Source organism: Rousettus aegyptiacus, unplaced genomic scaffold (genome assembly GCF_014176215.1).
Source record: "Rousettus aegyptiacus isolate mRouAeg1 unplaced genomic scaffold, mRouAeg1.p scaffold_m13_p_10, whole genome shotgun sequence".
Lineage (NCBI taxonomy): Eukaryota > Metazoa > Chordata > Mammalia > Chiroptera > Pteropodidae > Rousettus > Rousettus aegyptiacus.
The window spans coordinates 42,957,372-43,029,460 of record NW_023416285.1 but is presented as its reverse complement, the minus strand read 5'-3'; the positions used below and the strand labels follow the sequence as shown (position 1 = coordinate 43,029,460).

The 72,089-nt window shown below is 37.1% G+C and overlaps 1 protein-coding gene across 1 annotated transcript; it reads left to right on the top strand.

The window, feature by feature from the left end:
- The first annotated feature begins 20,729 nt into the window (after positions 1-20,729).
- CDS1 (CDP-diacylglycerol synthase 1) lies at positions 20,730-71,784 on the top strand. The gene is made up of 13 exons (XM_016156168.2): positions 20,730-21,329; positions 36,404-36,531; positions 41,074-41,170; positions 46,621-46,718; positions 49,025-49,164; positions 56,592-56,650; positions 58,329-58,411; positions 59,681-59,768; positions 61,737-61,805; positions 63,672-63,824; positions 65,363-65,482; positions 67,374-67,477; positions 71,151-71,784. The coding sequence occupies exons 1-13, from the start codon at positions 21,213-21,215 to the stop codon at positions 71,278-71,280; spliced, it is 1,386 nt and encodes a 461-aa protein (XP_016011654.1). The 5' UTR covers positions 20,730-21,212; the 3' UTR covers positions 71,281-71,784.
- The last annotated feature ends 305 nt before the right edge of the window (positions 71,785-72,089 follow it).

Below are 72,089 nucleotides of genomic sequence, written 5' to 3'. Positions count from 1 at the left end.
CCCTCCTCCCTTTCTTCATTTTTGTGTCCCGTTTCCCTGCTGTCTTAACTTCAAGTTTACTTCACTTATTGAAAAATCCATCATTTTTCATGGCCCCACTCCTTCGCTTAAATATATATTAAGCATCTGCTATGAGCTAGGTGTTGTTTTAGGTGCTAAGAATATAACGGTGAACAAAAGGAAAACAGTGCCTGTGTTCCTGAAGCTTACAGGAAGGTGTGGGAGGCAATTGTTTAAAAAATGATCCTATGATTAAATATCAAATTTTAGACTATGATAAGCCCCTTGAAGGGACAAGGAACAATGAGACTTGATCTCACCTAATTTAAGGTGACAGGAGGCTGTGCTCTCCTGAGAAGAAGAAAATTCTAAGGGGAAGTAGGAGTCAACTATTCAAAGAGGAGGAACTGAGAGCAGTCTGGCCAAAAGAAGCAGTGTGTGTGAAGTGCTGTGGGACAAAGGCTCTTGCACTTGATGATCAGAAAGGAGGATGATGTGGCTGGAGAACTAGGAAAAAAGAGAGCTGGAGAGGCAGGGGAGGTAAGATATTGCAAACTTTTGGATCTTGAGAAGGGTCTTGGTCTTTGTCTTTGGTTAATAATCGAGAAACCATTGAAGGAGTTTAAGTTGGGAAATAATAATATATGTCTTTTTAAAACATGCCTCAGGATGCAGTGTCATGAATGATTTGGAAGGGAGCAAGAGTGAAGTAGAGGGGCCCTTTAGGCCAAAATCAACCAGATAGAAAGGTAGCTTGGGCTAGGATGGTGGCACTATAAGGGAGGTGTGGGCCATGTGATGTATTTTCAGGAGGTACAGTAACACTGAAAGGGACAAAGGAAGAAGGAAGTGTCAAGGCAGAGAGCCGAAGAATGATGAATCGGGGAACAGAATCTAGCAGAGTCCAGTATCTAAATATAATGATAAATTGTGTCAATTTTATAACCTTGGAAAGCAGGTTATCATTATCTCTTTCGTTTTTTTTTTTTTTTCCATCAGGTCCTCATGTTGTCCTCTAACTGCTCACTTTCTGCAGATGACCTGATGATCTCCATCTTTGAGAAAGTGTAAAGCATGGTTTCTAAGCTCCCTAAATTGGCTTCATGTCCTCCTCTGACACACCTTTCTCTCCTTTTTAAATTCCTATCTCACCATTCCCCTCTCCTTTGGCATCCATCAACTTGTCTTCTATATCTATATGTCAGCTTCTATTTTGTTTTGTTTATTCTTTTGTTTTGTATTTTTAGATTCCATATATATGTGGAATCATATGGTATTTGTCTTTCTCTGTCCGACTTATATCACTTGGTATAATACCCTCCAGGTCCATTCGAATTTTCCAAAATGGCAAGATCTTATTCTTTTTTAGTGCTGAATGATATTCCATTGTAGATATATACCACACCTTTATCCATCCATCAACTGATGAACATCTAAGTTGCTTCTATATCTTGGCTATTACTAGTAATGCTACAATGAATATAGGGGTGTATGTATCTTTTCAAATAGTGTTTTTGTTTTCTTTAGTAAAAATGCCCAGAAGTGGTATTGCTGGGTCAAACGGAAACTCTATTTTTAATTCTTTGAGGCATTGCCATACTGCTTTCCATAGTGGTTGTACTAATTTATAATCTCACCAACAGTGTACAAGGGTTCCTTTTTCTCCACATTCTTGTCAGCACTTGTTATTTGTTGATTTATTGATGATAGCCATTCTGACAGGTGTGAGATGATATTTCATTGTGGTTTTAATTATCTGTTTCTTAAGAGTGGAAAGTGAGGCTTAAAGAGATTTGTGCTGTTCAGTATGGTAGCCACTAGCCATACATGGTTATTTATTTTTAAGTTAAATAAGACTAAAAATTAAGTTCTTCTTTCACACTAGCCCCACCAAAAGTACTCAATAGCCACAAGTGGTTAATAGCTACTGGATTAGATAGAGTCAAATTATAGAAAATTTCCATTATTGCAGAAGTGCTGTTGGATAGCCCGGTCTACGTGACTCCACCTGATCCCACAGCTGATAAGGCATTGAGCAGTGGTTTAAGAGCACATTTGTTTGACTGCAAAGCCTGTTCTTTTGACCAGCAGGAGAATGAGTGCCAAGAGTGCGGTAAGATTCTGAGCTCAAGGTGTCCTAAACAAGGATTCACGGAGGATGGCCTGATTTGGCCAGAATCGTTCTGAGATGCAGATGAATGAGCTTAAACCCTCTTTAAGAGGCCAAGCAGGTAGCTCTGGTTGAAATAAGAGCTGGTGATATAGGAAACAAGTAATTACTAATTTGACTTGGTCTACCTACAGTGTACATATAATTCATAGTCTGCTCTTGAGAGTGAAAGGAAGCACTATTAATAATCACGCCAGACAACAGGCAAAAAGCAGGACTATACTAAGCACACCTGTTCACCCTGCTAATTAGGCATCATGTGAGAGGTAAATACACAAAAGTCATTTTAATTTTACCTTTATTTTTTGCAATTCTTATAAAATTATTCCTTTAGAATAATTAAGACCATAAGGAAATTAAAAACATCAGTCCATTATTCAGGGAATGATAAATAACTTTAAAAATTAAAGATTTCTTATTATTAAGAATCTTTTTATGTCATTAACCCAAATGAAAATGCCTTCATAAAAAGACCGAGAAAATGTGACAGATAAATAATGCAAAAGTGAGAAAGTACACTTATGATCTTTATTCAGCAATATCACTTTCTTGCTTGCTGAGTGTTCTTAAATGACTCACTAGACTTGTCAGTACCTCAGTTTCCTCATCTGTAAAAGTAATTTTCTATTGCTGTGTTAACAAATTACCACCCCTCCTCCCAAATCAGGTGTGGTTTAGCATAGTAGATCTAACTCTAGGTCTCTCACGAGGTTGCAGTCAAGGTGTTGGCTGGAGCTACAGTCATCTCAAGCATGGCTGGGCTTGAGAGTCTGCTTTTAAGCAGGAGGCTTCAGTTCTTCACTCCATGGGCCTCTCCATAGGATTGCTCCAGACATGGCAGCTGGCTTCCCACAGAGCAAATAATTCAAGAAAAAATGGAGAAAGCAACGAAGATGAAAGCCAGAAGGTCTTTTATATCGCAATCTTGAAAGTGATATAATACCACTTCCACTATTTACTGTTGGACACACAGACCAATTAGCACGTTGTGGGAGGGAACTACAGAAGGATGCAAATACCAAGAGGCAAGGATTGGGTGCCATCTTGGCAGCTGGCTACCACAAGTGCTAATTTATTTTGTCCAGCCTTTTTTTTTTTTTTTTTTTTTTAGGCCTCCAAAGCATAACAAAAGCAGAGTGGAGAATTACCAAATGATTGATGAGTGGATTCCAGATAGATGTTTGCATTTAAAGGAAAGGATCCTGATGAATTATACATTGCATTGTGCATCTGAAATCCTAGAGAAAGAAGTCATTGCATGCAAACGAACTGCCACTGCCACTCAGTTATAAATCATACTCTGAGGAACCATTTAGGGATGTAAGAATGAAAGAAAATAAGTAAAGCCATATATACTACTTGAACACATTTCATTTAGTTGAAATGTTAACTAAAAACAATTCTTCAAAAGAGCCTTACTGAAGGTTGGGCATGTCTCCTTTAGAGGTACCTCTTTTTGAGTGAACACCACACAAAGAATCACAGAAATAAACAGGATCCATCACACCCAGGGAGTTTATAAGACTTCTTCAAGATACATAACTGGTTCACACTGGAGGCAAGAGGACAAAGCCTCCTAATTCCCTGCCCAGAGTTATGCATCTCTTACCAGTAGGGTAAACTTGAACCACTTCCTTAACTTCTGTTGCCTTAGTGCCTGCATCTAAAAATGGAGATAATACTAAAGCTTGCCTTCTTAAGGTTGCTGTGAGGATGAAACTAGTCAAGGCATATAAGTTTATATTCAAAAGATGTTTCTTTTTATTATTACTATATCATTCACCCTTGCAAATGTAAAAAAAAAAAAAAAAAAAAAAAAGCATCCCTCTTTAACAAGGAAGTTTATGGCCTAGCCAAGCCAGAAAAATAAGTCCAAAGCAAGCCTCCAACTCAAAGGTGTCTAAGAGAATATCAGGAAGCATCGTGGGAGACAAAGAGAAGCTGATTCAAGTGGGCAAACAGGAAATAGGTTTGTAATCATTCCTGAGATGGGGTATTAGTCTCTGGAATGGTTTTTGCATATTCCCCATTCATGCTTTTGTGGGAAAGCCAGATTTTTTTTGTTTTAATTTTTAAAAATATTGTATTAGCATTCTTTTTATTTTTACATAAGTAAACATTATGTGGTAACTATATGACATTCTGGAAAAGGCAAAACTATGGAGATGGTACAAAGATCAGTGTTTGTTGGGGATTAATGGACTAGAGAGAGACATGAACTGGTAGAGCAAAGAGGACTTTTAGGGCAGTTAAATTATTCTGTATGATATCATAATAGTGGATACATGTTATTATACATTTATCCAGACCCACGGAATGTACGCCAAGAGTGAACCCTAGTGTAAACTATAAACTTTGGATGATAATAATCTGTCAATGTGGGTTCGTCAATTGTAACAAATGTACCACTGTGTTGTGGGAGGCTATGTGTGAGAGTACGGGGGAAAACAAGGGATACATGGGAACTCGCAGTATTTCCCACTCAATTTTACTATTCTCCAAAACTGCTCTAAATAATAAAGTTCATTTTTAAACACATTTTCCTTTTAAAATTTTATTACAGAAAGATTTTATTATGATTTTTTCAAAAATACAAAAGTAGAAAGAATAGAATGAATCCACCAAGCCAGCATCAGTAATTATCAACACATAGCCAATCTTGTTTAATCTATATACCCATTCACTTCCCTCCACCCACTCCACTGGGTTATTTTGAAATAAAGCTCAGCCATTAAGCCATCTCATCAAACCAGATTAATTTCAAGGAGCTGAGAAAGATTGAACTAAGCAGAGCAGGGACTTGTAACAAAAAGTCTCAAAAGTCTTCACCATTTTTCTTGTGAATTAGTTTGACATCAATTATTTTATTGTGTTTTGCCTTTACATTTCTTCCTTTTATGTTTAAACATTTCTGAATAGTTTTTCCCTAAATTCATAGTCTCCATTTTTCCCAACCTCTAAATTTATTTTTTTTCTATACCATCTAAACAAAATCTGTTTGTAAAAATTGGGAAATATCATGACCATTGTACTGACAAAGTCAATAGTTTACAAAAACTCTGAAAAAGTAAAACACTACAAAATAGTGTCTAAGTTTTCTTATGATCCTTTAATAAGTTTTAAGAAGTAAGTAAAGCTCGTGCTTTTATTATCATGTTTTCTTTGGCACCAACACATCTCTTTTTGGGCAGGGTTCTCATTTACCACTCAAGTAAGCTATTATGAGGCACAGCTTGGCCAACAGTTCTGGAATGCTGGAGTCAATGACCTTAGCTCCCTCAGGGACTAGCTAAGTAACTTCATATGATATACTTAGGAATACTGAGAACAATATCACTTGATAAATAAGGGCAGGGCCAGAGAGCTTCTTCTTGGTAAATATTATTGTAGGTCATATTACAATAGGGATCTCCATTTAAACATGATATTTTTAATACCATGTTTATTACTGCTACCTACTAAGACTCCATTAAAACTACAGTAAGGGAATTAAAAAGATATACAGCCAAAAGAATAAAGAAAATGGGAGATTAAAAAAGAAAAAGAAAGAAAATTGAGATGAAAAGAGAGTAGATGAAATGTCAACAAAATTTTGGAATCTAGAAAGTAGATAGATGAATAATAACTATTGAAGCAGACCAAAGAAAGCTAAAATTAAGTAGTTACCAGGGAGAAAAGCCAATAAAAAGTAAGGTATTTCTCACTACAAGGCACCTCCACCTTTTACCCCTGCCACTGGTGTGGAAGCACCAGGCCAGTCTGCAGGTGGGATGTTAGAAGTGGGGCTAAAACCTGGGGGATTGAGTGAGATTCCATATGACGGACAAGTATAATTATAAAGAGTTCAAGATCCCCATGCCTTTTGGAGCCAGTCTCATACCATTCCCCACTCTGGTAGAAGGCGAGCTGATTCTCTTTGGGCCATGGAGTCCACAGGCTTGGAGACACCAGACGCAGCTGAAGAAGAAAGTATGGAACTCTACATTCTCAAAAGTGAGACTTCCAAATCTCCCCTCTACCGCCGGCCTCCACAGGGTTTCTAGAACATGAGAGGTAGACTTAAGTCTATAAGCAGAAGCTTGAGAATTTCTCTCTGGGGAAATGGGCCAAATTGAGAAAAAAAAAAAAGGAGGGGGGCGGTGAGTATTGGTATTCAGGAGCCTCCCCTTGATCATATAGTGGTGAAGCCCACTGGTCAGCAAGGCGCAGGGATTCTGAGCAGCTTTTTAGGGGAAGAGGTGCTGGCCACAGAGCTTCGGAGATTGGATCTCTCATTGTCCTGGCAATTTCTTAAGCTACTTGATGGTCTTCCACAAATTCTCTCTGTTTAAACCAGCCAGAGGAAATGCTGTCATTTATAACTAAGAATCTAGACAAATGAAAATGGAATAAAAAATGGAATGCTACTCAGACACATTCATTGATGTGTCTTCATATATGAAAAGCTGCAAGGTCTATTGTTAAACAAAGGGAGAGCAGGAGGAGAAGGAGGGAGAGGAGGAGGAGGAGAGAAGAAAGAAGAGGAAGAGGAAGAAGAAAAAAGATGCAGAGCAGTGTGTGATATTAAAAAAATAAATTAAATAAACTATATAAGAAGGACTCCCAGATTAACTGAAATAAATTAATTTGATAGACCTCTGAAATATCACCATACATTGGGTGTCAGATTGTCATAGTGGAAAAAAACAAAACCTTAGCATAAAACAGACCTGTTTTCAAACTCTAGTTGTGGTGATGACTAGTTATGAGGCTTTTGGCATTTCTTTACCTTCTCTGAAGCTCCACTTCGGCACATTTAAATAACGACAATATCCGTTGTTATTTTAAGAATGAAAAGAGAACCTGGGAAAAGCTCTGAGTGCAGTGCCTGCCCACGGTGGGCTCTCAGTAAGCGGTACCCTATTTAGCTGCTGATATTCTCCCCTCTCTTACCACATGATGGAACACCCTAAAACTTGCTTTGGATCACATTATGGGATGTTTGAGGGAAATGGAAAAAGGCTGGAATAGGCAATGAGATTTGTTATCCATCCTGCATCAGAGCTGAATGTAGATAACGGGCAATTACACTCTCAGCTGTGGAAACTTAGTATGATGAAAAAGTAACTTTGCTGGCATCTCTTTCCTCCATTCTCCTCATTCCCAAGAAGGCCTGGCAAATACACTATAAAAATGAACATCCCACCCAGTAAAGCAGGTAGGCATGGATGGCTAGAGGAACAAGGATGGAATAACTAAACTGACCAGGCTTGAGGCTGTGTGAGTCTAAGTGCCCACTTAGGATGGCAATGTGCTGGGTAAGCTGGAGAACCAGCAATGAGTGGGTGGGTCTCACAGACACCAGCAGACTTCCCACAGCCCAGCCACAAATGTGATATTGCCACAGTGAGCCAGCTGCTTGAGGGTCTGCTTCACCGAAAAGTAGAATTGGAAGAAAAAAAATCCTGTGTAATACCCGTTTTAAAAATGTGCTTGGGAAATGCTTATGCTATGCCAATAAGTGAAAATTAAAAAAAAGATTAAAATGCAGGATATGAGATGTGCATGTATGTATGTGTATGTGTGTATGAGAGAGAGAGAGAGAGAGAGAGAGAGAGAGAGAGAGAGAGAGTCTCCATAAAAGACTAGAAGCGACCATGCCAAAAAATCAGCAATAATTTAAAATTCAAAGCAAGATCTCAGAGAAATCTGAATCTTGGAAAAGAATATAACCAATCCGAAGGGTAAGAGTTAATAAAGAAACAAACCAAAATACCACAAAATTCGCTTCATTTTTGGCCAGGAAAAAAAAAAATCAAAGTAGTCATTCTAACAATACTGAACTAAATAACCCCCTTAGGCTGTTTATGTTCTTTTCATCTTCTCACTCTTGCGGCATCACTGATTTGTGGACTTTGTTTCCCTGGTTTAGATAAGGATCTTTAAGATGTTGCTGGGTGTGTCTGAAGAAGCCAGCAGGGTAGTGAAAGTTATAACTCCAGAGTCCTACAACTCTTATTTTTGTTTCTCCATTACACAGAAAGCTGATACTCTGAGTTCAGTCTTTTTCTTTGAATTGCAATGCTAAAGAAGAAAAAAACAAATAGAACTTGCTGATAAATGTATGGAAATGAACTCGGAGAAGTTAGGTTATCATTATGTGCTTTTAACTTGCTCCTGGAAAGAGAAGCAGTTTGTACTTATGGATTTTCCAGGCCAACAAATTATTTGCAGCATTGTGAAGAGCCTATGCAAACAGAAATTACATGTTAATATTCGACTAACTGTAATTAAAATAACATTTTCCCTGTCCATAGGAACCAATAATATTCATAATTGGAATGCCTGAATAAAATTGCTAATTAGAACAGTAACAAGTCCTAAAAACTAGAGTAAGTAGGAAGTATTACTTTATAAATTTCATACTATTAGATGAGGAAATAGGCTTTTGGAAATTAAATAGCTTACCCAAAGCCACAGAAACCAGAGTGGCCTGCCTGGCAAGCCAATGCTGCTAGCCACTGGATGACATTTACCACAGCCAGCTGTTGGAAGCCAACCACCTCAAATGGCTTCAATTGTCAGATCACCTCTTCTTCCCACCTCTCTGTCTTCCAGTCCCCTCCCTCCAATGCCTCCATGACTATCTGCTACATACCAACAGTGAAGGCCAGGGCAAGTCTAAAACCAATAAAAAGTTTGACTCCACTGAAGTCAGATAGAATGAGATCAGAAAATAGATATTTTCTTTAAGGAATGAGTATTTAGGACAAATTTTAAATCAGCCAGAAAGAATTTGCTCTTTAAAGTAATACTATAAATAATTCATTTATAAGGCAATGATTGTGTGTATAAGGGTGTGTGTGTGTGTGTGTGTGTGCGCGCGCGCGAGCATGCATGTTTATTTGGGCAAATTTGGATTTCTTGATATTTAGTTTGGATTGGTACATAGAACACACTCCCACAAAATACATTCCATAACTGAGCATTCGGAAGATACAGAATGAAAACAAAATTAAAGAACCATATTGGATTTATTATGAAATAGAGAATATTTTATTTTAAAAAGTAAATGGAGTGGGAGAAAGTCTAAATATTACCTATGAATAAAATACAGGAAAGCTACTTTAAGAGGTCTTTCTAAAAAAATGTTCAAGGAAATCGGATTAAGATGGTTATTCTGAAAGGGATAAAGTGAATTATTCTTTACAGACGAATAAACCAGGTAGTTATGCTGCATGGCACATCCAGACAGATTCATTTCACTAGTTCAGTTGCTTTGGATACGTAGGACTGTTTGGTTTCTGAGAAGTGGAGATCTGAATCCTAAAAATCCTAGACTATAATTACTGGGTATTTTTACCATATCTTTAAAAAAATATTACTTTGCCATAATGAGATGAAAAACAAACTCTTGCAAATACATATTCATGTGCTTTGAAAATCAGTGGTCATATCTGCCTTTTATTAATTAATGTTGAGTTTTGCACACAGCGGATACGTTGAAGGGAACAGCATCTGAGAGTAGTGTAAGCTCCATAAAGGCAGAGGCCATGCCTGTTCTGCTCACTGATAAGGAAATATGGGCTGCAGCGCTAAAGGGTCTGAGTTTCAACCTGTCAGTGACACTGTATAGGAATGTGACCTTGGGCGAGTTATTCAACTTCTTCTTATATATCCAGATGGGCGATTTTACAGATTGCCCATTTGTAAAATGGGTGATGATTACTGAGGTATCTACTCATAAGAGTGAGGTGAGAGTTAAATGACTTACAGGTAAAGCACCTGGACTAGTGGGTGGCACACATAAAGATTAGCTACCATTCTTCACAGCTGTACTGCCAATCAGACTCAGGTTTAATATTTGTGAGCTGTATAAATATGTGAAAAAAATCTATTCCTTGTTTGGATTTGTTAATAGGTATAAATTATCTGGCAATTCCATGGGGCTGACATACAATAGGGACTCTGTACTCTCAAAATGTGTAAAGAGATTAGGTCTACCAGAGTAAAAGATGCCTAAATTAGAAAATCACACCTCAGGACGTGGTATTCTATTCATCTCAATTGCAATCACATTTGTTTCTGATTGGATAGCTTTAATAATTTATAGATAAGAAAAAGGACCCAAAGTTAATAGATGACTATAGACAGTTAAAAAGTGGGCACCCCAGTAGAAAATTAGGTTACCTCAAGAGTTAAACTAGACATTTAAAACTAAAAAGAAGAGGCTTTGAGGGCACTTCAAATAAATTTGAAAAGCACAGAATTGACACTAATTTGCAATTGGATAGATTTAGCCAATGAATGCTCAAATTTAGTGTGAGTCTAGATGGCCAAGAACCTAGATCGAAATTGCAGCACAAACCCAATTTCCTTCGGTGTTAGCTACATCTTTATGCTTCATTCCCTGGGGAATGTGGGGGTCCTGTCTCCTGTTGTCCATAATATCAGAGTACTCAGGAAATGCACTTTATAAATACTTTCAGGTAAGTTTAAATGGTACAGACTCTCGGAGGCAACATTTTGTACTATTTCTCATGCTGTGCCTTTGAATTAGTGGGTTGAATTAATCTGAATTGCCAAGTCAGAAAAAAGATGATTTGAATTCACAGTCTGGTATAGTTACCAGCTAAAATACAGGATACCTAGTTAATTTTCAATTTCAGATAAACAGCAAATATTTTTTTAGTACAAGAATGTTCCAAATATTGCGTGGGACATACTTGCACTAAAAAAGTTTATTTGTTGTTTATTTGAAATTCAAATTCAACTAGACAGCTTGTATTTTTATTTGCTAAATCTTGCCACCATACATTCTGCTCATAATAAACAGAAACTTCCATTTTAACTATTGTTCCCCTATCTATTCATGGGTGAGAGGAGAAAAGAATACTAGCTGAAGAGGCACTAGAAAATATTTAATATCTGTCCTGGCTTTGATCAGAGAGAAAAGCAATGGAGGGAGGGAGGAAATAATACCTACAAAATTAACATTTTTACCACATTAAGGCAGTCAGCTATTTCTATAAGCAACTAAAATCTGCTCAACTGAGACGATTGGGCCCTTCAAAAACTTCAAGTTCTCTGCTATGGCTGAAAAGGGGAAAAGGTGTCAGGAGACCATGAAATGGATAAAATATGATGGTTTTCTCAGAGACTGAGCCTGTAAGGTAGACACAATACAGAGAGATACAGTATCAAAGCTCTCTAACAGAGGTTAAGACAGAGGCTTTCAAATTTTAGTTTGTGGAACACATTGCAGAATGAGAAGGGCTTAATGTTTTTTAACTTCTAAAATGGAATAATGACCATTACTCTCTCTTGACCATTTTTCATATAAACTCTAGAACAGACTGAGTTCAAGTCCCAATTTCATTATCATGTGGTTTAGGGTGAGTTAAATAACACTTCTCTACACCTTATTTGGGGATAGTAGATCTGAAGAGTGTGTGAGAATTCAATAAGTATATAAAAAGCATGCGACAGAGCCTGCTACACAATGAGGATTGCATAATTGTATATAAACTCTGGATTTTCAAATGCATCCTACAGAGTAGTACTTCAGGGCCTGTATTCTAGCATTCCCCAATCTTGTTTTGATTACCAGATATGTGACTCCTGACAAATGAAGTAACGTTTGTAAGTCAGTTTCCTTATCAGTGAGGAGAATACAATAACAGTATTTTGGTCATTTGGTTATTGAGAATTTAAACTGAAATAATGCATGCTGTTATTCAAGGTTTATAAATGTTAGCTATTATTGTTGTTGAACATTTTTCTTCTTTTGCTTCCATAATGTTATAACATTCTTATTCTTTTCTTATATCTCCCTCTCTTCTTTTCTGTTTTCTTAATCATAGGATACCCATTATTTGTCTTTTATGCTTGCTTTTTTCATCTTCTTTTAAAATTTATTTTAAATTATAGTTGACATATAATATTATATCAGTTTCAAGTATACAACATCATAATTCAATACTTATATACCTTACAAAGTAATCACCATAAGTCTAGTAACCATCTGTCACTGTACATAGTTATTACAATATTACTAGCTGTATTCTCTATGCTGTTCATCCTTTTTTTGCTTATTGTTGCCCTGGATTCCCTCCTTTCCCCCTGCCCCTGTCAGTCAGCCTTCTGCACACTCATCCTCTGAGGGAGGTTTACCAGCCTCCTCACCATCCCCCGCCTTCATGCTGGCAATTCCTGTCTTTTATCTTCCGTCTTTGTTCGCTCAGTTAGATCACAATCTCATATGCTTTCCATGACCTCGTTTTTTTACTTCGAAATATGCATGTCCAAAATAAAATTCTCAGCTCCCACCCACTGGGGGTTAGGGAGGAAGTAGCAGCTCTTTCCAATTCCCTTGTGTATGGCAAACACGGTCGTTCTCTGGTAGTCCCCAAGGTCAAAACCTTGGCATCATCCATTCTGTCATCCTTCATGTCTAATCACCAAAGCACTAGGCTGCGTACTAAATAGCAGGAAAAGAGAAGTGAAAATCCCTGAAAAATAAAAACAAAACTAACCTCTTTACAAAGACACATCTGACAGGAAAGCAAAATTAGTTATTATTTAATCTCCTCTCTTCCCACCTCATACACACACCCCATCCATCCTCAGGAGAGTGGATATTGGTTGGTAATTACAGTGTCTTTCTCTTGTCATCTTCGGGATAAAGACTCTTGAAATATTAGGAGTAGGAAGCGCAATTGAGAGAGGTAGGATAAAGCTAATTTATAATGTATGAAAAGGAGGAGAGGTGGGGGGGATCAAGAGAGTGGATGATGGAGAAGTGGAGCTGCTACAGGAGACCGCTGCAGCAACAGGTAGCCAAAGATGAATTGTGAGAGAAAAACAGAAGCAATGCTGACAAACTCTTCCTGTAAGAGTCGTGGTTAACTGTATGTGTCAACTTGACTGGGCTAAGGGGTGCCCAGATAGCTGGTAAAATATTATTTCTAGGTATGTCTGTGAGGGTGTTTGGAAAAGAAATTAGCACTTGAATCCAAATCTATCTATAGACCGAGTAAAGAAGCTCTTCCTTACCAATGTAGGTGGGCATTATCTAATCTCGTGAGGGCTAATTAATAGAACAAAAAGGCAGAGGAAGGATGAAGTTATTCTCCTGCTTGAGTGAGGATATCCATCTTCTCCAGCCCTTCGATATCGCTGCTCCTGGTTCTGGAGACTTCAGACTTACACGGGGATTTATACCTTCAGCCCCTGGTTCTTGCGCTTTTGGAATCAGATTGTGACTTAAACCATTGGCTCCCCTGGTTTTGCATTTGGACTGGAATTACAGCGCCAGCATCCCTAGGCCTCCAGCTTGTAGACAGCAGACAGTGAGACATTTTGGCCTCCATAATCCCATGAGCCAATAATTTATAATAAATCTCCTTCTGGAGAAATATATCTTCTTGGTTCTGTTTCTCTGGAGAGCCCTAATATATGTACTATTGAATAATTTGGAGTTTTTGTGGAGGTTTTTTTGCTGCTTAGATTGCTATGTCTTTGTTTTGCAGCACACTTTCTTTAAATGTGTGGCGTCTTTTCCCCTTTAATATTAAAGAACAAGGTGAAAATATCTGATTGTAGTATTGACTGTAGGAGTGGTTGGAAAACTGGAGGACTTTGCTTTAGAGAACTGGTTGAGATGCAGGAATAGAGAATTTCTTTCCTCTGCAACTGGTTCACGGTCTTTAGAGAAAAAGTCTTTGATATTTGCCAAGCATTCTGTGCACAAGGACGAGGAGGAGATGTGATGGGAAGTTATAAGGATGGAGCCCTCATGAATGGGATTAGAATCTTTATAAGAGTCATGAATGTGTTTGTCTTCTCTCTTTGCTCTTTCCCAAGAGAGGATGCAAGAAGTCAGCAGTCTGCATCATGAAAGAGAACTCAACCATGCTGGTGCCTTGATCTTGGACTTTCATCCTCCAGAATGTGAGAAATAAATTTCTGTGGTTCACGAGCCACCAGTCTGTAGTATTATTGTCATGGCAGCCTGAGCTGAGTAAGACAACAGTCAGAGGGTGCATCCTTCTATAGTAACAGATAATCTCCAGCATGTACTGCAAGGACAGCCAGGAATCTCTTTTGTTCATTTCCAAAGCTTCATCATTTTTTCCAGACACTGCCCTGTTAGCAATAATCTGTTTTCCTGGTGTTTTAAAAACACTTATGAATCTCTTTAGTATATGTCAATGTACACAAACATATAGCATAATTTCTTTAATCTACATATATATATCTATATCTATATAGATATATACACATACATACATACACACACTGATTCTATAGTATAATTTCTTTTATTCCACATATATACAGACTGATACTATTCATGCATTCTCTCTATAAGATTGCCAAGTAACAAGGTCTAAATTTGCCTTGCAAGTAAGATAATTCAAAGTGTTGCCTTATAGAGATCTCCATGTCCTTTTATAAAATGTTTTTATTGCACCAGTAATCTCCTTCTCAAATTGAATGGAAATAACTTGGCCAAACCCAGTCATTTTGGCATTTGTTCCCTAAACACAATAGTACAATATTCACAGTCTGAGTAGTATGTTGCTGAAGCCAGGTTTGTTGACAAAAACAAAAACAAAAATGCACACTGCAGTATTAGGCCTTTCTTAAGCATCTTAGGTTAACAACCATCCTGATCCACCCAAAGATACCCTAGCAGATTTGGTGTTTTAGGCTCCTCCCAGCTGCCTGGAAGCCACAGTGAAGACAATGGTCCCTTTTTGTTTCCCTACATCAATCCATCTCAGTTAAATGCAGAAGAAATGCATAAGATACTAAATGATCAAGGCATAAATTTTGTTGTTAATGGAATGGATGAGATTAACCTCTGTAATAATTTGGGATACTTATATTAATTTGGTAAGCAAATCAATTAAATCTCTTAAAATAGGTGTCTTGGTTTTCTTCCATCTTTAAGTTTTCATACTGCGACCTTTAACCAACTTCACTGTCCTTAGCAAGCATGATTTTCTGCATTCCTTAAATTTATACAATATATCCATAAATATTTTTGTTAGTAACAGGCTGAATGGCATGACAACTGAGATAAGTATCAAATTGGTGATAGTATGAATTATAAACAATCATCTATCATAAGCCCACCAGGAGGTATGGCCCCTGATGCTACTGCATTCTTTGTTCCTTTGTCTTGTCAATAATTAGTACTTGAGTTATGCTTTTTAAAAAAGTACTGTAACATGTCTGTTAGAGAATAATCTGCAGATTCTTGGGTTGTCTGTCCTCTCTGACCCTACATCCCTGTAAGTAAATTACCCTACAAAAAATTCTGTTATATTCTATAGAGTTGCCTGCATAGTTTTTTGGTCTTAAGATACTTTCTTGTTATAGTGGCCATTATACCTTTGTTCCTCCATCAGATACATATATAGTTACATATTTAATAAATACCCTTAATTGAAAAGAAAAAAATGTATACATTATTGGGACCATCTAGAAGAATCCAAGACATTGATCTTACTCACAACAATCAATCTTTAAAGTGCTATCTTTCATAACCCAATTAAACTGTCAGTTTAAAAATGCAACATTATCGTATGTACTAAGAAAAATAAAATGGCCAATTAAAATGTGACATAGTGTTTCTTATCACATCAACTGTAAGACACACTATGATTTTAGAGAGGTTAAAATGAATATAAAAAAGATATAAAAAAGGTTTCTTATAGGCGAAGGAATATGGTTTTTGTTATGTCTTCCAACAGACATGAATTATAGCTTTTATTTCTCTGATCAGCAAGGCCTTTTTTTTTTTTTTTTTTTTTTTTTTTTTTACAAAGAGATCTTATGGCTGTTTTCGCATCTTGTAAGGAAACAATCCATTGTTAAAGTATAAGTAAACATGAATTTGTGATGAAAAACCTCAATGGAAAAGGGTCTGTAATGGAAATTGTGGCATGCAGTGGCTCGTGTCTCCATAGTGATGTTGCAAGCTGTGTTAGCCTGTCCCAGTGGGTAGAGCAATGGTGGCCTCAGTTGGTTGCTTTTGGGGATGACTTTGACTTGTGGTCTTGGTTGCTGCTCAGCATCCTTTGTTTCTACCAGTTTTCTATGCTGGGTTCTTCAGCTCTCCCAAGAGTTCCGTGAGCTTCTTATGATTCTTTCAATAAATTCTTGTCTGCCTAAGTCAGCCAGACTTGCATCTAAGAATCTTGATCGATATCTTTGGATTTCAGCAGTTTGTTAAACAGAGATAATTTATATAATTTGAAGCAAATAGTCATTCAGCTTTTCTAAGGACAGTTACCAATCTCTTCCATTTCTCTGAATGACCACCTCCAAAAAAGATATAAATCCAGTCATAATCAACATTAACAAAATAGTTGAACCATGCGGTATCAAAAGCACACGTATACCCATTCTTTTAGAACATAATTTATAAAGTTATAGAAGGAATATGCTGCTTATTTTACAAAGGAATTAAAACACCAAAATATAACTTGCTCAAAGTTACTATGATTCAGAGGAGAAGCTAGAAATGAAATTAATTTGGTAGTCATCATACTATATACAAGATATAGGATAGTAACTGATTCCAGTTAATTACAGGAATCCCAGTTTCGTTCACCTTACTACTGCTAAAGGGTAAAGCAAAAATTGACTCGATAGGCTGATGATTTCTTTGTACTTATTTTCAGAGTTATCCTATCTTATCTCATAATTTCAGAGCAATGTCAGCATATCTGTTTTTCTTCAGAGTCTTGTGGGGTATTGTATCTTCAGCAAGTTTAGAAGTTGAATATTACTCTCCTTAAGAAATGCAGCTTTCAATAATATAAATGGTAATAATAGTAACACTTGCATAGTGCATCACCACGACCAGACACTGTTTTAAGCATTTTAGGTATATTAACTTTAATCTTCATAAGATTTCTAGGAGGAAAATATTATAGCCCTTGTCTTCATTATATACGAGGACACTGAGGCACAGAGGGGTTAAGTTACTTGACTTTTGGCACAGGCCAGTAGGTGGCAGAGCAGGGACTTGAACTCAGGTTGGCTACAGAATTCCTGAGCTTAGTTGTTAAAACAAGTTGCCCCTCCTTAGAAGTTACTTGGAAGACCTGGCAGAATGTGAAGTAACAAAATGTAAGTTTCACCCTAAATTTCCTCTGCTAACCTGGGCAGTTTACGTACTAAACCTCAGACTTTGTTTTTCCTTGTAAAATAGAAAAAATATCTGACCTGCCTTAGAGTTTGCTGAGTAGAATAAATAAAATAATGTATGTCAAAGTGCTTTGTAAAGTGTTACATAAACTTTGAATGGGTCTATCAGTCAGGATGTATCTTTAGCTGTATGAAATGTTCCATTAAGTAAGTTGGGTCACAGCTAGAAGATGACAGAACTATGACTTGAATCCAGGGCTGCCCATATATAAAACCCATACTTCTAACTAAACCACTGCATCTGCTCCTCTGATATTTGGTCACTATAATACTGGAAGGTACACCATTGTTTTCCTGTTCAGTTTCATTAAAGATAAAAATGTAAACATAAGTCATTCTTCAAGAATTAACCACAAAATGTTCTTCTGGTAGATCTAAATCAGAAATTCCTACCTCTGACCTACAAATTAAACTAGCAGAGAGCAACAGAGAAAGACAGGCCAAGAAACAAAAGCTATAACATGAGCAACTGAAAACACTTGGCTGAGGAAGATTTCTTCTTCCTCTGACAAGCTGGGGACATTCCAGTCAGGGGCCTTTGAGCCTCTGATGTGGAAAACAGCTCAAATTCTCACACAAGATGGGAATGTTTATCAGTTTGGGAACATTCTGGGGAAGTCAAGGAAGAGAATGATAAGAGGTCCTTCCATCTCATATGTGTACTACGTTAAGCAAAGTCTCTCCATCTTTGTGCAAAAGGCAAAATAATAATAATAATAATAATATTAAGAGAAAAACCATATAAATAATGTTAGCACTCTCCCTATTTCCCCTCTAGCAAATCCCTCAGTAAGAGTTGTAAATCATTGCCTTGTCACTAAAGAAGAAAATCTATAAATCAACCAAGAAGTATTGGCCAGGTATCCCCTATATGATTAGCCCATGTATATGATTGGGGTTTACATGATGCCCTTTAGCAGATTAAATTCTTATAAAATTAACAGGTAAGGCCTTAGAAAACATTACATGCCAGATTTTATGTCATTGTCCATAAATGTAATAAACTTCAAGAATGTAAGTTCCCTGGGGCAAGAAAAAAGAAAGATGAAAATGAAAAAGAAAGAAAAAAAGGCATTGAAAAAATTCGAGAACATAGAACTCAGTAGGGTCATGTGGTTGACTATATCAAAATACATTTTAAATAAAATGTGCAAGTCATTACTAGAACCTCTTTTAATATACATATTAAAATCAATCTCTCACATGGAATAAAAAAATAAAGCTAAAGGAGTACCTAAGTCCAGTACAGACATTTTAAGAAAAATATCACAAATACTATATATCTTTCCCTGGTTGTGCTATACCTCTACCATTTATCCATTTCTTTATTCACTTCTACAGCAAATGAGTTGACTATATGGGAGTAGGCCTGTGAAGACGAATAAACAATGGTTTCTGCTGTCTGGGCTTAGTGTAATCACTTGATGAGTGGCAATAACTATAATTGAGGAGGACAGAAAAAATTACTATCTCAGCCAAAATACAGGAAGTAAGTAGGCAGAGCTTAAAGAAGGGTGAAGTAAAGTGGTAAACCATTCTATTTTGGCAGTCTCTGCACTGTTCTCACTTTTCCTGGGTCAGGGGATACTAATTCTTCTTTCAGGCACTTATGTCCTTTGTTGTTACCTCCTGCTACTTTTCTCACTAGAGAAGAAAGTCAAAGGAGCTATTGGGTTGACTACGGTAGGGAGATGGAGGAAACTATTCTGACACCTTGCTATGCTAGATCCTTTTTTCTTGAGGCATGGAGGAAAGGAAGGTTGGGCTCTGATGAAGTGAAGCTTTCATTGCTAAGTCATCTATGAGCTGGAAGGGAACAGAGCATTCTCCTTGTTGTCCATTTTATAGCTGGGAACATCAAGGTTTAATGACTTATCTAAGGCTACAGAGCCAATTAGTGGCATGGGTGAGACTAGAACTCAGAATTCTCAACTTCCATGAAGGTTAGAATAGACCAGTGGGGAACTTTTAGTGCCCCTTTAGAGTGGGTGGGGTGAGGGAGCCAGAGATGGAAATTCCACTATTGCCTTCAGCAGCCTCCTCAGCCTTATGTTCTTGACAACGAGGTAATCCTTAATTTCCAATCCTCTAAAGAAATGGAGGACCATTAATTAACCTAGTCCCCCTCCACGGTCTTCTGTTCCTTAAGGAAAATCACTCAATAATGGCCATTACCCAAATGAATTTTTTTCATATCTTTATCTTTTTATTTCTTCCTCGTTAGACTCATCCATTTCTCTATATCCTTTTGAAAATATGGTGACTCAATTTGAACCCAGAGGTTTAAAGATTTGTTTGGTGAAGTAAAATGATACCCTACTGCTCTGCTTTTTAATACGTCCTTTTTGTTTTTGCTTGTTATTAAATTTTCAGAAAAACATTACTTATTTTAGATGTTTCAGTAATGACTTGGAGAAATTTATATGGTTGAGTTAGTTCTATAAGGGTGATTTCCTGAATATTGTCCTGTTTGTGCGATGGCCTCGCTCTCTCTCTTTAAAACAAACAAACAAACAAACAAAAAACAACAAAAAAACCCAAAAAACATTTATCAGCTTCTCTGTAATGACCAGGGACTAATACATGTCAAGAAAACTAATCACCTTCTAACAGGATTTGGAACGGAATTAAATGCGTATCTTGTGCCCTTCCTGTTCCAGCGTTAGCAGCCCAAGGTCCATGAACGCTCAGAGATTATTAGTTGGTTGGCAATTGAACCCCACAGAATCTTAGAGTCCGGGTTCTCTCTTTGGAACTTAGGCAGTAAATTTTGTGAGACTGAATACTTTATATTCTTGGAGACAGAGCTTGGGTTTGTGACTGAAACAGGCCAACCCATCAGGGGACGCCCAGTGAACAAATCTATTTCCTATTTTCAAGGTGGTGGCACTGGGCTAGAATGCCGCGAAGTCAACGAGTCCATCCAGCTAGACAAGTTTCTGCTTCTGAACGCCTCTGAACCTCCGACACGCCGCAGTGTGTCAAGCTGATGGAGCCGCGGCGTCTTTTGAAGGGGTAGTGCTGAGTGCTGTCAATATCAATCTACCAGAAGTCTTTCAGCCCTCCCAGTTGTTCGGTGACGAGTCTATAAGTTCTGTCTCCTCGTTTCCGAGCACCATGCACATTTCTCCTGAACCTCTCTGCTCCTCCCCTTTTCTCCAGCCGGCGCAGTTCTCACCTTTGCTCAAAGCGCCCACCTGCGTGCGCGCAGAGACGGAGGCGGAGCTGTGGGGCGGGCTCGTGACGTCATTCCTCCGGAGGTGGGGGGGGAGGCGGGGCTGTGGGAACCGCAGTGCAGCGCAGAAGGGAGGAGCGGGGCGGGGCCTGCGGCGCGTGACCTGGCTGCGGGAGGCAGGAACCCGGAGAAAGGTGTAGGGGGGGCCAGCCCTGGCCGAGTCCCGAGGCGGGGCAAGGAGTGGCGGGGCCCAAGGGTTGGGCGTCCGGCGAAGCGGTAAATTGGGTCACGCTTCCTTCTTCTCTCCCCGCCTCTTCTTCTCTTCTCACCTGGGCCTCTGCGTGCAGACGCGCACCTGGCAACCGGCTGCCGCGCCGCGCTCCGCCGAGTCCCCGCCTTCTCTGCTCGGGCCCGCACGAACCCTGAGCGGGTCCTCGGAGCCGCGCTCGCTGGAGGCGTCCTCGAGCGCTCGCTCGTTGATGCCGTTTTGGGGGTGACCTGGTGCGGCGGCGACGCCTCCAAGGTGGGGGCGTGTTAGCGGCCGCCGCTCTGCTGGACGTCTAGTGCGCGGCTGCGGGGTGAAGGGCTGCCAGCCAGCGAGACCCCTCGAACAGTTCAGGTTTCGGGGCGCTGGAGGCCGCCACGGCAGCTCGGGATCGGGAGATGTTGGAGCTTAGACATCGGGGAGGCTGCCCCGGCCCCGGGGGAGCGGTGGTGCCGCCTCCACGCGAGGGAGAGGCGGCCGGCGGCGACCACGAAACCGAGAGCACCAGTGACAAAGTAAGTAGAGCCGCAAGAGGCGTACGCCCGGCCTGGGTCCTGGTTTGGGCCGGGACACCTGGGAACAAGGGTGGGGCCCACGGAATGCAGGTGAAGCTGTGTGCCTGCCGTGCCTTCCTCCCGGCCTGGCATTATTTCCTCCTTCCTCGAGTAGGGTCGAGAACCTGGACCCCAGTGATGGTGCGTTTCCCAGGATGACCGCGGCCGCTGCCGGGACGGCCGGATGATTCACCTTGGCTACTATTTAGTTTCCTCCCATTCCAGTCCTTCCCTCTCCGCGGGGCCTGGGACCTGTGCTAGAATCTGGATGGAGCCTGGTATCCTAGGAGCTAGCTGCCACTTCACACCTTTTGGGCCTAAGAAAAAAGTTAGTAAGGACTAAACTTATGACAGGCACCTTCAGTTCCAACATGTCATTGGATCCTGAGGCTGGAGGCTTGTTTTCTGGCGCTCCGCCGTCAGCACTTTCGTTTCCTCTGTCCTTTTTCGGTATGATAGATTTTAGAGATTTGAGGGTATCATACACGTGACACAATTGCAATCCTCCTGCTTCTTTTGAGTCCACCGCAGACAGTGCAGTTCTTCTACCAGTAGATTTCACTTGACCTGACAGGTTAATTCATGAGGACTTATAACTCTCATGTGTGCGGATTACCCTTGCTTCACATTTAAGAATAAGTAGATGTAATGCCAGTATTCTGTTTAAAGGTCGACAAAGATTCAGCGGTAGGCTAATTCGATAATGCAGTGGTGCAAGTAAGAATTTTTTTTAAAAAAAAACAATGCAGTTTTATTACCTTTTGGACTGGATGGTTTAGGTAATTGGGTCAGAGGATAGACCTTTTTATAAAATTTTCTGTTAATAAAATTCCATTTATTTTAGAAGCTCAAAGCACTGAAACTATTACGGGAAGCATTCTTTTTTGGAAGCAGGTATTGAAGTTTGAATTATGAAAGTGAAGTGGATTGCCCAATGTCAAGCCCCAGAGACTAGAACCTGTTTCCTGATTCCCTCTCTTCTGGTTTGTATTGTTGCTAAGACTCACTGGCAGTTCCGATTTGGGGAGGGTTCCACATGGAACTTGATGTTAACGAACTTGATGTAACCCAAGTTACAAAGCCCTGACTAAAGCATGCCACACTGTATCATGAAATAATAAATTTAATTTTAATAATGATTTCAGGAATGAAACTTTAGAATCAATGAGATGACATCTCCTTTACTTTTTTCCTACCTTTGATAGCAGATAGAATAAAATGAGTCTTATAGAGTATGTGTCAAGGAACTACACAAAATATAACGGCTTCCAGCTACTGAATGTTAATGTTACAAAGCTGGTAACAGTGGGCTGAGAATAGTCTTTATGAAAACTGTCTTGGAAACTAAACCAAAAATAGAATTAATTAGATTAGGATTTGTTTTGTTTTAGCACTGGTATAGTTTGGAATCAAGAAAATACCAGCTTCCTCATGTCAACTTCCTTAACCAGAAGAAGCTAACAAGGTTTTAATAAAAGAAAACATGTTCAGGAAGCCATGCATAATATAACTTTTGAATTAATTTAATTTCTTAATACCCTAATGTATTTAACATGAAAACTATTTCTGTGATTTGATTTGACACATTAGTACTATTATCTCTAGCTATCTGTGACTGGGTTACCTCACTGTGTATTTATTTGTTTATTTAAAATGCTGCCATGTTGGTTTTCTTTAACACATATCCAGTTTTATTTTGTTTTCTGAGAGTAGGTATTGCTATAGGTAATCTGTTTTGTTAAGATTTCTTAGACATGAGAATTTTCAAACCGTGCCTGAAATAGTGCTGTACTTTTTAGAGTTTATCACAAGGAACTCTTGACTTAGCAAGCTTTGAGACACTGAACTCTATCCTGTCTGTCCTTTCTTATCAGGGTGTATATTTGAATGCACCCGTATTTCCAGGTCAAGGGCTATTTTAAAATCAGAAACTGGTTAATATTTGGTTCATTTATACTCTTTAAGTGCTTTCTCTTTTCAAGCTGAGAATATAAGAAGTGGAGAAGGTATATCATATTATGCTATTACAGTACATACTCATGCCGCTTTGTAGTCTTTTCTTTAATGGTGTTATTAACGTGACACTCTCATTATTCAGGACCTGGAGACTTATGCTGAGAGAAGGCTCCGAAGAGTTAGAAAGTGAAAAGTGATTCTTACTTGCAGGAGAATGTTCCCAGTTTTTACATGCTGGAGTAATTCCTGAGAGATGACAAGACCACCTCCTCAAAGAACCCCCTAGGAGATGTATGAGTTAGATTTATTAGAAGTCTGAAGAAGGCTTATTGCTCAAATACAGAGTGTAGTGGGACTCTACATAGAAAAAAAAAAAACAGAAAAAGCTTTAAAGAGGAGGTGAAGGTTGAGCTTGGAATTAAAAGATGTCAGGCAACTCTCTAGGTAGACAAGTATTGGGGAAGGACATGCTAGGCAAAAGGCATGTGGAGGTGTTTCTTGAATCAGTATTCTAGGTTCAGAGACTTGAAATTAGTTTGGTAATCCTGGAGCATAAATTGCATATTTGGGAGATGGAATTGGGAGCTTCAGAGTCTTTTGAAGGTGGTTAAGCTTTAGTCCATGGACTTTAGGAAGTCACTGGGAAGTGTTTGCAAAAGCATTAAGTTTATCACTATAGCAGCAGTCTGGAGAAAGTGTTGGAAGAGGGAGATACTTGCCACAAAGAATCCAGATAGGAGCATATGGCACATGCTACTGATAAGAAATGATGAGAGCTTGGAGTGAGTCTAGTAGGGGCAGTGGTGTAGGGGTTGAGAGAGAGGATATATATGTTAGATAATGGCGATGGGATCTAGATTAAGGTGACCAAAGACCAATAAAATAAGATGCTAAGAGACATATTTTCATCCATAACTTAAGAGTCTTTTAGGAAAGAAGAAAACATTTGGGGGCAGTTTTGCAGGTTGGGAGTGAGAGTGGGTGACTTGGTATGGACAGGGTGTGATTCTTCAAAATAGGTGGTTCAGGGTGGTGATGAAATGAAAGTTCAGATCTGGACATATCGACTTTTGATTCGGATAGAGAAGGGAGGGAACTAAAGACAGAGCCTTGGGAAGTGGCCATGTTTAGAGCAGGGGGGTAGATGAAGGAAGCAAGATAATGAAATCCTGGGAGCTAGAGAAGAACTGATTGCTTAGAGCAGTGGTCTCCAACCTTTTTGGCACCAGAAACCAGAATCTAATGCCCGATGATCTGAGATGGAGCTGGGGAGTGGCTGCAAATACAGATGAAACTTCACTCCCCTGCTACTCACTTCCCCCTGGGTAGCCTGGTTCCTAACAGGCTATGGACTGGTATAGGTCTGAGTTCCCGGGGTTAGGGACCCCTGGCTTAGAAGATACTATCAATAGTATTTAGGAATGAGGGTGAGGCATGGAGCATAGTTTAGCAAAAGATCTTAGTAGAAGCCAGGTTTTAGGTTGAGGAATGTGAGAGGTGAGATTTTTTGGTAGTTATTTTCAGGAAGTGCCAACAAAAGGCAGTATGGGATAGTAGCTAGAGAGGACTGGAGGATCAAAAGAAATTTTCCTTTTCAAGGGGAAAGAAGATAGAAATTTGTGTGAAAGAAGTCAAATGTGAGTGAAGATGCTGATGAGGATGGACAGGCCCTACGGGGAAAAAGCAGGCATGATGTAGACAATACAGATGATTGGGGCATCCAAGGAAAGGAAGGAAAGAATGGAGGGTGGATGCAGAAACATTTTGAAAAGCAGCGGAAGGAAGAACAAAGTGTTTAACTGATGCTTTCAATTTTATCAGTAAGCAGGGTCTCAGAACCTAAAACTTCAAGGGATCCTAGAAACAATGCAGTTCAACCCAATGTCTGTTTGTCTGTGTCTGTCTGTCTACCTACCTACCTACCATCTCTCTCCCTCCCTCCTTCTCTTTCCCTCCCTTCCTCCTCCTTACTTCCCCTCCTCTCCCTCTTTAGTATATATTTTAAAATAGTAAACTTTCTCTGGAGTGTGGTCATTATTGCCCAAAATGACCCGGAGCAAGTGGCAAAGCTGGAACCAGAAGTCATCTCTGACAGAATACCTTTGGAGTGTTATTTTAGGGAATGACATGAAATGACCAAGAGGCAAATAATAGAATTATCAAACTCAGTGACGATTCAAATTAACATAGTTCTTAACTTGGTAGCAGTAATTGTCACGATGGTTGTAGAGTGATTTAGAGTTCACAGAGTACTTATACATTTTACTTTCTTTGCTCCTCATGACAACTATATATATTAAGAATATCCCCCATTTAATAGCTGAGAATAAGAAAGGCACTGGGAGTGATTTTGGCCTGGGAATGCCAGGTTAAGGATGCTAAAGAAATAAAGAGAGTCAGTGAGGCCAGAATTGAAGTTGCTGACCACGGGTTAGGGGAGGCAGGGAAGTAGACTCAAGGCCAAGTGGGCGATTGAAGCTCTAGGTGGGTTGAGAGAGAGCAATTGGAAGTGAAACTAAGATCTGATTTTCTGGACCAGAAATGGGAGAAAATGGGGGTTGCATATGGAAGCTGTGGCCGGTGAAGGGCAGCACACCTGGAACCATGTCCCTAGTGTGTTTGTTATGTGAAGCTGTTGCTCTGATACAGATTTGGTTTATGACGTTGAGCGTGAAAGAATCCAGAGGTCAGTTAATTTCTGTCCTTCCTCATTCGAGATGTGTTTCTTTCATGGATACTCATTAATTTTTAAAATAAACTTTTTAATTTTGGAACTCGTGTTCCTGTAAATTCTTTTTGGCACATTATGTGTTATCTTGGTGCCACCCGTAGATATAATAAACATTTTCTGTATTTTTTTCATCTAAATCTAGGCCATTAATAAAATACTGATGCCTAAATCTAGACTTTTAGAATAGCATTTTGGCTGATAACTCCTCAATTGTTGATCAATTGTTAGTTAATATTATCACCCAAGCAATTTTCCATGATTCTTTTGTCATTTGCAGCACATTCATTTTATTTAATGACATTTTTTGAATGCCAGCTTCCCAAATATCACCAACCAGCCAACTGATACGACAGAGTTGAGTTAATGGCTTTGTGCAGTGAGGGAGAGCACGACCTTGACGGAGCTTCAGCTGTGTTGGAGGGGGACGGGCAAGGGTGGACTTTATTGAGAATTGGAAGTTTGATTTAACAGGTGCGTGTGTGGGGGGGTACCTTTTAGTGCAGGAATTTGATTAGGGTTGGGTAAGGATCGCGGTGTGACAGTTTGGGATTGGTGGCAATAGCCAGGAATAATTTTTGAGTTTTAGGAAAACTTGTTGGTTGATGCTTCCTATTGAAGAATTGATGTGTCTTTCACATGTTCTTGTGATAAACGGTGAACTCCTAAGCAAGTCTCCAGGAATAGTAAAGTTATACTAATGAGAGTCAAATTCTAAAGTCATGTTAATGGAAGCAGTAAGCTTTGTATATTATACTTGGGAATTCTAAAGAATATCCTGGTGTTACCACATGAATTTTTACTTACTGTTTGTGATCTTGACTTTAAACAGTTTATTTTCTTTATATGTCGAGAAATTATACATAGGATGTTATCAGCTATATCAAGCTTTGGATGCAGTGGACTTTTTGATGCAAACAATATTTTGTTTGTCATAAATGTACTAGGGAAAAGTGGGACAATTTAAAAGTAGTCCTACTCTGGAAAATTATCTCATAAAGAAAAATTATAACATACATGTATAGCATAATTATTCTTTGTATTTATGCTTATATGTATATGCTTTTTTTGTAATACAAACTTTCACATTTTTTTTTCATGGTTAGCGTAGCTAAATATTGAGGTTTTGTATGCTCGTTTTCCTTTAACTATTTTGTTTGGGGCTGTCTTTAAAAAATACAGGTTTTAATTCAGTATAAGGAAAATAGGTCATTTAAGAATTTACAGACATTTTGTGAGACTTGGCTTGGTTCTGTGTATTCAGTAAATTGTTGTGGAGTACCTATTATATTTGAAGTTCTGATGGCATGTCACCTTTTTTGTAGCTCTTCGTACATTAAGAAAAAGGGGTGAAGGCAGGATTTGTTTGTTGCTCAGCAACTAATAGAAGAATATACTAATATCTTGGATTGTGGGCTTGAACTGCATGGTTCAAACAAAAATTTTAACTTCCACAGCTGAAAGTCTTTAAAAGGAAGCATTTAGTAGGCCATTGCTAGCAACAATGTTCAGTCTTGGGGCATGGAGTCCATACCACCAGCAGCATGGCTAGGTAGGAAAGACAACATGTCTATGTCTTGGAGTTTGCAAGTGTTTTTACATCAAATAGAGAGGAGAGAGAAAGAAGTGAGCCACCTGAAAGAATTTACATTAGCTATAGTCTGGAAAGCCCAATCGTAAACAACAAATAGAGGGTCCTGGTGTTAGATGGTACCTGGCTCAAATAATCTGTGTAAATAGCCACCTGGAAATTAATCCAAAGTCTCAACAGGCAAAATGGGGATGTGAACAGTCTTTTGTCAGAGCTGGTCCACAGCCATTAACTGGCTAACTGTTCTGTTCCTTTGTATCACTCTCTCTTGATTACTCTCATTTTAATTTATTTAACATCTCAGAATTTTCTCCTTGTCATTGGAATAAAGATAATAAAGCAATTTATAGTTTGCAAAATACTCACATGTATGTAACACCAGTTTGAATCTCTTTCACAATTATGTGTCCAAGGGAAAAAGACTGAGTTTATACCTGAAAAAATTTTTTTGGAAACCTACATTCCTTTCCCAAGGTCACACAGTATTTAGAGCTGGGATATACCCTAAATTTTCTGAGAACAGTAATGTAAAGGAACTTTAGGTATGTGGTCCTAAATTTATAAAGTTACCTAGAATATTTACTTAGGAACATTTTTTTTTAAATTTTTTTTACTGTTACTACTTTGTGTGATTTTTGAACTATACTGGCCTTTCTGAATTTGGCTAGAAACTTTTGTTGAAAATCTTTAATTCTGTGATTTCAGGCACCTGGATTTAAATAAAAAAAATTGTGTTTGTATTCTCTTGCTTATTTTATGATTAATTAGGTGAAGAAGTCATTAGTTTTTATTTTATAGCTGCTCACACTTTGATTTGCTTAGTTGTGAGATGTCTTGGAACCTATTTAATGAAATGGAGTCACATTCGAAGTGACTCCACAGAAGCAGAGTAACTAATTTCCTTAATGAGTGGTTGGTTGTTGATCATGCCCAGGTATGCCAAATTTAGTTATCTTTTGAAATGTTTATTTTCTTATCTGCAAGGAGAGGTCAAAGTTATTTTTCTTGTCATGTCATCTGTGTTTGCCTAAGACTTTGTCAGAACTGTCAAGATTTTTAAAGTTTCTTTTAAATGTAAAATTGGGATGGGAATACACAGGAAGGGAGAAACAAGAGTCCAGTCCAATGCGAGGAGCTCCTCGCTTTGGAAATTTAAAGCTGCTTATTGCAAATGTGGTGGCTAGGAACGCAGTACCATTTTTAGGCTTCCTGACTATGCTCGCAGTCCCCTTTATTTCCAGGATATATGGCTAGGTGTTTAAGAGCTTTGTGAAAGGCTGGTGAAGCCAAACTGACCTCATCATCTGGTTGGCCCAGGTGGAGCCAAACACTTTGGCAATTAAGTTTGGGCTGACTGCTACCTTCCTACTCCAGGCAGGTTATTTCAAAACAATATGGTGCTGTGGGGAAGCAAATGTTGATTAAACCCATCTGGAGTTTAGTATTTTACTTTGAAATACAAAAATTCAAATCTGGAAAACGAAATTAGACTCACAATTCTTTCAAGGTTATGCTTTTTATTTTCTTTTTACCCCCTTACTGTGTTTGTACATGAACTGTTTCTGGATTGAGGCTTTGAACAACTCTGAGACATAACTCATGTAGAGTTCAGTGAAGATGGTGCCCCTGGAATTTTGCATGTGGTGGTACTTAAAATAATTTATATTGCTATTGTTAAATATGGAATCAGTACAAAAGGATCATGATACAAGGAACCCCTTAGGCACCTAGGTAATCTCAGCTTGAATTTTATTCTCAATATTTTCTTCCCTCACATGATAGGTTTATAACGTATTGTATTCCCAAACAGTATGTTGTTTTGCTTTGAATTTTTCTGAGCTTTTTATTATAAAAGTTCTTAATCATATACAAAATTTAAAAGATTAGTACAATGATCATCAGCACATCCAGCACTTAGATTTAACAACTCTGAAGAATTTGCCAAATGTGCTTTATTTTGCCATATATGTATATGCAAATATTTTGTTGGTGAATCATTTGGAAAAAGATTGTAGAACTCATGTCCCTTCACCCTTGATATTAAATCATGCTTCTGTTATTAAAGACATTCTCCTGTGGAAACACAGTGACTTTATTATATCTAAAAACATTACTAGTAACTTTTTAATCCACAGTCCATATTCTAATTTTCCCAGTTGCTGCCAAAATGTCTGTTGGAGCTTCTAGAGGTTGCCTGTATGCCTTGGCTTGAGGCCCCTTCCTCCATCTTCGAGGCTGGCATCATTTGGACCCCTGCTTCTGTCATCACATCTCTAACGGACTTGTCTCTTTTTTTTCACTGTTAAGGACCCTTGTGATTATATTAAATAAACTAACTTGGTTAATACAGTATAATCTCCCCATCTCAAAGTTAGCTGATTAGCAAACTTAATTCCATGTTACTTTAATTCTCCCTCGTATTATGACATAATATATTCATAGATTCCTTGATTAAGATATGGATATAATAGGGGTCAGGGGAGGGGGCTTATTTTGCTTATGACAGACTCTCTGAAGAAAGGTTTTCTGGAAGTGATACCTCAGTTGACCTTAAGATTAAATACTAGTCAGCATATCCAGGCTCCACGGGAAAAGTGACTCAAACAGCAAAATGTTGAGAGGTCAAGACTGTGTTAACTCTGGGCAATACAAGAAGTTCAGCTCTGTGGAGCATGAAGTGTCAGGGTGGGCATATGGGCAAGAGCCCAGCCGGGAGAGTCAGAGGAGGTCATATCTGTGCAACGGGAAGCTCTTGGAAGATTTTAAATGGATGATCAACTGATTACGTTAGCCTTTTACTTGAGGCATTTTATATGCTACTGATGCACATACTGGGTTTCTCTGATTCCTGCGTTGGGATCCACTGTATGATGTAATACCTGATCAGACTAGTTTGGTGGTACACTGGACTGACCATCCAGTCACCTCTTTCCTTCAGTGGGGATTAGAACAAGGCTGCAGAGAAGGATGTGGAGGACCAATCTTTTCCTTCTCGGTTCAAATTTGAAAATGATAAGGAGGCTTTATCAGTCATAATAAGTGTAAGATAGGACCATAGAGTTGATCCCTGAGATAACCTGTCTATAGAATGCATTGTTACTAAATCCTTTGATCTTTCATCATCATCACAGAGGTCTTGAAGACACCTGCACTCTACTCGTGGTTCATAGCACTGCTGACTCACTAGGAAACAGACCAGCTTAGTTCCCCTCTCCGGCACAGACAGAGACAGTTCTGTCCTCTGTTCACTTCCTGTACTGGAAGAAAAGGAAGGAATCTGTGTCTGTATGGAAACAGTGAAAGAACAGAGAGAAAATGCTGAAATTGGAAACAGAACCTAGTGCTTTTTCAGGTAGGAACCATTTAGCTTCAAAATTTTAGAAAGGCCTCCTCCTTTTAGGCACAGAGTTCTTTGTCATTTGAGGGTTTCTTTTTGCTTGGTTACAATTTTAGTGCTGAATTAGATACAGGGATCGGTGTGAATCTTAAGACACCCACAGTGGAGAAACCACCTTGGTTGTGTGACTCACATTTGGGGAGACCAAGTATAAAGGAGGTGAAAAACGTGAGTGATTTAACATATTATCATTTGTTGACTTCTAAACCATTTTTTACCTTCATTAGTTCAGAGACTTCTTTGAAGCCATCATCTGAATGGACTGGAGCCCCATGCCCTTGTTCTTGTCTTTTCCGTCTCCACTATTAGGAAGCAAGCACCTTAGTCCTCTTTTTCCTGACCACTGGCTTCTGTCGCTCTCTAGGAGTCAGCATGAGCTATAAATAACTTATGCTAAATTGACCATGTTTACACTGCACAATTTGATAAGTTTCGACACACGTATACACCCATGAATTCATCGCTACAATCAAGAACATATCTAGAGTTTGCTCCTGCGCTTTTGTAGTTCCTTCTCACCTCCAGAAAACCACTGATCTGCTTTCTGGCACTCTATATAAATTTGTGTTTCCTAGAATTTTATATAGGTGAAATACTATTCGTAACATGTATGTATACACACGTATATGTATACATACCGTATGTACAGTTTGTCTGGCTTCTTTTTGCTCAGCATAATTACTGTGACATCGTATTGTTGCGGCATCAATAGTTCATTCATTTTTATTGCCAAACAGTATTCCATTGTATCGTTGTAGCCCAGTTAGTCCTGTTCCCTGTTGAATATTTGAGCTGTTTACTATTTGGAGCTGTTACAAATAAAGCTGCCATGAACATTTGTGTTCGGTCTTTGTGTGGCTGTATAGTTTCATTTCTCTTTGCCAGATAGTCTAGGAGTAGAATGACTAGGTCATATGGTAGGCACATGTTTGACTTTTTGAGAAACTGCCAAACTGTCTTCCAGAGTGGTATGCCATTTTCTATTTCCACCAGCAGCGTGAGAGAGTTCCAGTTTCTCCACATTCTTCCATCACTTGGTATGTTTGGTTTTCAAAAATAAGCCATGCTGATAGATGTGTAGCAGTATCTTCTTGTGGTTTTGATTTTTCATTTCCCTAATAACAAATGATGTTGAACATTTTCTCACATGCTTATTTGCCATCTGCATATTGGCTTTGGTGAAATGTCTGTTCAAATATTTTGCCCATGTATTTTAATTTAGTTGTTTTTTAAAATTGAATTTTGAGAGTTTTTTATGTATTCTGAATGCAAGACTTTTATTTCATATGTGATATATGAAATATGTGCAAATGTATTTTCAGTCTATGGCTTGTTTTATTATTCTAACAGTACCTTTTGAAAAGCAGAAAAATTTAATTTTAATGAAGTTCTGTTTATCAATTTTTTGTGTTATGAATCATAGTTAAGAAATTTTTGCCTAATACACTACAGGTCATAAAGATTTTATAAAAGTTTTATAGTTTTATGTAAATGCCTATGGTCCTTTTTTGTTTGTTTGTTTTTGCATGTGGGTATCCACTTGTTTCACATTGTCTATTTACCTTTTCAACTTTGTTGACTGTCATTTGACCATATTTATGTGGTTTTATTTCTGCACTCCTTATTTTGTTTTCCATGGATCATTTTTTTTTCTTTTATGTCAGTACCACAGCTTGATTACAAATTTGTAATAACTCTTGAAAACAGGTAGTATAAGTCCTTCAACTTTGATCTTTTTTCCAGGCTATTTTGGCTCGTTTAGGTCCTTGGAATTCTCACACAAATTTTAGAATCAGCCTGAACATTTTCTACAAAAGAAAACATAAATGAAAATTTAAAAAACCCGTTGAGATGTTTATTGGGATTACACTGAGTCTATATATCAATTTGGGAGAGAATCAGCATTTTAATTTCCCTCCAGTATGGTTTCAAATCACAGCTACATTACTCAGAACTGTGTAAGTGCGAGCACTTTAATCTTTCTGAGCCTAAATTTTTTCACCTACAAAACAGAGGTGATTATTTACCTACCTCTATGGTAATGTGAGGAATAAATAAATCTATACTTGTAAAATGCCTTTGCTTATTTTCTAAGTACACTTTCCCTGTAGGAATTGTATTTACAGGGTAATAAACTTGTATTCGACTTTAAGCTATCATTTACCAAACATATTTCCATTATAATTTTATATTTGGAAAAGAGTCAGTCTTCATTTTATATAAGTACAACCGAAGTCCCAACCTAAGTGACTTGGTCAAGACTACTTAGCTAGCAAGAACAAATGGGAACTTATTTTAATCTTAAATGTTAGCATGAGTTGACATACTCTGCTCATTTAACACATATTTATATATCGCTTAATAAATGCCAGCCTCTGTACAAGGTCCTCTGCTGCCTTCCTGGGAGTCAAGAGTGAGGCCAGCGGATGGTATTTCCTCTTCTCACAAAGTTTGTGAATGACTAGAGAATACAGACAAGAAACAGATAATTTGAATATAGACTAATAGGTACCAATTGGGGATATTGTGGAAACAGAGTTGAAAAGCAGCTAACCTGGAGCTGGAGGTCAGGGAAGACATTTCTAAAGGAAGTGACCTTGAAGGCGAGGTCAGAGGATGAGTGAGCAGTAGCCAGGTTAGAGGGACGGGGAAGGGAAAATTGGAACCAGGATTTGGGAAGAGCGAGAATGTATAATTTGTGTATTGTGGATAGAACAAACATATGGATGCAAGAGAGAGAATGACATGGTGCAAAAATGGGGAGGTCACCAAAGAGCAGCCGGAGGAGCAGGCCCTGTCATCAATAGTATAAGCAATGCAAAGTAATTCGACTTTTTCTTGTGTTTTTGTGCTGGGGCGTGTTAAGATCAGATCTGCAATTTAGAAAGGTTATTTTTTATGGTGAAAATAACAGAGGGCAGGATGGAGGGCTGGGGGATGAGGTACTGAGGCACGAGGGAGAGGATGTTGAGGAAGGGTATAAGTGGATGAGGATGGACATGGGGGAAAGATGAATGACAGTTCTGGTACGAAGTGAATGTACTTTGGTCAAAGAAGATGCAAGGGTTGAGTTGATAGCCAGGTTTCTGATGGGAGTTCATTGGTTTCCTGTTTTGATGGTGGTGTCTTCACTTCAGTAGGACATGCAGAAAGGGCAGCAGGTTTGGTGTGGAAAAGAGGTCAGTTTGCTTATGTTGAATTTCAGGTGATGGTAGGGAAAACTCACCTGGAGATGGCATGTTGGGAGCTAGAGACACAGGTTTGTGGGGAGTCATGAGTCTATAGAGAGATGGGAAGGAGGCTATGAGGGTGCATGAGATCACCTGGTAGGTAGTAGGAGAGCATAGACTTACAATGGAAAATGTAGGATTATTGTCTTTAAATTGTGGGTTTGAGAAGCAGCTCCTAATTTGGTTTTCTTAACATCTTGAGTACCTTCATTCAGCATGTACAATGCCACATGACTCTAGTTGATCAGTTGATCATTAAAGTACTACTTCCTCCTTTCCATAATCTCTACTCACTTATCAAGCCTGGCCTCTTCGTAACAGGATCTGTACAAGAGATGCAGAAACACAAAAGTCTCTGCTACCAATTCCAGTAGCTGAGTAAAATTGTTCTAAAATGCTATCATTCTTTAGTTATTAGGATGAAATTGAAGAAGCCTAGTTAAATCTTATTTTTTTTTTGTCATTTTGCATTTCTCTAAGGTGTATAAAATAGAAACCAGAAGCTTAAGTATTTAAAAGGAGTACAGCTTTCTTGAGGGTGGGAGGAGAGGGTTATAACACATCACCATTGTTGACAAGTGGACTCTGAAGTGGCTCGCTGAAAGCATAGTGTTTTGAGGAGCACAATTTGAATTTTGGGCCAATGCTCTCATTTTATGAGGAAACCAAAGGCTGAATTTTTTCAGGATTGAGTTATTTGCCCTTTGTTACCCTGCTGGGTAGAGTAGAGGTAGAATCAGTACCGGCAGCTCCTGATTCCTAGTCTAGCGCTCATTTTCTGCAACATGGTGATGTTGTCACATAGAGCCACTTCAGTTAGTCACCATTTAGTAGAGACCATCACCACTCACACCCTCCTGCAATGTTCTGGGTTATCGGTGAGAAAAAGAGGAGCACGGAAAAGAAAAAAAGTGTTGGGTTCCATTGTCAAAGACCTGCCTGGCATGTCAGACTGACAGCAGGTACCCTGACATTTTCAGGGAATGTTTTATCTGGTGGCTTATTAAGTCAATATCTTTCTTTCCATTTAAACTGCTTTAGGGCCAACTGACTCTCAGTGCCACACTGGGAATTAGACCTGTCTGTTTCATTTGTCATTTGTATATAATGACATTTAATTTCATAATTGTAAGAAAGTTATAGTTAGTAAGAAAAAGCTTGTTATTGATTTATGAAAACTGAAAATATTCCCCTAAAGCTAAAATTTTACTTGGTAAGCCACTTAATGAGGAATTGGAAGACTTGAGTCAATCATAGAAATAGCTCACTTCTCTGACTTCACTAAGTCTTCAGCATTATACTATATGCTTCCAGTTTATGGATGAAGAAACAATCAAAAGGGGCGCTACTAAGGGCTTGGTTTGAGACTCCTGAACATTCTGAATTCCCAGGTGCTTTCATTCCTAGACCTAATGTTCTGCTCAATGTTCCATCTTCTTGTATTTGCCTCCTGCAGACATTCTCACTCTTCTTCGGCCCCCTTGCCCCAATTTCTCTCTTTCTCTCTCTGTAAACCATTCTCCCTAAGTATATGTGTGTGTGTGTGTGTGTGTGTGTGTGTGTGTGTGTATATGTGTGTGTGTATATATATATACATATACATATATATATATATATATGTAGCACTCTTTATAGATGGTTGCTGGGGGTGGGAGTATAGGAGTGGAGACTTACACTATAGCATAACAAACGACTTCAAAATGGAATTATATATATATTTGTATATCATGCTCTGCCAGTGTAATATATTACATTTATTGATGGTTTGATTGTAAGCAAATAAAAAGGGACTGTGTGGAGATGGTAAGAATCTACATGGAATTAGCAAAAGAATAAATATTTGATTCTTTTGGTAAATTTCTGATTTAGACAATATAAGAGTTTCTTTTTGTGTCTTTTATTTAAATGAATCCTTTATATTAATAGATTTTAGTAAATATAATCAAACTTTCCTAACAAAGAAGAACAGGAGTGTGTACGGATAGTATAGTCAAGCAAAGTTAATAGTTGTTTCTTTGTTTCAAGTTGTATAACTAAGATTTGACACACTGAGCAACAGATACATGCATTGGCAGGCGCAGAGCTTTTTTTTTTTCTGTTTTACAAAGTGATTTTCCTTTTTGTTAATTTTAGGAAACAGATATTGATGACAGATATGGAGATTTGGATTCCAGAACAGATTCTGATATTCCAGAAATTCCACCATCCTCAGATAGAACCCCTGAAATCCTCAAGAAAGCTCTGTCTGGTTTATCTTCAAGGTATGATTGGGTGAAGGTGAATATAATGGGCGCACAAGATAAGTTATGAGGTTATCCTGGTCCATGTAATAAATTTCACTTTTTCTAAGTTTTGGAACTCTGACAGAGAAGGCTCATACTTTTTCATTGTATGTGAGTCACAGTACTAAATGCTTAATCCTTTCCTGTAAACTTTAAAATCTGGCGAAGTTTTAGAAAACTAAGTCTGAGAAGTTAACTGATGAAGGTAGAGCTAGTAAGACACAGACCTGAGATTCTTGTCCCAATTTGTCAGATTTCTGAAACCAGTGATCTATTTACTACATCAGCTTGCCTTTTTTAATGTTGGAATATCTAATAAGGAAAATTCTATCTTCTCTGTTCCCCGTTTTTCAAATGCCAGACAGAACTAGGCCATTTTTTTCCCCTTTTAACTGGGTTTTATGTTATTATTTAAAACTCTATTCAATTTTATATTTGTGCTACATTTTAAAATGTGTAATCACCACTAAATTTAATTTTATATTGCCCTCCATTTTATGCTTTAGTAATATGAATTATAAAATTTATAAAATAAATGTAAGCTTTAACCAGATTAATATGTGAAATCTTAAATGTTGGTATAGGACAGTGTTTTTTCATCTTTTTTGACTGACAGTAAGAGATATATTTTATACCACACCCCAAGAGACACACAGATGTATATTTTAACTGCTGCAAAATGTTATGAAGCAATTCTTGTGATTACTGTGTGTGATTTCTGTTTGATATGGTTTTATGTTATTGAACAAAAAAAGTTAGATGTGAATTACTAAGTTGATTTTAGTACCCATGGGTCATAATGAAAAAAACTGGCTTAGTCATATCTAGTAAATGTAATATGAATTTTTCTGTTTTTAATTTCTAGAAGATAGCCATAGTTTTTTAACTAATAGAACAAATTTTTGCTGTCCATTATTAAAAGCGTGATTATTATTTTAATAGTCTAGAAGCGAATTGTTTTTATGATCTAGTGTACAAATGTACCTTTGCTTTAAAATCTTATCAAGTCTATCTCAGATTTGAAAATTTCTTACGGGAATTTATGTAAGAATGATGCTGGTTTCCTATGTGTCATTCATAATAATTTCTTAATAACGAAGTCTCCGCTCTCCCCATATAAAAGTAGCAATGGCAAATAATAGCAGCTGATATTTATTTGAGCATACACTATGTGCTAGGCATGGCTTCAAGCACTTTATACTTACCAACTAACTTACTCACACAGCAACTATGTAATACAGGTATAGTTATATACCTATGTTATAAACAAGGAAACAGGAATTTTAAACATCTAATGTCATGTTGCTGGTAAGCAATAGAATCCCATTCTGAACCTAGTCATCATGCTGTCTGTGAAAGAATTTGTTTTGGAAAATGAATAGATGATATGAGACTAGTTTTAATTTTCTCAAGAAACTTCACAATAAAGATTATGTGACTGTTTCACAATCTATATTTTATTCATTTTAGCCTCTTTATCTAGTACCCAAAATTGTCTGCCTTGCAATAATATAAAAGTTATAGATGCATAGGATTAAAAATACCAGTTACATAAGACATTTTCATGAATTGCAGAAAAACTCCTATATTCCTCCCTCCAAGACACTGATATTTAAAATGTTGTGATGTTTACTCTGAAGCTTTTTTCTTTTTCATATTTTGTGTGTGTGTGGTGTGTGATGTAAAAATAGCATTATTCTGTTTCCTGCTTTTCTCTTGTCAGTTTCATTCTATGGTATTAGGAACAACATCTTTAAATATACTTAAATATGTCTAATGCGTGCATAGTATATTCCTTTGTATGACTGTAGTTCAGTTTACTCAACTAAATAGCTATTACTGTGTATTTAGGTGATTTCTAAATTCTCACAATTAAAAATAACTGCATTAAACATTTTTTCAAAGTTAAATTTTATTTAGTATCTATAATTATTTCTTTGGGATAAAAATATTAAAATTAAAATAACTTGCTCATTTTTTAGGTTTTAGTATATAATGTCTGAAAGAGCCTAAATTGTTCATTGGAAGGGGCCCGAAAGGTCTTTAGTCACTTGGCAAGTTGTCTCAATTTCTTTCTTGACCTGTGTATATGAGTATTCATTAGCCAGTTAAGTCTGGCTTTGTGCTTTAGTGAAGCCCTTCTTCAGCTATGAATCTAACTTAGTAGTTGTCATCCAGGGAAAATGCGTGGGTTTTGCCCCTTCCTCCTCCACCCACCCCATTGGCCATTTGACAATGTCTGGAGACCTCTTTGGTTGTCACAGTGAGAGGTGGCGCTACTAGCATTTAGTGGGTAGAGGCCAGATATGATGCTAAACACCCTACAATGGATAGAATTGGCAACAAAGAATTATCTGGCACAAAATGTTACTAGTACTGAGGCTGAAAAACCAAGGAAACATCCAGGCATAGCCTTACTGGTGCTCTTATACTCCATAATGCCATTTTCCTTCTTATGGGAACCTGCATACTTTCTGCCATTTTCTCCAAAGGCTGATAGATAGACATTCTCAAAACTCATGCTCTTTGCTGGGTGGTCCAGTAAGTTTGTGTTTATTCTTGAGGGGCACTTCTGCACCCCACCTCTTGGCTCACGTGAACTGCCTTGCTAGCCCAGGTTCTTGATGACTCATGATGCTTTTGGCCCTAGGAAATAGGTTTCTTTTTTTTTTTAATTTTTGCCATTATTGAATAGTGGTAGTAATGGTAAGTCATTGTACATTTCAAAATTGATGTGAGCAATAAGTGTGTAACCACTTTAGAAAATCACTTTTAAGGACACTACTTAATTATATACCTTTTAGAACTATCAGTCTCTGCAGTTAGAGGCCAAGCATCTAACCACAGTGCACGTGGACACTGGCAACATCTACTTAGGGGTTGATTTCTGACAGGTGGTGTCCTCTTTCCTGGAACAGGTTCTCAATCCTGAGTCTACAGATCATTTATAAGGGAGGGCTAAGTACTTTCTGGGTTTCGTGCATGCAGGACAGGATTATCAGGAGACTGGCTTACGTCCTTTATTTACTTCTGTGACCTAGCCCAGTTTCCTAATCTCTTCATTAATCCACAAAGGGATAGATCTATGACACTAAATGGACCCTTTCAGCTGTAGCATTTTTGATGCTACACTCACTTCAGTTCAGCCCCAAAGCTTACAGTCTATGAGAAATTTTTGAGTCTACATAGTTTGTTCAACAGTAGAGGGCCATAAAGTCGAGTAAGTCGTTTGACCACCTTATGAAAAACCTTGGAAGCTAGATAAAAGTGTTTGGACTTAATGTTGGCATTTTAAATCTTGAGTGCAGAAACGACATGACAAAAGAATAGTTAAGAAATATCTGGACTATACAGGAGAGTGGTTGAAAGCAGGGAATGTAATCAGTATTTGATAAATGGATGAAATCAGCTAATATTTCTTTTATGGGAAGGAGAATAAAAACCTGTGCTTAGATATTGTACATATATGTTACTATACTTTAAATTGAATCCAGATCTCTTGTAACATAATTTAAATGCTATCATTTAAATTCATAGAAATTGGAAAAGTCTTAAAGAAAACCTTTACTGTGAGTATAAGTAAAATGAGTGTAGAATGGATAAAAGCAGGGACAGCAATTTTAAATTCAGAAACTATCATCCATATATAGGTAGAATTAGAATCATTTTGCATGTTTCATACAGTAGCTTCTGACATTTTTCATAATATGACCACATGAAGAGTGACAATACTTGTAAGGTACACTAGGGGTGAAGTGTGAGGCTCCACGGCGGGGTGGGTGAGGGGGCAGTTGGGTACCACAGGGCCTTCAGCCTGAGGATTGAGGGAGATCAGTTCTCAGCCTGCCAGGAACTAGCTGGTCAGGCCAGCAGGGACAAGCAATGGCTCAAGGATAAGAAAATACTTTTCCACCAATGGCCCAGCCTCTAACCAAGGAAAGCCAGCAGCACACTGAGGAAGTGACTTTCAGTCTGGCCTTGTCCTCTGTGACTGACTTCCTCGTGCCTTCTTTGTTTCGGTGAAATCACTGAGCTCTCCACTTTCAGTTCTGTATCAGCCTTTCTTTACTTTTTCTCTCTGGAAGGCCGTGCTCTCTGTCTCTACCACCTTAAAATCATTCCTGTTTTTGTCTAACACCCCAAAGGATTATTCATCTTTCTAGAGGGCTTTTGTACCTGGCTCCTTCTTCCTTTCCGAATGACCCCGGCAGGGATGTGCACACATCCATGCTGACCACCTCACTGCCTGGCTTCATGGTTCACCTTCATTCACAATGTTCAAGATTTAGTCTCTTTTTTTGGCTAACTTAATGTTTACATTTCATTTAGCTCTCAGTGAGTGATCAAATGCTGTTTGGTTGCTTGGTTTTTATTTTTGTTGTTACTATATGAGATGAAGTAAGAGATTTTTAAAGTATAGTTAGGGGAAATCCTTAAGTCTGGTAACTCAATACTGAAACCACACACACACAAAAGGTTAAGAACACATGTAATGCTAATTTTGTAAACATTTTCTTGTAGGTGGAAAAACTGGTGGATTCGTGGAATTCTTACTCTAACTATGATTTCATTGTTTTTCCTGATCATCTATATGGGATCTTTTATGCTCATGCTTCTTGTAAGTATTTTACATTTCTCTAAGTATCCCTTGCTTTGTTTTTCAGCATTGATATGATCGAAGTAATTTGAGCATGGCATAAATAAGGTAATTCAAGACTTAGTAACAGCAAGTTTAGTTCCTTTAAGCATCTTCTAGTTTATGAAATGGCCTGGACTAATCTTTTCTGTTTGCAAAATGGCCATTCAATGTGTTTATTCAGTAGAGACCAGGTAAATGTAATAGATGCATGTCCTTTTGTCAGACATTGTGCCAAGCAGTCGATATAACAGAAACACACACACTCACGACTTAATACGTGACTGTTAGCTAGATCCCTAACTTCAAGGAACTCAGTCTAATGACAGAGACATCTAAGTAACCATATGAATAAATAGGATAGTAAATAAGCGGGATAGGTCCTGCGCTAGGAGTTGTTGGGAGAGCACAGTAAAAAAGTACCTAATCCAGCCTGAGAGAGAGATGAGGGAAGACTTTCAGAAGAGGCAGTGCCCCGGCTGAATCTTGAAGAAGGGCCTAGGCAGGGGAAGGCATTCTGGGGTGGGGACATCATGGGCAAGGCATGGAGGTAAGAGAGAATGTGGTCTGTTGGGGAATTTGCACATTTTACATGGGGAGGGTGTTGGATGAAACCAGAGAGGCAAGCAGAAGCCATTCTAGGACTTAGGAGTTTTGTTGTGTATGGGAAGCCCAGGAAGTCATGAAGCCAAACAAGTAGTTAAAGCTATCAATTGGTTCATTTAGCCAATGCTTCCAATATGCCTGCTATGTGCCAGGATTGTGCTATTTCTGGGGTATGATATGGTGATGTTGAAGAAAATGCACCTGTTTCTGTTGTTACGGAGTTTACTATCTGTACTCTGAAGAATTGATCAGATGTATAAATAAAAACTGCAATAAACATTTTGGAAAAAAAAAATAACAAGACACTATAAGAGCAAAGGGGGAGCTGGGAGACTCCAGAAACATGTTTACAGCATATGCACTGCGGTCCGAAGGCTGAGTAGGAGTTAGCGAGGTGAAAGGGAGAGCTTGGGGGAAGGAGGGTCACAGCAGAGGATTCTTGTGTATAAAAACTTTCAAAGAAGCATGATGCATTTGAAGCCCAAAGTGGTGAGAGTGAGAAGGAGAAATGCATTTGTTCAATAAACTCATTACCGGGCGCTGAGTGTGGTTTTGCAGTGAGCAGTGAGAGTGTGCTCTCAGGGATATACACAGTGTCCCTCTTTTTTATTATTTATTTTTCTTCATCCGATGTCGTTTAGTTTAGCCTCTCTTTGTATGTTCGCCTCTGTTCCCTGGCTGTTCTTGCCCACTTAGAAGTCTGTTTACCTGTCTCACTTGTCTTCCCCAACTCCATTCCGTCCTATTCAGAGTGCCAAGCTATGGGCAATATGATATGGTTTCCCTTTTATTCTGTAAAAGAATAAGTTTTAAACTGAAATTAGACACGATTGGAAAAAAAAAATTCCACGAACTACTGAAACCACTTAAAATAGCTCTTCTAAGCACCATAAAGTCCTTTCACTCTTCTTATTGTCCTCTCATTAATTTTGTATTTCCTTGGGGATATCAAGGTCACAGAAATGAATAAGAAATTACTTTCTCTGTTCTATTAATTTACTGACATCTTGAAGAGCTTTTTCTTACAAAGGAAAATGGATAATGTATAGGACTGATTTAATGTGAGGGCAGAAAGATGCTGAGTCTGAAAGCCAGGTAGGCAGAGGGTGAGCATTACCCAGGTGTGACTCGAGGGAAGGGCCTCAGCCCCCGGTCTTCTCACGCTGAACCCACTGAGTGCTCTTAGTGCCAGTGACCACCACTGGCCTCAGGACTTGGGCATTTAAGGAGTGAACGTGTACAGAGTTTCAGTACTGTGGAAGAAGAGATTGGATGATAGACAGCTCAGTGAGGTTTTGTGGATGAAGGAACTTTTGAGTGGACCTTGAGGGTCTCTCGTGGTGGAGTGAGTGTGTGCTGTGAGCAAAGGTCTAAGTGGCTAGGTATGTCAGGAAAAGGCAGGCGATGCCCTTTTCTTGGAGTGCAGGGCCTTCGAACCTGGGAAAATAATTAGGGATCTAATTCTGGAGGGTCTCGCAATACGATGTGAGAAAGTTTGGGATTTATTTGGAAAGCATTGAGGAGCCATTGAAAATATTGAGGATCATTTGAATTATGATTCCCCTTTAGAAGATAATTTTAATCTCAGACATCACCAAACACCAGTATCCTTAACACACTGACTCAGGCTGGTTTGGTAGGCTCCACATGAATGAGTGACATTGTCTCTAAACTAAACTATTTGGTTTAGTAACACCAACGGCCAGTATTTGTAGACAGAGACTAATTTTTAATTACCCTATTTCTTTAAAGGTGTTTTAATTACTCAAAACACCTTTAAAGAAATCCTTGTGTATTTGGATTTTGATTTTTAAAAGAGAGATCACAAGCATACCTAGAGTGCTGGGCTTTTTTGTTCATTTTTTTTCTATTATGAATGGAAAACACCATTTTATTATAAGTTATTTCTTTGGTGAGCTTAATCAAAGAAGAATATAAAAATATTAAAGATCTCATTAAAGTAGATTTGAACTGTTATTGCTCTTATTTAGATTTATTGTATATGCATGCACACATATGTATGCACACATGCACATGTTTACATACATGCTATATTTATGATATTTATGTTGAGCATGGATGGATATACACATAGACACATGCTATTAGTACTCAATTGGTATTACTTTTATGTGTTTTGAAGTCTTATCTATGTTCATATCCCTAACTAGGTCATTCATATTTTGAGTTATACACATTTATCTAGCATGCATTCAGTCGCCTTATGATACCAGCACTTAAAAATGACTAATTCAAGAGAGTTTTATTATAAACTTACTTCTAGGAAATGATAGCTATTATTTTAAGATGAAATTCATTCTCGTGTTCCTTAAAATGAGCTTTTTCCCTTCAGCCTCTATTTATAGTACTTTAATTGTTGCATTCACAGCTTGGAGTCACACTTTCTCAATGATCGAGTTACTAAAGCATATTTTGATATAAAGGCAGATGTGAATATATAAAAGATATTATAGGAGTTCTCCCCCAACTTTCTTATATATTATATAATTTACTTTTAAATAGTGTGTTTGCTTTTGTCCCATTGTGAGTTATGAAGTTGAATTAAAATTAATTTGGGAAATAATTTTTAAAAATCACCCCTAACCCAGTCATCAACCACCCAATTAATACATGTATACATACATATGCTGTATTTATGATATTTATGTTAATAAATTAATACTGCCATTTGATATGCTTCCTCTCATCCTTTTTTTTTTATGTTTTAAAAAACATGATGGTACTCATAATGTGACTAAAATTTTGTATCCTGCTTTGTAAACTAAATATCGAGTGTTTCGTGTCGCTCCACAGTCTTTACAGCCATCAGCATTCATCTATTCAATGCAACGGAGTACATCATAAGTTATTTTAACCTTTGTGTTATTTTTAGACATTCAGGTTATGTTCTGGTTTTTATTGCGAATGACACTATCCTAAACATATTAGAATGTAAAGATTTTTCACGTGCAGGATGATTTTCTTTGAATAGATTTTCAGCGTGAAAATAGGCACTTTTATTTGTATAACCCACAAGTACCATGGTTTAGACTCAACATATGCAAATCTGAACTTATATCCCATGCCCAGCCATTATGTATAAATCTATTTCCCGAGCCTTCCTAGTGTTACTCTGTGTTCCCCTCTATCCCTTAGCCCCCCAGTTTCTTCAGCCACCAAATCCAGTCAGTTCCAACTCCTCAATGTCTCTTATTCCTTGTACTTCATTCCCCCGCTGCTGTCCTATTGGATGCCTTACTGTCTCTACGTTGGCTGCCTCTCTAGTCAATTCTTTTCACCTTGTCATCCCCAGACACTCCTGTTTATTCATGTCCTTTCATGATCAGCACACACTCCTTTGGGCAGTCTTTTGCATTGTTTCCTATGTCCAGGCTTGTCCCTGTGTACTTCTCATGCCCACCTTAGTATTCTACCTGCTCTGAAGCCCTTGGCTCTATAAATAGCACGGCTTGGCCATTTTATCTTAACACCTAGCTTTGTTCCCTGTCTGTGGTTTTTGTTGTTTAAAAATAACTTTTGATATTATGTACAAAGGTTATTTGAAAGATAGTGTTTAAATTTCCTCTTGCCTTTATAACACATTTATGACTTTTTCTTGAAAGAACTAGTTATAGTAGTTTGGCATAATTTTTGTCATGTGGCTGAGGGGACATGTTACTTTTTTAAGTATTTGATTTGGCATGTAATAGGTATAGTGGGAAAAAATAGCTTAGGAATATGGAGATCATAAAAGAAATCCAGTTTGGTAAGCTCGTTCTGTAAAGGAACAGAAGGCTTTAAGGAGCTACATATGCCTCTGTCACATAATCTTTTATTTTTATTTTTTTTAATGCTTTAAAAAATACAAAACCCATTCTCAGCGCCAGGGCTGAGTACAAAAAGTGCTTTGGTGTATACTCTTAGAGGTTGAAAAAATTAATCTGCTATATTCACAAATATTTTAATCTCTTCGTACATGGTAATAAGTGTTCAGCTTGTATTTGCTCTTTGAGTCTTGGAATTGACCTAAGCCAAGCACTGGATATAGTGTTACTCCTTGGGAATTACCTTTACCCAGATTAGCAGATGCAGCAGTTTAAAGAACTACTAAATGGACCATCACAAAGGGATTAAAAATTATAAACTAAGTGTGTATATAAGACAGTGTGCAAACTGAACTGCATAGACTCAGCTGACTGGCTGAATGAAGTGGCTGCAGATGTAGAGGGCTACTTATAATTTGCCAAGGTAGCACCACTTAGATGGATCAGAGATGTATGTAGCGGATTGTGGGAGAATTGGCACAGCCAAAAGGATGAAAAGACCATGCCCAAACCCCCAGGTGACTAGGTAAAGTTGTTTTAGCTATTTGTCCTGATAGCAAGTGTACCGGAATGTATGGTTAAAAATAAATATGTACAAGCAAACTTTCACATATGATTATTTTCCTAGCGTAACTCAAGAAACAAAGTGGACAAACAGATTGTCTATCTTGAGATGGACAACCTCAAGAAATGAAGTGGTAATGAGGGATTAAGCCTACTCAGCTGTCACCAACCAGACAATATCCCTCAACCTTTGGTTTACTCTGCCTCCTCCTACCCTGGGTAGGATCTCTCAATAAAATATTGTTTTGCTTACCCCTTTGGGACATCACTTGATTATAGAGATGTTGAATATTGAAATTTTGCTACTGACATTTAGAATAATTAAAAATAGGTAGGCTACAGACCCATTTATACATATGACAACAAGCTACTTATTGAATGATTAAGCACAAATGTAAACATTGAGAAATGTATGTCAGTGTTTTCTCTTGGTTTCAGGTTCTAGGCATCCAAGTGAAATGCTTCCACGAAATTATCACTATAGGTTACAGAGTCTATCGTTCTTATGACCTGCCATGGTTTAGAACACTAAGCTGGTAAGTAACTTAAAGCTTCCAGATATAAAAATCTTGCTCTTTTCTCAAGTTTGTAATGGGGGCATCCTGATCAGTCAGTATCCACATAGTTGACCTTCTAGATTGCTTTTGGAGAACGATGCATAAAAAGATACAATTGAATTTTGAAAAGAAGAAAATGATCTTTAACTCTCCTATTCTGACACTACTATTTTCATGTTTCATCTTTCACTCTGTAGAGATATCTAATTTATATTGAATATGTACGCCATTCTTATCTTCTTTAAAAAACACCTCAATGTTGGACACATTTCATCTCTCTTATGATTACAATTATAGGAAAAATTTCATTTATCAAATGTTACAATTATATGTAATCTTGTGCTTTATTTCCCTTTAGTTGGCACGAGACCACACACAAAATTAGATATCCCTACACAGACTGGAAGATGAGATTTGAGAATAGTTATTTTTGTTTGCCTGTTTTGTTATTGAGTGATCAATGGTTTATTCAGGAGGGGGAAGCCCAGGCTAAACATCAGTCTCCCATTCTTAACGCCAGCAATCTGGTCCACCCGCCCTAAGCCCCCATAGGCCCAGGGTGGGGGAGGAGTGCAGTGGGAGGAGGGCTGACCCCACTTCAGCTGCTCCCCGCTTTGGTCTCCTCTCCAGGCTCTGGGCCGCATGACATGCAACATGAAGGGTAGGGAAAGAGGAAGGCTTTTTGGTGGGGATGGTGTGTAAGTCACCCTTATAAATAGCACTGGCAGTTACTAGCCCATGAAATAGTGTGTGTGCAAAAATGAATGTAAAAATTAGTAAAAAAACAAACAAAAAATTTACCAAATGATTTTAATATTTAAAGTTTTATACTCTTTTAAAACCTTTAGGTGTAATCCTTAGTTATCAAGGCCTTGACTAGGAAACATGGTAATATGATAGTTTATAATTAACCTAACTGGCTATGCCTTTGAATACAGTTGTTTTATTAGTATCAGCCAGAGGGATCCCTATCTTATTAAAACAAATGTATCACCTTCAGGGTTTAGAACAGTCAAAAATTAGTTTTTAGATTTTGGTAATAGCTTTTCTTCTAGCAATTTCATGAGTGGCAAAGTGTACAGGAAATGTTAGGTAGATTAAATAATTGGAGAATAATTAAATGCTAAACCATGCAAGATTACTTCTAAGAATAGGAAAAAAGAGGGGGGGGGTAGGTCAGGATGGGCTGCAGTGATTATAGAGGGCTTCCTGGAGGAAGTGAGAGAGAAATTGTCATTTGAAATAAAGACAAGCTTTGGATAGAGAAAGTTCTGATTTGGGGAAGCAGCACCATCAGGTTCTAGGTGTGGGGCTGAGGAGGCATGTGCCACAGATGGTGAGATATCCCTGGCCCTCCTGAGCAGAAAGCATTTGTTAGGGAAGAGTAGGCAAAAAAGCAAACAAACAAACAAAAAAAACCAAAAAAACTGGATTGGTGGGGTGGAGTAGGCCTTGATAGCTTTACAGAGGCCCAAAGTTTCCACTGTAGAAGAGAAAAATGATAATGCAGCTGATAGAAATGAAAATACTTGCCCTTTACTTTGAGAACAGTGGGATCCAAGTCCATCCATGTGAACCAGAGGGGAGCCACCCCTTTCTCTTCTTCTGCTCTCCTGGCTCCCCAGGACCCTGCCCTTTGAAGGAGGAGGCACAGAGGAACTGCAAGGCAGTGAGTGTATGGCGAGTCCTTTTCCTCACACAAACTCCCATCCACAAAGTCTCCTGAGTTCAACCTCTCCCTGAGGGAAAGGATGTTCCAGAATTGGGAGGAAGGCCAGGCGATTTATATAGTTTTTAAGTTACTTATAGAGATATTTTTTCCTGCTACTACCTCCCAACTCCCACTGCCACCCCTTGAAAAGCCCTGCTCAACAGGAGTCTATCTGGAGCATCGAGGAGAGGAAGAAAGATACCAAAATGTGTAAGGCAGGTGGGAATTTGGCTTAGGATCTCTACTATTAAAAAACAGTAGAACCATGAATGAATGAATGTGTGTGTGTGTGTGTGTGTGTGTATGTAGTATTTTCTAGTTATCTGTCTCTGGTATAAGATTTTGAGCTAAATAAAGGTATGAACTATACTTAGTAAGCTTTTGTCAACAGATCTAAGTTTGACATTAAGTTTAAAACAAGAAAAAACAGCATTTTGATGAATATATCTAAAACTCGTCTTTTGAACTTGGTTTTGACCTATGTATCATCATCAAAATGTAGAGAATAGTTTTGTGGAGTTTGAGGGAAGAAAAACCTTCAAATATAAAAAAGCCAATTGTTTTTAAATTACAGGTACTTTCTACTGTGTGTAAACTACTTTTTCTATGGAGAGACTGTAGCCGATTATTTTGCTACATTTGTTCAAAGAGAAGAGCAACTTCAGTTCCTCATTCGCTACCATAGATTTATATCATTTGCCCTCTATCTGGCAGGTACGTTAAGGAAAATATTCTGTATTGATATGTAGCTAATATATTTTACATGTTTATTTTCATTTATGTTATTTAAGTTTATAACATCCTTTATTTGTTACATTTTAATCTAGTTTCCCTCTTTAATCATCCCATGTATAAAGCTATTTTTTAATTAGGGTCTTAAACTGCAATTTCTCCCTAACAGTGGTTTAAAAAATTACTTGCTTAATAGTCACTCTATATATTTGAAATTTTCTTTTTGCAAATTGTAGTAAAGAAACTATTAAATATATTTTACACTATTAAACAGGCACCTAAAATATCACTTTCTATGAGCCAAGTAGCATCAGTGATTACATTTCCATTTTTTTACATTTCTATTTCCTGAACTTAATAACCGCTTCACCTTTTTCCACATTTGTGAATATCTGTGTAGCACTCCTTAAATTTTCCTTCAGGTCGGTCCCAATAGGTAGCAGCTTTTTAGATGTTCACATACATCAGTGCATCAGTTCCCTTTTTTTCCTGGAAACTCTGTCCTAGAAACCTCTGCGGTCCTGTTCCTATTTGGACTGGCTGCTGTAGACCTACTGCTTACCTTTCCTCATGATTTGGCCTCTCCATTTTCTCCATCCTGTGCCTTCCGTTTTCTGGGTTAAAACCCTCCTTTTGATGAAGCATGACCCCCAATAGTTTCCTATAAAATGTGCTTAGAAGGTAAATGCTTTGTGGTCATACATTTCTAAAAATATCTTTATTCTCTTCTCACAATTGACTGCTTTGCTTCAGCCTCACACTTAATAGTAGACTTTTGCTTAATACTGTAGAAGCCCAGGCCTTACCCATTACCCATGCCTCCTAGTAAGCCTTTGCTGTTCAGTTTTGTTTTGTTTTGTTTTGTTTTTAAAGAAAATACTAGTAGCTGTCCCTGATTTCTCAGGTCTGCTAAAAGTTGTCCAGTCTGTTTTCCAGCTTCCAAATTTTGCAGCCATTTCTCTTCTGCTTTCCTTGATATTTCAGTTCTCTTTGCTCTGTGGGTTTTTACCCTAATTTCTTTTAACATTATTTTAGTGGGCTACCAGGATGATGTAGACAGAAATGCATGTGATCAAGCCATTTTAAGATAGAAATTGTTAACTAGTTTTTTATGTTTCCTTTGGCTTAAAACAATTTATTATTTTCTCTCATGGTCCTGGGGATTGAGTGGGCTTCACCGGGCAGTTCTAACTGAGGGCTTCTCCTGTGGGTACAGTCAGATTGAGGTAGTGCTAGTCATTTAAACTTTGAGTGGGCTAAGTGTCAGAGATGGCTCACTCTCATGGCTGCAGTCAGTGGTGGCTGTTGACTTGAGCACCTGTGGAGTTTAGATGGCTCAGAGCACCATGGATGGGTTCTGAATTGGGAGTGTGTTTCAAGAGTCCTTAACTAGGCTTTTCGTGTTTTTGATTTTTTTTTTTTTAAAACTAGTTTTCAAAACTGAAAGCATAACACATGTTCATAGTAAAAGTTCAGACCAAAAAAAAAAAAAAAGAAAAAGACTAGTCAGTGAAATCTCCCTTCTACCTCAAGCCTTAATTATTACCTCCAAAGACTCACTATCACCATTGCAGAATTGTTTTTGAGTATTCAAGCTTATATGTTTACATTGTTCGTTCCCCTTCGTTTTTTTTTTTTTTTTTTTTTTTTTTATATATAAAACTGAGAGCGGACTGTTTTGTGCCTGCTCTTTCCACTTGATGTAGTTAATGGAGGTTTCTAAATTGACACATCTAAATCTATCTTATTTTTTTCCGTATCGGTAGTTATATCTATACTGATGTACATATAGGATATCAGAGTAAGGTAACTACAGTTTCCTTGGCTTACTTTCCCTTTGTGGTTTTCTATAACTTACACTTGAGAACTTCTCAGTTCACTGGGTAAAGATGATGTGATTTATTTTGTTTTTTCTTTTTATACATTTTGTACATGATAGCCTCCCAACCAACCCTTTTTTAACAATTGCTTGCTTCATACACTAAACTTTTGACTGTAGTTTTATAAAATAAAACCAGTATTTGTTCCTTTTTCTGACTCGTTTCTGTCAGAGAAATAGCTTACCCCTTGCTATTTTAGGCTCTTAGTATCACAGAAGCTCATTGAAAGTCATCATTGTCATTCTTTGAACAAACATTTGGGTACTTTCCAAATGCTAGGTATTATGAATAGTATTGAGGAAGCAAGGAGAAATAAAGCCGACAGCTTGCCTTCCAGGGTCTTGCAGCTGGCGAGACATGAGTTCCTGAGTGTGTTGCTGAAACTAGAACTAGGACCTCTAAGAGCAGAAAGAGGGCCTTGCTCTGCTATGGGGTGGGAAGGCCATGAAGGCCTTTGAGATGACAGGTGTCATGAAAAGTAAAGAACAAGCAAACATTTGCCAGGTAGGTAGTGAGAAAGGGCATTCCAGGCAGAGGGAACAGCTGTACAAGGCTTGAAACAAGAGAGAAATAAATGTATGTTCTGGGTGGGTGGCAGGCATTAAAGGTTGGAAGGGCCGGTAGGGGCCATATACAGAGAAGCTTTGCATATCATGGGAAGGGCTGGGACTTTATCCCTTGGAAACCATTGGAGGATTTTAAGCCAAGAGGTGATATAGCCGGATTTTTAATTAAATGAAGGATGACTTGGGAGATGTCAATAGGGCAGCTAGATAGGAAACTGCTACAGTACATAATTCATACTAATTAGAATGAGGGCCTGAGCTATTTAAGTTTAAATTGAATACTAAGAGGGTTATAAATTAAAATACTGTGGGCTGATCTTAGAAACCACCTGCTATTTATGGCGGTCCATGAAAAATTGCTTTGTATCCCAAATTATTGGCTTAAAATGTACTTTTTGTTGAGATAATTGTGTCTTTACATGCAGTTGTAAAAAATAACAAAGACATCCCTCATACACTTTGCTCGGTTTCTACCGATGTAATAATTTGCAAAACTACTGTATGTTATCACAGTCCTACAAATATACTTTTAAAATGCAACTTTGTAGTAAGCTAGGAGCTACTGAGTAAAATGATGAAACTTCTAATATAAATCGCTAGTGGTATTCTATATGTTATATGTGGCCTAAATATGGTCCTACTAGACCATAAGCACCAATTTGTGAGTCTCTTGTTTTTTTAATTCCCAGTGCCTAGCGCAGGGTCTGGCATGTAAATTCCCATTACATACTAGCTGGATGAATGGTCAAGAAACTGAGAACACGCACATCCACACACAGTGCTTCATAGAGCGACACTTTCTCAGCATCTTCGTTTTGTTCTCTGAGTCTTGAGGCCATCGTTATAATCTTTGAAGTGGTTAGCAATATTCATGAGCTTACTCTAGCAAATGGGGTTAGACTTTAAAACAGGAGGGAGGAAATGGAAATTGTGCTATGTTGACATATTTGTACCTTTCTCTCAAATCTTTGGAATTCTTTTTTTTGAATAATATTCCAGGGGTCCTGTCAAAATTTTAGTTCCGATTTTGGACAATATAGGTCTTAGCAGATTTAAAAGGCAGAGACAACCCAAGCTGTTTCATTGACGTTAAATTTTATTAAAATAAAATGTAGGTGTCCCCGGGTCTGACCCCTAACTAAGGCCCACGAGATTACATGACTTGTTTAATGTCATGCAAAATGACTCACCGACTAGGACCTGGAAGTCATTCTGATGTTTATATAATTTTGTCGTAAAGTAAATTTAACTGATAACAATGAGAAAAACAGTGACACTGAAAATACTATTTCAAACAAAATATATCTAGACTCTAGAGTCTAGATATATTTTCAAAAGACCTTGGCGATTTGGATTTGAGGCTCTTTAGAAACCAGAGCACCCATGTGATTACATGTCTAGTAGCGATGGATGAATAAGCTTAAGATTTTTGGCCTTTAATGTCATTAGCTTACTATCTCTTACCACCAACTATTGGTTTTGTTTGTTTGTTTGTTTTTTGCTTGTATTTACATGTAGCTAATGCTTTTGATTTGTTTTTAAAAACCTTAAAAAGAAGGTGTGACAAATATAATACTTTGATTTCAAGAAAATCAATGGACATATAAAATTAAATTATAGTTATATTAATGCATAGTCAAGATTTTCCCCTCAAACATCCTGAATATCTTCTACTTCAAAGTATGTTGATGAAATCTTAGAAAGATGTCACAAATAACTATTTACAAAAGACTGTCTCCAAAACCGCTTGCAGTTTTTGAGTTAAAGACTATTAGAAACTATACACTACTGTTATTCTGCACCTGAAACTCACCATGAAAATTAATAGAAAACTTGTAGCTAATATAATGGTTGGTTTTGTGACAAATTCTGCATGCATATTCACTTAACTTTTTAAAAAACAACTCAGATGTAGTCTAATGTCTGAACATGAGCACAGATACTCTGTGCCCTTCTGAATTTATTTAACATGATGTTTGAAACATTTTGGAGTTGTGATTAGTTATAGAAGTATAATGAAAACTACAGCCACAGGAAAGAATGAAAGATGAGTCAGTAAGCTCCAGCATTTAATCTTGAGTCCATCTTCATGTCTGTTTTTTGAATTAAGGACTATATGTGTTAATGAATTGGTTAATCACCAATAGTAAATTTTTAAAACCTTATTATAATTTTATATTTTTCTCTCTCTTCAACTAGATTATGAATTGATATGCAATAGAAATTGAACAAAAATCGAATAAAAATACCTATCTTCATTTTTATAGCTTGTGTATGGTGGATCTTAAATGCTTAATAAAAATTTTTTGATTGTCCATTTTTTCTGAAATTCCATATTTTGTACTTTTCAATGTCTTTTTCCCTCTTTACTTCTCCTGACTACTTTAGAAATCTCTTTTTTTGCTCCTTTTGAATATACCTCTCTTTAGTCCATTGGGTAACTGGATCTGCCTAAGCACCTGGGAACTCCCTGATGCTAGGCAATAGGATGTACACATCTTTGTATGGTGATCAGTCATTGTAATTAAACATAATTAGGTATCAAGAACTGTATGTTAGGAAGCATTTTCAGTGAATACTTTTATTTATAATACTGTAACAAACCTTATGATTATTTTTGGAATTATAACCATATAAATACTCTGTGTAATTAGGGGAAAAGTAAAACTATGGATTGAAATATACAGTTATCTTTTCCACAGTTTTAAAAAAAATATATGTGTATTTTTACACATTTAAACATAAAATATACACATAACTTTGAGTGTGAATGAAAAAGCAAATTCATGTATTTCTTTTTTCAGATTCTTTTTTCTTTTTGTCCTTAAATAAGGGTTTATTGAGCCCAGTGCTAGCCAGAAAAGGGACCATGTCCCAGGACATACAGTCAAAACTACCAGCAGCAAGATTAGATGGGGAAGACGAACATGTCCCCATATTGTTTTCCTTTAAGGAAATTTAACTTTAGATGTGCTAAGAAAATACTTGACACCCTTCTCTCCCCCTGCAAACTGAGAGACCTGTATCATCTTAATGTGTCTAGGAGCCAGATAATTATATCTTCTATTAGAGCACCCTAAAAAGCTGCATGTTACTGGTTGATTTGATAGTGAAATTGGATCAGGTAAATGTGAATTGCCCAGACTATCCTGGATAAAACCACTATTACAAAAATATTGAATGATTCTGCTGGTAATTTTGTTTGAAGAAATGCTGAAGAGTGAATGGTTTTATATGATTTCAACATAGAGAAAACCATACATGTTGGAATAGTATATGTGAGGAGATAATTCATAGTTAATGAAGTTGAGAAGTTCCCAGGCTTGTGCTGGGAGTCAGATGGGTCCTGTTTGGATAGAAGGGGAGCTTCTAGAGGCATCTGTCTTGTCTCTTTGTTGTTATCCCACTAACCTCTGAACCAAGTCCCATCTACGTTCGTCCCCTTAAACATGGGCCAATGGCATAAAACAGCATAGAAATTACATTATTATGTGAGCCATAAGATAAGTCTACTTGCTATAGAAGAAAAATTTTAAAGCAGTTATTTTTAAGAGGTCTTTTGAACTACTGATTTCAGTGCCATGAATTTCACGTTTTAACCCCACCCTTCCCGCTTTCTTTCAGTCTCTCAAGAAAATGACATTTGGCTTTCAGTTGTGGCTCTACTCAGAAAATGGTTCCATATTTCTTTTGTAGTTCAACCAGTCGGATTATTTTATAGGTGACGAGTAGGAGGTGAGGTAGGATCTGGGAACCAGTATGCATTCTCTCCTTTGTCACCATCTGTTACACTGATATTTCAAATCAGTCATCAAAGTATAACTGAAGGCAGCTTCTCTTTCATTCTTTGCTCTGGTCGGGGTAGTAGCAACCTTGCTTACTCTAGTGGGTAGAGTTGCCTTGGTAAGTAAATTTGGATATACAAAGTGTACTATTTATTTCATATGGGATAGATTAGTTGACAATTCGTTTTCTATCTCAGAGAACTCTCTAAAGATCTTGCAAAAACAGAATGCATGGTGGCTGTTAATCTGATATTAAACCCGGTGTATGCTTTTCCAATATCTACCTCTGTAAAAAATATTCATCTTTAAAAAATTTTACTGATATATTGCACAAAAAGTGCTTCATATTGCCTTCCATTTATATGTGATTGTTAGATTTTACTTAATTAGAACGTTATTTAGTAAAAGTTTATTCTCATAAATTTGTAGGATATAAACATAAACACAAATGCTGTTTGTAAAATTTGAAATTAAGAGTTTTATATTTTACTATAATTATTATGGTTCTGAGAGATTTTTTATTCTTAACCCGACTCTTGCTGATAAAGTTTTATGAAACTGCATGACTGTTAAGGGTCAGTAGTATCTGAGGGTTTAACTGCTTTTTAACCCTATGATATACTCAGTAAATTAATAAAGTCCTTTATGCATTTTTCTTCATCTATAAAATGGAGATAATAATAGGTACCTACATCATAGGGATGTTAGAATGATTAAATAAGTTAACACTTGTAAAATGCTTAGACAGGAGCCTGGAACATAATAAGTGCTCAATAGATGTTAGTCGCTATAATAATTATTAGTTTCTGTATGATGCAGAGATTGAAACATTCTGTACATATACTTGATGGATTGATATGGCAAATAAATTTTATTCAACTGAAACTCAAGGTCTATTTTTCTATGTCCGCATGTTATCAAGGACTAATTAACTTAATGTAAGGGATGTTTATTGAATTTATGCTATGGAATATATTAGGCATGTTGGAGCATACAAAATTGTTTCTCTCCAGAAACTTTTACTTAAAATGCTTAATATAAGAGTAGGAGAGATGGCATATGAGTAAGTGGCTAGAGCATACCAGATGTGGTGTAGAAAATTGGCTTATTTGAGCTCAGTGAATCATACACTTTGTAACAAATTGTACAATAGGCACATGATTTTTGTTCTTGAACAGGTTTCTGCATGTTTGTGCTGAGCTTGGTAAAGAAACATTATCGACTGCAGTTTTATATGGTATGTATTAACCATTACTCTTTTGTCACTATATATCATAAAAACCCTTACTTTTTTTTTTTTGTTCGTTTGTTTTTTTTGGTGGTCGTTAATGCCTAAATGTGAGGGACATTTCAATTTTGGATGACTATTCAATACAAAAGGTTAAAGTTGAAACATTTTTGAGAATTTAAAATTTTTAACTGTTTCCAACGTTTCCTAAAAACATTTTCTTTGAATATTTTCAAAGGCTATAAAATTAAAACTAAGTATTTGGATTCCCTAAGTTTGTAGAAATCTGAAACATTTTCATAGTTTCATGAACAGTAAGTCAGTCTGGGAAGCATCTACCATGTTTCTCTACGGGAAGTTGCTATGTTTTACTTGCTCTCAGGTCAGCATAAAGGGATCAGAGTATATATTTTCTTGGTAGATGTGGTTAGTCATACAGTTGCATAATTCTTTTTGGTCTAAGGTATTTTATTCAGTTTATCATCGAACAGTGTTCAGTGTTTTATGAAATTTACCCCTTTGTATGATGAACTTCTCTTATTTCTTTAAAAGGTAGCTAATTATAAGACTGTAAAATGAAAAATATAGTATTTAGATTTGTGAATCCATGAATCAGTAAGGCCTTGTTTTGGATTTGAAATATATTTTCCTATTCTTTTATGCTCTGCTTTTCTCCATCATGACTTTCTGCTGAGTATTAGTGCTGAGAAGTTATAATATTATTACATTTCTAATTTCTGGAGCTATTGAAGAGAAAAGAATAAAATTCTTGGTGAAAAATCTAGAAATCATCAAGACAAATTAGAAATAATAGGATCTGCAACAAAAATATAAATGGTGCCTATTGGGAGGAAAATCATTTATGCATTTTTAAACAACTAGAGTAAAAGAGAATTGGATCCTTTAAGCAGATAAAATAAAACACCAATATGTTATTTGCTGAAATAGAAAATAGGTTTATTATGACTAAATCAAAATCCTAAGAATGTCAAAGAGTCATTTTATAAATTCCAATCAAAATTATAACACCGATACGTAGAAACATTAGCTTTTTTTGTTCATATTTTACTCATACTGATGATGCTAGAAGTCACTAAAGAGGCCATCTCTCAGGCTAGATCAGATTGGAACAGAAGAGGCCTTTGAAAATTTGAAATTGAATTGTCATTGAACAGAGAAGTGAAGATCAGCTTTCAAGTATGAAAAGATGGAGTTTAAGGGTGATTGATCTCTGCTGGTTTGAATCTTTTGAAGTTAGAAATAACTTGTTGGGTAAAAGTTACTAAAACAAACCCTCAAAGAAAAATAGAGTTTAGCATTTTTTAATAACTGTAGAATGTAGCCAGAGCAAAACATTCCTCTCTAAATGCCATTACATCATTAATTTTTCATTATTCTAGTGATTCAAAGATTATGGGTTTGTGATTTTTTAAATTTATCTCAGTATTATTAGCATTACATTTGTATATAAATTAACATTAGTTTTTAAAAATGTTTTCATGGTTCTAAGGTTCCACTAAGCACGAAAATGAATGTAATTTGCTAATGCCATTTATTTTATATGACCTCATCTTGCAAAATTTAACCAAAAGTCATGCTAAAATTTGTGTTTAAAAATTGCTATTGCTTTCTGGACCGCACTGATCAGTTATGTTAACTAATTGTTGTGTTGTTGGGCTATTAACAGTTCGCATGGACTCATGTCACTTTACTGATAATAGTTACTCAGTCACATCTTGTCATCCAAAATCTGTTTGAAGGCATGATATGGTAAGGGAGCGGTATCATGCCGCTTTATATTTATGTTATAGCACTTTTAAAGCTCTTTCACATTGGACAGTGTCTTATAGATTTCTACTGAAAGGTACTATTTGTTGTTGCTCTGTTCCATTTAAATACCTTACTGAGTTTTGTTTACTATTTGACACCCGAAGACAAACACTTTAACAAGTGGAAATCTTCCTTATTCAGGTTCCAATTAAAATGTAGAAAGTCTTTATAAAGGTGCCAGACAATTGGCAGTTTCAGGTTTCACTACATTTTAATGTGAGTTTTTACAAAGCATAGCTTTTAAAAAGAGCATGTTATTTATGTGGAATGCAAAAAGGACATGCATGTTTTTTTGCAAACAGTGTGTCGGCAGTGCATTTTCTCTAGGTGAGAGTTAGTAGGTTCTGTCTACTCTACCCACTGTGTGTGTATCTAGGAGTAGGTGTCCAGACTTTGGATATATAGAGTTATTTGCTGTATTGCAATGGCTTGCAGATTCAGAAAGCATTTTTATGAGTTACAAGTTAGTTCAAAATTATAAAAATTATTATTACTTAAAAATTAGAGTTTAAAAAATGATTTTAAGCAATCTGACCATATTTTTCCTACATTCTTCTAAAACCTATTAAAGTCCTTTACAGTTGATTGCTTTTGTAAAAATAAATTATTCCCTTGACTGCTTTGTGTTTTTTACCAAGGGTGTGTGTGTACATGCACATGTAAACAGAAATATTTTAAGATAGTCTTCCATCTACAAACTTTTAATTGATGTGGGGGTAGTTACTGAAATTATTTTCTGTACAGTTAATAAGGTTTAATGCAACTATAGGCTAAGATAGAATTAAAATTAATAATTTTTACTGAAAGATTTTGTTAAGAGCTCAGTATAAATTTATCAGATTACAATATTTAAACAAATGACTCATTTCTATTTTGAAAGGCTGCTTTTTAAAAATTCTTTATACTATTATGACTTATTCCTCATGAAACTAAAATTTTAAATTCCATAGCTATAGAAATTATTTAATATTAAAATTAAGTTATTTAATATCTTTCTTAGCAATATTCTCCTAGTATGTTTATTTATAAATTTTGCTCTGCTTAATTGCTAAATGCACAAATTTGGTTGCTATGTAATGTTCCTAATAATGTTGGGCAAGTGTTACATAATTCATGGGTTATTCTATTGGTTTATTATGAGTTATAACCCATATAAATATTTATCACTGCTTCATATGAACTATTTTCTGCTTTTTTTTTTTTTTTAAGGTTCCTCGTCCCAATATCAAGTGTTATCTGCAATGATATAGCTGCTTACCTTTTTGGATTTTTTTTTGGGAGAACTCCATTAATTAAGGTAATGGAAACATACTACCATAACCTTAAAGATTAGCCACTGGAGGAAATTTCCAACAATTTGGTGCTGTTGCACATTTTTTATTTCCAAGGTGCTGTGATTTTCTTTAGCTGCACTTAGCAGCCAGAATGTAGGGGCAGTGAGCCATATTTCCCACTGATGCCATTTGGATTGGGTTTTTCATCAAATATTCTGTTGGTTCCTCAATAAGGATTTGACTCTATCAGTTATTCTTTCTCTCATGAAGGCTCATTATCTTTCTGCTGGTTTCTTTCCCTCAGCTATTGTGTAGTTCTTTATTCTACTCCCCAGCAGCTCTATAAAAAAGCCTTTCTTTAACCCTGCTCTCCCTCAGCTGTCTCATCTGCCCCATTTTTTAAACTTTCTAAAAGTGTGGGTTACACTATTTTTACATACTCATGTCTATTTGTAAGACTTACACGCAAATTCATTTCAAAAAGGAATTGAGGCCCTACAATAGAATACCGATAATGCAATCAATGAGAAAGGGTTATGGGAACGGAAAATACATGTGAGCAGACCATGTTGTTTTGCCTTAGATTTGGTTCTTCTCATAGTTAGTAGAGGCAAAGAAGGAAATTAATTACATTATAAGTTCTCATTTGGGGGAAGAAAGAAACAAACCAATTCTTAATGAAAAATTAGACCTTTTAAAAAACTTTCTATAAATTTTTACCTGCAAAGGAGTCCCGCACACAGCATCAGGCTGAACTGTAGAGATCCAAGCAAGCTATATATTTTTTAAAAAGTTTCTAAAACTGCTTCAGCACAAGAGAAAGTAATTAAGTATTCAAGGTTTCTATACCAGCTTAGGAAGCCTTCAGAGACGCCATTAATGGCTGTAGAAAACTCTCACTGTCCGATTTTGAACGTAGACTTCTAGTAGATTTACCAGGCTGGATTACATGTATAATATACTCGGATGTATGTAATTAAGTAAGTTCACCCCTCAATCCATATGTTATAGACCAATTTAATTTGATAAGCTATCTTTAAAATAATCAGCAGGCACATTTATATTGCAGTCAACTCCCACTTTGTGACAATAATACTGAATTAACCTAGGAGAAGGTATAGATCAGTCCCTTTGCTATGGCAGAATTGTCAGATTTGTTAAGAAACCGTTTCTGCCAACCCCCTTGGCTTTGAGCTTTGAGAACATCATGACAAGAGGTCTATGAAGAGGTTGGTCATACAGCTTAGCTATCACCTGTTTCTATCTGCAGAAACTTCTCTCGAATATTTATTTGGCTTCTGTCCTGTTGTTCCACTGAAAGAATCCTCACAGAAGCCATCAATGATCTCCAGATGACCAGCCCCCCTACATCAGTCCTTATTTCACTGGGCACCTCAGGCAGACAGTACAGTCCACTCCTAAATCTTCTTCCTGCCTCTGCATCACCCAGTTCTAGACTTTCCTCCAGTTTTCACTCTCCGAATGCTCCATCAACTGAGAAACAGTAGCTCTAATCTGAAACACAATATCTATTCTCAGAAGCACACCCTTTTCCTTTCTTCATGGAGATAGACATAGATTGTGACCAAAGGGAGAAGGATGTGTGAACACTTGTGGAGCACATACTGTATCTGAGATTGTGGACCATTCTAGCATTGCAGGAAGAGGTCTGACGTATGCATGGCCTTTTGGGAACATATGGAAATCTGGCATGCTGCAATGTTCATACTTTGTTATATTCATCCTGTTTTTGGTGTATGTCAAATGTTTAGGGCCTAATGGGTGTTAGATGCTGCTAGAATGATTTGCACCGATAAATCGGGATCTTGGAATGAAGGGAAAAGGGCTGCAGAGCCATTCCAGTAAGAAAAAAGTCAGGGTAGATAGATGTAAGAGGTATTGTGGGAATTCATTGACATAGTTTGCATATGTATTATGTGTTTTGTGAGAGCAGTAAATAACTCTTTTTAATTTTATTTGGCCTTTTCTAGTTGTCTCCTAAAAAGACTTGGGAAGGATTCATTGGTGGTTTCTTTTCCACAGTCGTGTTTGGATTCATTGTGAGTTTTACCGGGATTTTTATTTTATTTATATTTTAAAGAGCGGTAGCAAGTTTTTATCAGTCTATCTTAAACCTAAAAGATAAAAGAATTAAACTACAAAATGTGAATAAGGTATATATTGAAACCCACTAAACAGAATCTATTCTGTACTCCAGTAGCTCTCGTCCTGGCTTCATATCAGAATCACCTGGGGAGCTTGTGCAAAAATCTGTTCCAGCCCTAACCCAGGTCAATTAACTCCCACAGTGAGTTCTAGGCCTTGAGACCTGCTGCTGGGCTGTTGTGTTTTGGTGGTTTCTGACAGCTGTTCTGCCTTGTGGGGTACACGGTTGCTGGACTGGTGGTGGCTTGGAATAAAAGTAGAGAATGCAAATGGTGTTGAAGAGCTCTACCTCCTTAACACATGCTGCTACTTGGCTTAGCGAGGGCTCACTGCTGTGAGTACAATTTGCAGGAAAAGTTTGTTAAAAATAATTGATGTTCACTTTTAGCCATGAACAGCTGATCTCAATGTTCTGAAAATTAGTTTACAGTTAAGGAATTCAGGTTTTTATTAAAAGGTATTTCATGAGAATCAATAAAGGTACATTAAAATGGCTGGATATAAGATAAATATGCAAAAAAAAAATTACTGTCAAGAAGTTTAATTTTTAAGAGCCTAGTTCCTGACAGTTCTAGAATATATTTTATAGCCAAATATAGAGTAACTAGTAACAACATGGAGCTTTGAGAGGGAGCAAATATACAAGTAAATGAAAATGTATCAGGTTCCTGGATGAGAAAACCATCATAATTCCTGTTTAATTTAAAAGCTTAGTTTATTCTCAATGAAAATTCTAATAGAATTTGGTAAAATCAATCCAATGTTTATGTCGAATATTTATGAGACAATAATTGATGTATAGATAATGAAAAAGGATCTGGTCTTGTTCAATGTTCATGCCTTATGAAGCAGGGATAATTATAACATTGTTAAGTTAAGTAATACTATAAAAATTTGGTATTAAAGACGAATATAGAAATACTATGAGAATAGTCATATCATCGGAAGAAAATACAGAGCTACCCTATAAGAATGTAATGCATGACGAAATAATGAGGGCAATTATATATATTTTTACTAAGTGATTTTGAGTAAACTGGTTGTTTGGAAGCAAAATTAGTTTATATCTATTCCTAGTGTCATATTTGCACTTCTGTTAACCATTTTTGAGCAATATAATGGGGTGAATGGCTGCAAAATAAAAGAGAAAAACCTGTTATCTAGCAATATAAGTTTATAACAAGATATTTTTTTTTTAAGTATGTTTTTCCATGGCTGAGGACAGCTGTCTTAAAAATTGCAGTGATGTGGCCAGGGAAAGAATAAAGTTTTCTGGGTTGGTCAAGAACAATAATGTTTTTTACCTGTACTTTAAAATAATAATAATAATTTTAAATCACTGGTTATTTATTAATTGATAAAATATAACCTATGCAATGAACTTCAGTCCTACTTTCTCATACCTTAATAACTGTTAGCTTCTGCTAACATTACGTGCACTTTGGAAAAGTAAAACCCCTCTGTAATGCTTATTTAAATGTTCAAATCAGCTTCTTTTTCTCTCTTACCTCAACCTATTTTAATCATGGTAATATACAGATAATCTCATTGATTTCCAAAGCCTTTTGTTTTCCAGTGGCTTTTCATGGTCTTTTATTGGGTCAGTTATGACCATCTAACTTTGAGAATCATAGCAGAATATGAATGCAAAGAAATTTTGGTATTCTATCTCTGGCCTTTCTGCTAACACACACACACACACACACACACACACACACACACACACACAATTTTTCATGAACTCTTGCTTTGTTATTCAGGCCGCCTACGTGTTATCCAAATACCAGTACTTTGTCTGCCCAATAGAATACCGAAGCGATGTGAACTCCTTCGTTACAGAATGTGAACCCTCAGAACTTTTCCAGCTTCAGAGTTATTCCCTTCCTCCCTTTCTAAAGGCAATGTTGAGACAGGTAAGATACATGTGGTTAGGGACCCTCTATCTCAAAGATTAAGCTTCATTTAAAAATAGAATTAAGATTTTTCCCAGAAATTGATTTCTGTAGAATTTTTAATTCTGTGATATAGAAGTGGCTTCACTATCTTCTTAGCATAAATAATATGTTCTGTTCCTTTGTAATTTTCCTGTCTTGAACATAAAATTAATATTACTATCGTAAACCGGTTGTTTATTATGAATTTACTTGCCTAATGGTTTGAATGCTGATGGTAATTTATCTTGTATTTGTTTTAAAAACAGTTTCAATATTTCTTAGATTTCTACAAATTGAATGTTACATTGAGTTTCACATGTATTGACTCAATTTAAAGGGCATGAATTGACTCAATTTAAAAATTAATTAAAATTCACCAGCTCAAAGATTTCTTAATTTTTAGTGGACCTTTACTAGTATAGAAAGCTGTTGCTCCTAAAAATTAATTTTTTTCCCAAAAGCACACTGCTGCCATTTAAAGGCAACATTGAGGTCTCACAATAAAGGATGCTGACATCCTGCCCAGTAGAAAACCCTGATGATCTATGCCATCAGGACTCGAGGGTGGTTCACCGAAAATGGAGAATCAAAACATTGTGTGTACATACACATGTGTGCATGTGTGTATCTGAAGCATTTGATTTTTAAGTAAAGTCCGTAAGTTTTGAGAATCAGGCTAACCAACAAATTATTTCTCTTCTTGAGTGTTCAATACATGGTTTCCAATAATTTTTCATTGTCCAAGCTATCTGTTATCTGCTATAAAACTTTTTGATGCTGCCAATCTTGGATTAGGGGCAAGGCTGTTGTTTTGAAAACAGGTCCAAAGATTGGTGTTCTTAACAAAGGCTGTGAAACCACACCTGTTATGCATTCTGTACAATTTGTAGTTTCAGTTTATTTAAAGTGGAGCAAGAACTAAGAATTCACCAAATAATTGACGGGTAACTCACTTTCTATGATCTCTTCTGCGAATCTTTTATAATCATCTTGCTGATGCTCATTTCGAAAATCTTTTTTAAGCAACTTATTTTCATGTGTTTCCACGACATTTCACTTAGTTTTAAGAGAAAGCCCAATTTCCCCCTCACTTTGCCACATAAAATTAAAGTGAAATAAACCACAAAATTAAAACATTGTATAATTACCAAAAAAAGTACTTCTGTTAAAAAACAAATACAGAAATTAACTCAACTGATTCTTGGTAAGCTTACAACTCAGGTGTTGAAAAAGTTTCTAGATGAACTGAAAAGTAGCCTATTAGCTGCAAGATTTTAGTGTGCCAGGTGTGGTCAATATGCATAAAGAGGGAATGGAGAATGTTGGCTGAGTAGAGGGTGATAATGACAGCTTACAATGTATTTTTCTCTCATGATTCTGAAAGTTTGTGAAATTAACAAAAATGTGATATATGATTTGACTTACTGTTTATGTCATGGTTCTTAGTTTAGGTAGCGTGCTCAAATACAACTTTAATTCAGTTAGCTCCAAACTTTCCCCTCTTTTTCCCTCTTTAGGAAACAGTGAGCTTGTATCCCTTCCAGATACACAGCATTGCTCTTTCAACGTTTGCATCTTTGATCGGTCCATTCGGAGGCTTCTTTGCCAGTGGATTCAAAAGAGCTTTCAAAATCAAGGTGTGTGTTCAGATGGCTACATTATTAGAGAATATGATTAGAGAATGAAATTTGGTTCTCTATTTGCCTCACACATTAAGCCCCTGGGCAAAAACTTTTACATTCTATTTGTTCAGCCTCATATAAATGTTTACTGGCTGATTTAAATGTATTCTTTTTTATTAGGTTTTGGTTATGCCATGTTAGCACATTTCATGGTGTTGTGTTGGCTTCTTTTATAGAAATGGCATGTGTCACTTAATGTTGGGACAGGCACAGAATCTTGGTCCTTCAAGTGCTAATCCAAGAATCCAGTCATGAATTGTCTGAGGTTTAGTGTCTTGCCATAGTCTCACTTGAAGGGACATACAGGAGAGCCTTTGGATATGTAACCGTTCATTCTACCAGATCAGAGTCAGCAAACTCATGCTCTAAAGGGCCAAATCATATGCTTATTAATCATATTGCAACTACTCAATGCTGCCATTATAGTGTGAAAGCCCCATGGACAATATATCAATGAATGATGGGTTTTAATAAAACTTTATTTATAAACACAAGTAGTGGGCTGGATTTGGGCTATGGGGCATAGTTTGTTAATCTCATCAATTGTTCCAGATATTTGAAATTACCTTTTTAAATCAGATTCTTATAAAGCAACATGTATTTGCCATATTATTTCAGCTCTCTTCACATGGCTTCATTAGGTTAAGATCGAATGTTGTGCCATTAGAAGTTAGTAGCTGCTGAAGTTTGGGTGGGGAAGGTCAGGACCAGTCTCTTGGAGGAGGTGGCATTTGAGCAGAAATCTGAGAAAAGGAGAATGAGTCCTGCAGAGAAATCTAAGGACGAGAGTACCAGTGAGTGCAGAGCAGTGGAGGGACTGAGCCTGTTTGGAGGGGAGCAAGCACAGTGTGGGAGTGAGAGAGAGTAGATCCAGCTGCAGAGGTTGGTGGGGTCGGTCAAGTAGGGACCCAGAAGCCAGGGAAATAAATGAACTCAGTTACGACTTGCAATGGGGCAGCTACTATGTTAGGTGGGATGCAGTATTCAAAAGTGTGTAAGATGTCCTTGTCCTCAAGATGCTGACCACATACTAGGGGAGATTGTACACGTCTACAAAGAACCACGGCAGTAGCCGTGCATGGTGAGTGTCCTGTAAAAGCTGTCCACAGCAGAGTGGAATTGAGTTACCATGGCTCTCTTATGCTTCAGTTAGTATGCAAGAGAAGGAAGGAAATGCGTTGGCAAAAATTAACCAAAGAATTTCTCAGTAACTGCTTTGAACAGAGAGGTGTTATATTTAGAATGGTATTTTCTTTAATGGTCTCCAATCCAAGGTTTCTTGTTCAATAGTAAGACTTTTTTCTGCATGTCTAAAATGAAGGTGTAATTGCTGTTGCATTTTAGATGTTTTCAGGTTGCCTGAGTAAACTAGAAGAGGAATTAGTCATTACAATTTCTTGAGCACTCAGACATGTGGTTATATCCGTACAGTCTATTTGCAGAGGCTTACAACCATTTCTGAATTTGGCTATTTAATGGACTGTGTCCCAAGTGAACTATCTATTTTGAACTATCTATTTTGATTTTCTTTTTACCCCTAAACACTTAAATAAAGAATATTTATCATAGTGGTAAGATGTTTATTTCAGAGTAAGAACTATGAGTTAGTTAAATGTAAGTTAGAACCAGTTGTACCTCTGTCAACAACCCTAAAATAGCTCCCCAAATAGTTTCTATTTAAATAGAAAAGTGTGCTATTGTTTCAGTAAGTTTGTATTTGGTGGGGAAATCCAACAGTAGAATATTTTCTATAGTGTCTATGATGCCAAAGAAACATTTACAGATAGGAATTTTACAGCAAATGATTTTTTTTTTAAATTATGAATATGTTTGTTTGTTTCTGAAGGATTTTGCAAACACTATTCCTGGACATGGTGGGATAATGGACAGATTTGATTGTCAGTATTTGATGGCAACGTTTGTACATGTCTACATCACAAGTTTTATAAGGTACTTTTAGATTTTTAAAAACTGTTTTATTAGATGATTTCTTGAAGTTTTTCATTTTCACAGCCATTAGTTTGAATGAGTTACTTTTTGTGTCAGTGGTTATCTATAATATCAAAAGGGAATGGTGGCCCCTGTTGTATCACACCATGGCCCCAAGCAGTATGGTTAAATTATACTTATTTTCCATACATTTGGACAACTTAAAACAATAGTAGTTGTGTGATGGTTTTTATAGGACCAAGTTAAAATCCATTTAGTATGGATTGGAAAGCCAGATTTAATTTCTCAACTCTGAGTATGACAGTGATAATGAATACAAAAAAATTAAAAAGGAGGACATAATTCCTCTAGTCCATCAATTACTGCTTGAGGACCCATTATGTGTTGGGAAATGTTCTAGGCACAGACATAGCTAAGAACAAAACAAACCAAATTCCTGCCCTCAAGGCTGACATTCTTATTAGAAAGTGGGAGGGAAAAAGTGCAGAAGTAGAAAATAAATAAATCAATATAGCTTGCTAGGTGGTTATAAGTAAGTACCACAGAGGAAATGGGCCCAGGGATTATGGTTGTGTGTGTGGGGGGCGGGGATGGGGGATGAGAGGCGGGGGTAGTGAGTGGAGGAGTGGTGGTTTATTCTTGTTTTATAACCTTAATGACTTGGATCTGCCCGAAAATGCCAGTTTGGGATACGAAAGCTAACCACATCAACCACATGCTAACTTTATTTTCCATGCTAGTGCCATAGAGAATATGTATTTTCTTCATGGTGTTATTTGGATTGAAGCGATAGATAGATAGATAGATAGATAGATAGATAGATAGATAGATAGATAGATAGATAGATAGATCCATAAGTATACATTTTAAATATGTCTCTAGCATCGTGAGAATTTTTATATTAACAGGTATTTTTCTTGAGCAGTCTTTTAGGAATTTATAATTTCATTAATCTTTTCAAAGAATCAAATTCTGACCTTGTCAACTTTCTCTGCTGTATATTTGTTTTCTATTTCACTGATGTCTACTCTCATCTTTCATTCTTCTGTCTTTAGGTTCAATTTGTGATTCTTGAGCTTCTTGAGATAAGTTTATTTAGCTTATTAATTTTCAGGCTTCTTGTCTAATATATTCATCTAAGGTTACAAATTTCCTCTTAAGTACTGCTTTATTCTCAGCCTACATGTCATATTTGTATTTTCATTATTCGTTACAAATATCTTCTGATTTCTAGTATTATATTCTCTTTGACACATGCATTATTTAGAAGTGTATTGATTAGTTTCCAAACAAATAGAGATTTTTCTCATTCTCCTTCCATTGATTTTTACCTTGATACCAGTATGGTCAGAAAACATACTCTTTATTATTTCAGTATTTAACATTTGTTGAGACTCGCTTTATATACCAGTATATTGTCTTTTCAGTTACATGTTCCATGTACATATGAACTGAATGTACATTCTACAGTTTCTGGATGGCATGTTGTATATGTCAGCTTAGTGAAGTTTAGCTAAATCTTCTGTACTGATTTTTTGCTTTGTGTTTTTTTTTTTCCCCCGTCCACTCATTCTATTACAGTTCAAAGAGAGAGCTTTGTCAGAATCTCTCACTATGATTGGAAATTTACCTACTCCTATTTTTAATTATTTTTGCTTTATGTATTTTGAAGTTGTATTAAGTGTACACACATTTAGGGTTGTCATATCTCCCTGTCGAATTGCTCCTAATGTCATTATATAATGTCCATCTTTATATACTATTTGCTTAAAAACTGTTTTGAATATTAGAATAGCTACATCAGCCTTCTTTTGGTTAGTGTTTGCATAGCATTTCTTTCTCTAACCTTGTATTTTTTAGCATTCTTTTATCCTTATAGTAAAAGCATATAACAAGCATAAAGCTGGATTTTGTTTGTTTTTATAAACCAGTCGACAATTCTTTGTCTTTGTCTTTGTCTTTTTATTTGGAGGATTTAATAGATTTATATGATTTATTATACCGATATAGTTGAGTATTAGAATTAGTGGTTAAATCCTTAGAACTCTTTAAGAAGATGGCAACTTTTAGGACCATAATTCCTACTTTTTGTTTTTGATGTGCTGTTCTCCCAGTAGAGAGAAGTCATGCTGAGCCATGTCGTCTGCCATTTGAAAGCAAATATTTAGACTCTTAGAAGTACAGCGCCAGGATGCACCTAGCTGGGAGCACCTGCTGACATCATTTTGCATTTAGCTGAACTTGCTAGAATAGCCTTCCTTTTCTCTGTGGGCCCTGATTCTGGGTTTATGTTACAAAGTTGCTGAATCTTTTGAAGAAATGTAAGGCAGCCGTATCCTGACTTGAGTAGATGGTGGCTGTGAGAGACATCCAACTGGCTGCAGGTTTTGGCAAATGAATTGAGCCATGTGCACAAAGGTGACTCATGGGATGGTTACATCCACATATTGTGCAATTTTTTAAATCCAAGATTTTTGTTGTGAGATCACCATGTAGCAGGCATTTCTTTGTTGCTGGGTTTTCTACTTCCTATAATTCCATTTGAACTGAATAGTCTTATTGTGAGTCATAAATCTTGCTTTGTACCATTGGATTTTACTAGTTGCTCTTCACAAAGAGGAAAACCACTCTTTTCATATTCAAATTAACTGCAGAAATTAACAACCTACAATACATATAAATTCACCTCTGATTAGGTTCATTCCGAATTTGACAAAATAGCACTTTTTTGGATGTCCAGTTTGTAAATGGGTTGAGTGCTAGAGCCCAGTGGATAGGAAACCGCAATCCCTCAACTGTAATTGCGTCACTGCAGGGAAAGGCGTGAGGGTAGGAGCCCTCGGCCAGACTTTTTCTGACTCAGAACAGAGCTCACCACTTAAGGGTAGCAAGAGAAGGTGGAGGATCCGACAGAAAGGGAGAGAGAGTTCCCTGCGCTGGCTGTCAAGTGCATCGTGTTGCTGCCTTTAGTTACTTCAGTTCTACCTGGGTCCATTTCCTCGCTCCCAGGACTGCTGGGCAGGTGGGTGAGCAGGGCAGGGCTCTCTCCCTCCCTGTTTTCCTTTCAACTAGAGCAGATCCATTTTTGTTTCTTATATTGGGGGTTACCTAAGACTTTTCTTTGTCCAAGAAAAGTCTTTTCTTTGTCCAAGAAAAGTCTTTTCTTTTCTTAGTAGATCGCAGGTAGGAGCTAGGCTCTGAAACTTTGTGTCCCGTCTCTTGAACGTTCCTAGTTCCTCAGGGGGTATTTCTTCAACAAAATACACTTCCATTGTTGGAAATTTCTTTGAATCTAAAAATTTTAAGTAGATTTTCATGCCTTTTGCTTTATCCTCACGCACTAGAAGTTTTGCTCTTTTCCAGACAGGATAGTTTTTGTGTCTTGTCCAAACTCAGGATTTGTTATCTATCCCAACCTCCAATGCAGATGACCCTTTTAAGAATTTTTGTAGAACTTAAATCTGCACCCCCTATCTTGCCTAGAATTTTTCCCTACCATTGACATGAAAACCGGGCATTAAAGTGAGCTCTGATCAAGAGCTGTTTCAATTCTTTAAAGATCACTTCTCTATAAATGTAGGGCTTACTTTAAATTGTGGGTATATGCTTCCCTCAGCTCTCTGAACAGCATGACTTCGACTTTTCTGTGCTTTTTTTTTTTTTTTTAAATCAGGGGTCCAAATCCCAGCAAAGTGTTACAGCAGTTGTTGGTGCTTCAACCAGAACAGCAGTTAAATATTTATAAAACTCTGAAGACTCATCTCATTGAGAAAGGAATCCTGCAGCCCACCTTGAAGGTATAACTGGATCCAGAGAGGGAAGGACTGAACTGACAATAAGGAATTCTACAGAAAAGCACTGACAGATCAAATTTTGTAAATGTATGGAAAAATGATTGAAAATGTAATAGATTGAAGACTTATAGACATGAATGTTTCTTCTCTGAAATTGCTGTGAATATTTAACAAACACTCGATCTAAGTTATGAAATAAGTAGCAAATTGTCATCAAAATATTGTGTACTTTTGCTAAAGTGTATTTTCTGATGTTAACTTCCTTCCCCTTACCTGCCATTTTCATAATTTAAAAGACTTGCATTTTAAAGAGTCAAACACTATAAAATGAGTAAATTGAGGATGTCTTAAGATCATATCTGCCAGTGTGCCCTTTGCACAAATATTTACTTTTGCACTTGGAGCTGCTCTCAATTTTAGCAAGATGTTTTATGTAAGGCACAATAGAAAGTTAGTCCTCTTGCACTTCCTCCTTTTTTGGTCTGAAGTATTTTCTGAAAGGCTGAATTGGATCCCCCCTCCCCGCCCAAAAAAAAGGTAAGTAATCATCTGTCAGGGAAAAACATTCCACTTTTAAGTAGGTCTGAAATTCAAGAGAAGGAGGCTGAAATTTCCACCATCATTGGCTTGCTAGCAAGGGCAGACATCAGACTCTACTTCTGATAAAGTTGTTTGTAAAAACAAACCTTTTCAAGAGAAAAAAAGGAAATTTTGCTACGAAGAACATAATGTATACATTGTCTACAGATTATTTCCACAGATCACAATAGCTCAGGAAATGGCATAAAGACATGTGGCACGGCCACCTCTTGGTCAAG

What these genes read in the sequence shown, in the direction of transcription:
- CDS1 (XM_016156168.2), top strand. Translation starts at nt 21,213, where the DNA reads ATGTTGGAGCTTAGACATCGGGGAGGCTGCCCCGGCCCCGGGGGAGCG. An exon ending in CTTTTATGCTCATGCTTCTT is followed by an intron (nt 41,171 to 46,620) that starts GTAAGTATTTTA and finishes TCTTGGTTTCAG; the next exon opens with GTTCTAGGCATCCAAGTGAA. An exon ending in TGGTTTAGAACACTAAGCTG is followed by an intron (nt 46,719 to 49,024) that starts GTAAGTAACTTA and finishes TTTAAATTACAG; the next exon opens with GTACTTTCTACTGTGTGTAA.